General features: G+C 38.1%; 2 protein-coding genes across 22 annotated transcripts; one reads left to right on the plus strand and one right to left on the minus strand.

The window, feature by feature from the left end:
* Positions 1-3,313: 3,313 nt before the first annotated feature.
* On the minus strand, positions 3,314-31,495 carry LOC121372536. Of its 10 annotated transcripts, none has more exons than XR_005957939.1 (4): positions 31,453-31,495; positions 31,053-31,189; positions 19,634-19,742; positions 4,122-4,255 (listed from the first exon to the last, which is right to left on the minus strand). XR_005957939.1 is itself a non-coding variant. In XM_041498916.1 (2 exons), exons 1-2 carry the CDS (start codon positions 5,734-5,736, stop codon positions 4,074-4,076), a joined length of 942 nt encoding a protein of 313 aa, XP_041354850.1. In that variant the 5' UTR covers positions 5,737-5,842; the 3' UTR covers positions 3,314-4,073. The 10 variants fall into 10 exon arrangements, 1 of the variants encoding a protein (XP_041354850.1); XR_005957946.1 differs by having other exon boundaries at positions 30,982-31,189; XR_005957942.1 differs by having other exon boundaries at positions 31,117-31,189; positions 31,453-31,482.
* On the plus strand, positions 5,740-59,869 carry LOC121372535. Of its 12 annotated transcripts, none has more exons than XM_041498914.1 (4): positions 5,827-5,844; positions 50,196-50,286; positions 50,391-50,425; positions 58,207-59,869. In XM_041498914.1, the coding sequence occupies exon 4, from the start codon at positions 58,307-58,309 to the stop codon at positions 59,303-59,305; it is 999 nt and encodes a 332-aa protein (XP_041354848.1). In that variant the 5' UTR covers positions 5,827-5,844; positions 50,196-50,286; positions 50,391-50,425; positions 58,207-58,306; the 3' UTR covers positions 59,306-59,869. The 12 variants fall into 12 exon arrangements, with proteins under 12 accessions (XP_041354839.1, XP_041354848.1, XP_041354842.1 ...); XM_041498911.1 differs by lacking the exon at positions 5,827-5,844 and adding an exon at positions 35,619-35,669; XM_041498904.1 differs by lacking the exons at positions 5,827-5,844; positions 50,391-50,425 and adding exons at positions 35,631-35,669; positions 49,321-49,385.
* The last annotated feature ends 2,606 nt before the right edge of the window (positions 59,870-62,475 follow it).

Below are 62,475 nucleotides of genomic sequence, written 5' to 3' on the forward strand. Positions count from 1 at the left end.
ATATATTCTCTAATCTTGAGAGGAGACATTAGAAGGTTTTAAATCGCTAGTAGAACTCAATTATTTAACGTTAAATCAATAATTCCCGCATTCCAGTCAGCAAAAGATTGACATTTTAGTACCAAACATCCTTATCATGTTGATGACATTGACACACTTAAAGCTACTTATCTAAATATAGAGGCAGACACATAGAAAAGCAACAAAACGCAAAACGTATCTAAAAATAAAAACCCTGTTTGAGACATGTTTTGTTAGAAATGATTACCTTTTTAGAAGTCCATATAGGTAATTTTGTTTATGGTGAGGGTATGTACCTACCTGAATTTGACCTTTAAATGGTCATGTCAGGGGTCAGATGGTGACAAAATAGTGACGAACCTTCACAGTTTACCATTGTGTGTATGAATTAAAACACGAACAAAATACGGGGTTGTTGTTGTTGTTTCTTGCGTTACATTTTGGGTTTTCGGGTGTAGGGTAGAGTATTTTTTTCTTATTTTTTTTTCTTTGTTTTTATTTTTTTTTTCTTCTTCTTTGGTTAAGAACGTGCGATTATCATAAATTATTAAATGTATATACACGGGTTTCAGTGACAGCTTGTGCAAGAGATGAATACCTTTCCTGCATTCGGTGCACAACAGTAAACTGAAAATCCACACTAAACTGATGTTCAAAGCTTCTTTCTCAGAGCAGAATTCTTGTAATTTGTTGAAATAAAAATTATGTTTCATCTATAAATTTACATCTGCGATATGTTTCCAATGTTAAATTATTGTTATTGAAACTCCATAGACTAAAGTTACATATTCATAAAATAATGTGTATTTGTTAGGTGTAGCCAGATGCCTTAATATCGTGTCCACCAAAGATGCACAATACTTAAACCACTTTTCAAATGTGTATTATTGACATTACGATATCCCTCTGCTAATTCCAACAGCTATTCGAATTTCATTCACACCCGATCTTAATTGTATCGTTCGATTTTCAATTACTAGTGTCCGAGTTGTAGCAATAACCGAGTTGAAGCAATAGATTTCTTACCAGTCCATAGACATTCAGAATACAAAGGACAAAAATGTCCGGCATTTTAAAAAGGGTATTTCACCAGGTTAGTGAAATCAATTGATTTTTAAAAAACATATATATATAGAAGAAAAACCTACTTCTTTTGAAGTGTGTGGACAACAACATGCATACTTCGTTACTAAACTAAGATTCTCTTTCAGTGGCGGATCCAAGGGTGTCTGTTAGGGGTTTACCTCCTCCACCACCACCACCACAACCACCACTACCACCACCACCATACTTAGCTGCCGAGTATTGTAAAAACTAAATGATTTGCATGTTAAAAGAGGAGAAGTGGTCTAAACGCTAGGGAATTGTTCAAAAGACATTGCGTATTATATAATAGATGATAGATGTGTATACAATTAATATGTTATTTCCTGATTTTCTGGAGCAAAAAGATGAAGAACAAAATAACAGACAATAAAATTCAATTTATCTATTCGTGTGTATATATTTTGCCATTTATATGTATGTATATAAAACTGTGTATATCATATGAAATTTAAAAAATATTGTGAGACAGTGAACTCAGGGCACCCCAACCCTGACACTGCCTTTTTATATTCTGGGGACAATAAAATTTTTAAAAAAAAGAAAAAAGTTCAATTTAGTATCGTTGATGTGACAGATTCCACCAACGCTGTTTCCCTCTGTTTAAGGTGTGCCGTGAACTTGTGGTAATTCTCCTTCCGTCTTACTGGGTACTCTGTCAAATCCAAGATGGCGGCATCGGTGACTCCTGGTCACACGGAAGCCATGTTGACGGTGGATGGCACTATTAATTGAAACAGAAGCCGCCTAACGTGCGCGAAACAATGATATATAGATTATTATTAGCCTTAACTTGATATTGTGACAACCTATATAAATTAGTGTCAAGAAAGTCGATTTATCGGTAGTAAATCGCAGCTAATGTCGTTTCCGAAACCTTCCAATGTCTTACGATGAGCAGGAATCATATCAAAATAGTCATAACCACGAGGGCTGTTTCAGATAAATAAATGAGGTATTTGACCACGTTATAAATGTTTGTTATTGCACTAACCTTATATAAATGTATTCATTTATTCATTTAATTTTCTGCATTTTCATTTTTGTAATTCTATTTTCGCTATACATGTGCACGGTTTAGATATTATTTTCGTAGAGTTCATACACTAAACAACAAAAGAAAGGCGATTATTTAGTTTTCTTTAATTGATTTATCTCTGAATCCCATTAGGTTTTGTTTTTATTAAAATTACCAATCTCTTGTGAACATTTAGGCACATTTTGATATAAAGACGCAATACGTGCGTGTCTACGGTGTTCGGTTTATAAGGATAACCCAAACAACATAGATATATTAAATGACCGTAAATGTAGCAATACAGCAATAAACGTCCCTTCAGTCATTCCAACATCGCTTAGCTTCGTGTTCGAATGGAGTGGGGGCAGGGGGGTTTGACCCCTAACCCCTCTTCAACTTGAAAATGCGCCTGAACGGAGTGGGTGGAGAGGAAATCCGACATGAATCCAGAATGTACTAATATCGGCTTTATGTTTAGAGTTAAGATAAACATATGCATACAACCACGCGAGCGCACACACTAATATTATTTCAGCCCAAACCTAATATTAATTGTGTAGGAAGCAGAAATGATGGCTTCTCAGATGGTAACAATAATATTTGTTTGCATTTCCTGTTAGGCAATTATCTCAATGAGATAAGTATTTATTGCATATCAATAGCATTTTTTTTTTTTTTTTTTTTTTTTTTTTTTGGTCCAGTACTGTTAGAATAATTAGTAATTGGACAATGACTCCTTATCAGAACTACATTGTAACATCTGGCAATACCTCTCAATGAGTTATGTTGTATAATCTTACGTGTCCGCTGTTAGTGTCTATGAGTTGCTACGGAATACACGCAGGCGCAGTTAGAATGTGAAATAGGTATCAATGGCGTAGTCAGCATGAGGCAGACGAGGCTCTTGCCTCGCCTGGAATTTCCCCAGATTTTTTTTTCCCCCATGACACTGATATTTATTTTACAGGTCTGGGTTTTCCTCGGCGTTTTTGTTTTCCTCTCTGGCTACGTATATTAAATCACTGGCCATGCCAGAAACCGAGCCTGAAGCAGACGTGCTCGAAACCATTTGGGTATAGGGACACGCTAATAGTTCCGAGTCCGGGTCTATTACTGAATCGGGTATCAAATGAAAATATGAATCCTAATCATGTAGTGGGCGTTGAAAGTAAAAATTAACAAATAGTGATGGGTTTTATAGATTACTGTTTGTTTTTATTCAGGAACAAGGTCAGTGTTGCTTTAATTATAGCTCTAAAACAGAACTTATAATCATAGTCAATAACTAGTGTCATAAAATATGATAACACAAATTTATAAAGAAGCATCTACATCAACGCACGCACATACAAAGACATATATAAAACAAACCAAAATAAAACACACATACACACATATACACACATACATACACACACACAGACACACACATACATACACACACATACATACATACACACACAGACACACACATACATACACACACATATATACACACGTTATATACATACATACTTGCACGCACACACGCACGCGCACACACACACACACACACACAAATAAAACCTATACGTATAATACAAACCGTATTTCCTCTAATAAGTGCCCAGGTGCTTATTCTTTTCAGTATGGTCGTAGACCCGACGCTTATTGGAGGCCGGCGCTTATTGGAGACCGGGCCTTTATTTTTTAAACAAATTTTAGAAATTAAATCTAAAAACTAGAAACTTACAATTTTATTTATTTTTAAACTTTAATTTCAAACTATAACAAAACTTTAAACTTTAACAAAACAATGAAAACATTAATATTATTTGTGCACGTAAAGTACCTGGTGTCGACGTCATTGATGGAAGAGGCCTCGACAGTAATTTAAAAATAATACTTCACTGTCATTTAAATCAATAACATGAAAATGGTGAATTACCCCTCACGAACAAACCGAATTACATTTTCTCATAAGATCAATGTCACCATTGGATTCCACATCTTCATCACCACTGGAAGAGGCTTCAACCACATTTCCGTTGTTCTCCAGTTCATCGTCATCGGGTATGTCTTTGAAAGGGTCGACCGTCTCGTTCTTCTGCATTGTCAACACACTCTTGCAGTCTTTGAAGATAAAATCAATACCACAACTTCTAGATTGTTGTTTTGTTAAGTTTTTGGGGTTTTTTTGTATGTTTGTTTGTTTGGGGTTTTTTTTGTTGTTTTTTGTTGTTGTTGTTTTTTTGTCGTCGTTGTTGTTATTTTGTTTTTTGAAAGGATGCCAGTTTCTGGCTGTCTTACCCGGCATTTATTGGAGACCCGGCGTTTATTTTGTTGCAAAGTGTGACAGACCCAGCGCTTATTGGAGGCCGGCTTTTATTGAAGGCCCTGCGCTTATTAGAGGAAATACGGTATGTTGCCACTCGAGTTGCCAAATAATATCAAAATAATATGTTCTTTCCTGTTAGTCACCACTTTTTCCGTAGACTATGATATTTTGAGCGCATCTCTATTCCATGTATATATTTAAAGAATATTGGTATCCAACACTATTATATATGTTGAGTAAGCCTACAGCGAAACCTGGTGTCAAACGACGAGATTGTGGCTCGGAGGGCCACAGGACACGAGTAGGCCTACCTTTCCCGGGTGGAAACAAGGACTATAATGTGGATGTGGACAGTAAAAGAAGTTGAATAGGGCAGTGGGATACAAAAAAAGGAAATAATAATAATGTAATCCGACACAGAATCACTAAGAATAATCAATATAGGCCTATATATAACACATTTTCACTGAACAAGTATTATTAACAATTCATATGGTTATCAAGTTAATAGTTTACGTAAATCTTCTGCTTTCACTCGCTGATATTCCAGTTTGAATCTCGACCTTGACCCCTTCGTACTTCCGCTAGCCATATTCCCTTTAGAGATGAAACTGTTTTCCTTGGATGGCATGGGCTTCAGTCGTCCGTCTTTGTTCAGTGTGTCGAGATATTTCTTAAAGTAGCTGATGCCGCTATGGAGTTCCACGTGGATGTGTCTGGCCGCTTCCTTGTCAGCCAGTGTGGTGTGGCCTCTTCGGAAACAGTTTCTCAGTTCTTCCTTCAGCTCATAGTACTCGTCCTGTAGTTCGTTGTGTCTGGCCGCGAGAATTAACCGGATATTGGCACCTTGGAACGGATCAACAAACGAATCCATCTGCAATGTTTCCCTGTGCGAAGGAGAGGCAAACCTAACACGGTTTCTTGTGTGGAGCTTCAGACGTGTTTCAGGGGAGATGAGAACAGGCAGTTGTTTATTTCGACTTCGACATTCTGGAGTCCATAACGTCGATTGACGATGGATAGTTTGTGACCCCACGATTCCACACTGTGCTCGTGACGTCACACTTCGACACGGGTCTTGTGATGTCACACTTCCACACTGGGCCTGTGACGTTAAACCTCGACTCTGAGCTCGTGACGTAACACTTCGACACTGTGATGTCCGATCTCCAAACTTGTCTCTCGAATCTGCTGTAATCCAATCAATGGCTTCCGAAATGTCTTCCATTTTGACCGGGTGTTGTTCTCGATATTTCGTCGATATGGCAGGGAACATTCTGAACCAACACCTCCCAGTATTCACCCCATATCAAGACCGCATCACCAGAGCCAGCCGATTATGCCATCAGTGAAAAGACATCGCCTATATCTGACTGTTTATAGCGTAAGTCAATCAGTAACTCGAATTCCCCAACACTGGGTTGGCAGAACCCTTTTCTCTCTTGTTGTGATTGCGTTTAACTCTTCGGCCAGTAAATAAGCTTGTATTTTGTTCCAAGGTTTAACCACGGATCTGCTGAGCTCAAATCTGATAAGCTACTCTGGTTTTGTTTCGGATGATTAAATGACCGTTTTCGCTAGATCGGTGATAAAAACAAATCACACACTGAAAACGACACCATAGAAGCACGCGATATAATCGGTGTTATGCAACTGTGAATATGTTTTGTAGAGATTTAGATTTTATCTTTGATCTTGACTAGACTACAGTAACGACCTTACTAACAATATGGCCAAGAAAGCAAATATCTGCCAATTGTGATAAGAGCGCTTCTTTGTGATGTGTTTTTAACTTACATTTGAAACTTTAAGAACAAATGAGAAATTATTCAATTTCCGTCTGTATTGGATAGTATAATGGTTAATATTTCGGGGTTTCAGTTTTTAACTGACTCGAAAATAATCGAAAACTACACCTACTCAGTGAAATAGGTCATAGCTCAGCATATAATAATCTTATAATCCAGACTCGAGGCTTTATTAAAGGTAGCAGTATACAGTTAGCTCCCTTGCAAAGAATCTGCTTGTTGATTTTGCACAGATCCATATTTAAAGGCTAATTAATGTTTAGTTGTCGACTTGTTCATAGAATGTCGTCAAAATAATATCGGTAAATATTGGGTTCGTATCCTAATATCGGATAAATTAGAGACACACGCACAGATATATATATATATATATATATATATATATATATATATATATATATATATATATATATATATATATATATACACACACACACACACACACACACACACACACACACACACACACAATCCACAAACACGTTAACCTCAGTTGTGGACAGAGAGTCTGGTAGCCGAGGTATGTACGAGCTCAGGATAACGTTCTTAAACAAAATAAAAACAAAATTGTATTATACACAATATTCTGTATAGAAAAATTGTTCTGTTACACATGTCGAAAGGTCGAGCTGGGTTCCATTCTTGATCAAGAGAGTTGCTGCCGAAATCGATCCTCGCAATACACGTACCAGGGCCCGTGCTTATAAAACTTAAATAAAGTCCAGACTTTAACGTAATGTTATTTGAATGGCGTTGCCATGACGTTAAAGTCTACACTTTGTTAAAGTCTAGATTTTAAGGTTTATAAGAACGGGGCCTGGAGGCGATAATCCGATTACACAGTGAATACAAAACTAAACCAGACATGTTATGTATATGGTAATACTGACATGACACAGTGGCATCTATGATGTTATCAAATAAACCATTGACCTTGTCGATAATAAATATGACATAACGTAGTTTAAATAATTAGCATTTACTCTTTGGTTTCCTTGTTAAATTTTGTAATAAAAAATGTTAATATAATACAAAATACCAAATTCGGTACCAGTTTAATAAGTTATTGTTAAATTATGCGCCCTCGTGAAATGATTTGCATCTCTCTCTCTCTCTCTCTCTCTCTCTCTCTCTCTCTCTCTCTCTCTCTCTCTCTCTCTCTCTCTCTCTCTCTCTCTCTCTCTCTCAAGATTGTGACAAATGAAATTTATTTCACCTGGGACATAAATTTGATCATAATTGGTATCTCACCGGCTGTTAAATGACATGTGAATCGGTGCAGTAGGTTCGAATCCTGCCAGTTGACACGTTGTGTTTTTAAATATTATATTAACTGGGTCGACGGCTCTACTGGTGGACTATTAGTCCCCGAGTGCGTCATTAACCCCGCTGTAATTTACAAATTGCTGTATAAAAATACCAAACTGTTACATTAGTTTTGAACCGACTCGTGTATGACAGCACACTTCCTTAACTACGGTTAATTGGCCTTCCGTTTTCGTGGATGTCCCCGCTAGTCGAACAGTTTAGGTCGCGAGTTGTCAAATGTCAGGCGAATCTGTGCAGTAGGTTAAAATCTATCAATTGATACTAAAATAGTATTATCATCTATATAAACAAGCCATTCATATGGTGATATCGATTTATTAATTCAATAATGCAATTCCAATTACGTAATTTATATATAAAAAAACAATAACATTCATTCATCAATTAAAACAAAATTAGTATCAATTTTAAGGAGTGGAAAATATAGGATTCTACATATATTATGTGACTTTTCGGTTTAAGAGAATGGTCATAATATGTGGTTGATGGGAGGTTCTCCACAACGGAATCGTTTGTGAACTGAAGTGCAGACACTATTCGTTTGGTGACCTGCCGTGACATTACGTATTCACCGTGTTGGACATTCACTTTGTTGAACTGCAGTGACATTACGTATTCACCGTGTTGGGACATTCACTTTGTTGAACTGTAGTGACATTACGTATTCACTGTGATGGACATTCATTTTGTTGAACTGCAGTGACATTACGTATTCACTGTGATGGACATTCACTTTGTTGAACTGCAGTGACATTACTTATTCACTGTGATGGACATTCATTTTGTTGAACTGTAGTGACATTACGTATTCACTGTGATGGACATTCATTTTGTTGAACTGTAGTGACATTACATGTTGGACATTCACTTTGTTAAACTGTAGTGACATTACGTATTCACTGTGATGGACATTCATTTTGTTGAACTGCAGTGACATTACGTATTCACTGTGATGGACATTCACTTTGTTGAACTGCAGTGACATTACGTATTCACTGTGATGGACATTCATTTTGTTGAACTGTAGTGACATTACGTGTTGGACATTCACTTTGTTAAACTGTAGTGACATTACGTATTCACTGTGATGGACATTCATTTTGTTGAACTGCAGTGACATTACGTATTCACTGTGATGGACATTCACTTTGTTGAACTGCAGTGACATTACGTATTCACTGTGATGGACATTCATTTTGTTGAACTGTAGTGACATTACGTATTCACTGTGATGGACATTCATTTTGTTGAACTGTAGTGACATTACATGTTGGACATTCACTTTGTTAAACTGTAGTGACATTACGTATTCACTGTGATGGACATTCATTTTGTTGAACTGCAGTGACATTACGTATTCACTGTGATGGACATTCACTTTGTTGAACTGCAGTGACATTACGTATTCACTGTGATGGACATTCATTTTGTTGAACTGTAGTGACATTACGTGTTGGACATTCACTTTGTTAAACTGTAGTGACATTACGTATTCACTGTGATGGACATTCATTTTGTTGAACTGCAGTGACATTACGTATTCACTGTGATGGACATTCACTTTGTTGAACTGCAGTGACATTACGTATTCACTGTGATGGACATTCATTTTGTTGAACTGCAGTGACACTACGTATTCACTGTGATGGACATTCACTTTGTTGAACTGCAGTGACATTACGTATTCACTGTGATGGACATTCATTTTGTTGAACTGCAGTGACATTACGTATTCACTGTGATGGACATTCATTTTGTTGAACTGCAGTGACATTACGTATTCACTGTGATGGACATTCATTTTGTTGAACTGCAGTGACACTACGTATTCACTGTGATGGACATTCACTTTGTTGAACTGCAGTGACATTACGTATTCACTGTGATGGACATTCATTTTGTTGAACTGCAGTGACATTACGTATTCACTGTGATGGGCATTCATTTTGTTGAACTGCAGTGACATTACGTATTCACTGTGATGGACATTCACTTTGTTGAACTGCAGTGACATTACGTGTTGGACATTCACTTTGTTGAACTGCAGTGACATTACGTATTGGACATTCACTTTGTTAAACTGCAGTGACATTACGTATTCACTGTGATGGACATTCACTTTGTTAAACTGCAGTGACATTACGTATTCACTGTGATGGACATTCACTTTGTTAAACTGCAGTGACATTACGTATTCACTGTGATGGACATTCACTTTGTTAAACTGCAGTGACATTACGTATTCACTGTGATGGACATTCACTTTGTTAAACTGCAGTGACATTACGTATTCACCGTGTTGGACATTCACTTTGTTGAATTGCAGTGACATTACGTTTTCACTGTGATGGACATTTAGTTAGTCGTCAAATAAATGAACAGAAAAAAACACAACACCCGGCTATTTCATTTTTTTTTTATTATCTCTATATGATAACTGTATTTCTGTATGACCATTTTATGTCACATTCTAGGATATGAATAAACTATTGTGTGACCTAAGTAGTCAAATACATACCTTACAAACAAAGGAGATTACAAATAATAAAAATGATATATCTTAAACATATATTAACAAAATTCTGACAATAACAAGTGTTGTTTTGCTATAATATATTCGTTCGTTGAAAACAGAATGAAACAAAGAAAGAGAGAAAGAAAAGAATTAAGAAACAAAGAATAAAAGACCCAGTTCTGAACGACGTGCAGAACACGCACAATAATGATTACTAGTATTTAGAGGTCGGATACTTCACACGTAATGACCTGCTATTTCATTCTAACCTCAAGGGACAGATGAGTGCAGAACACGCACAATAATGATTACTGGTATTTAGAGGTCGGATACTTCACACGTAATGACCTGCTATTTCATTCTAAACTCAAGGGATAGCTGTGTGCAGAACACGCACAATAATGATTACTAGTATTTAGAGGTCGGATACTTCACACGTAATGACCTGCTATTTCATTCTAACCTCAAGGGACAGATGAGTGCAGAACACGCACAATAATGATTACTGGTATTTAGAGGTCGGATACTTCACACGTAATGACCTGCTATTTCATTCTAAACTCAAGGGATAGCTGTGTGCAGAACACGCACAATAATGATTACTAGTATTTAGAGGTCGGATACTTCACACGTAATGACCTGCTATTTCATTCTAACCTCAAGGGACAGCTGTGTGCAGAACACGCACAATAATGATTACTGGTATTTAGAAGTCGAATACTTCACACGTAATGACCTGCTATTTCATTCTAAACTCAAGGGATAGCTGTGTGCAGAACACGCACAATAATGATTACTAGTATTTAGAGGTCGGATACTTCACACGTAATGACCTGCTATTTCATTCTAACCTCAAGGGACAGCTGTGTGCAGAACACGCACAATAATGATTACTAGTATTTAGATGTCGGATACTTCACACGTAATGACCTGCTATTTCATTCTAAACTCAAGGGACAGCTGTGTGCAGAACACGCACAATAATGATTACTAGTATTTAGATGTCGGATACTTCACACGTAATGACCTGCTATTTCATTCTAAACTCAAGGGACAGCTGTGTGCAGAACACGCACAATAATGATTACTAGTATTTAGAGGTCGGATACTTCACACGTAATGACCTGCTATTTCATTCTAAACTCAAGGGACAGCTGTGTGCAGAACACGCACAATAATGATTACTAGTATTTAGAGGCGGATACTTCACACGTAATGACCTTCTATTTCATTCTAAACTCAAGGGACAGGTGTGTGCGTACTGCTAAGTTGCGTGCTCATCCGTGTCGTGCCTACGAATAGACTCTTCTGGAACTGATATGCCCGAAACCTTAGTGGTATAGGGGCATGTTAAAAGGCTCTCTCTCTCTCTCTCTCTCTCTCTCTCTCTCTCTCTCTCTCTCTCTCTCTCTCTCTCTCTCTCTCTCTCTCTCTCTCATGGAAGATCTTGAATACAAAAGGCTAACAAGTGTATCAACAATAGATATTTTCTGTTTAGCTTATCAGTACAGAGCAGTAACAAAATGCGTTGTTGTCGTTACACTTAGCACGTTACGTTGATAATGCGTTAAAATAACAGGCAATAACTCTTCGTCCCTAGCTGTAGTTGTATTCTACAACGCTCCTTCGCCGTCTTTTCACCGCTATCTTTATGTACATGTATTGTGTATTATCGCATATCTATAAGCTGTAAAGCTTACGATAATAAGGAACTGAATTGAAATGTAGCACGCAGTGTCAACTATGCTAGATAAGCACTAATCTCTTTAACCAAATACTTTCAGCTATGTAGAACAGATACAGTTGTTGTTATGGTAATAAAATGCCCACGTTTGCTCTCAGAATGGTCAAAGTATATCTGGTATAGGGTAGGGGTTACGTGTATATTTACGTCTTTCTTCTTTTGTTTTTAAATAGGCATAACACTTAATTTCGATGTCCTTCCCACCCCCACCCCCACTCCACCCCACAGACACAAACAACGAGTAGTCCAAAAGAAACTCCAGCCACAAGACATTGTAAACTAAGACATTGGTGTATAGACCGGCCTCGGTGGCGTCGTCGTTAGGCCATCGGTCTACAGGCTGGTAGATAATGGGTTTGGATCCCAGTCGAGGCATGGGATTTTTAATCCAGATACCGACTCCAAACCCTGAGTGAGTGCTCCGCAAGGCTCAGTGGGTAGGTGTACACCACTTGCACCGACCAGTGATCCATAACTGGTTCAACAAAGGCCATGGTTTGTGCTATCCTCCTGTGGGAAGCGCAAATAAAAGATCCCTTGCTGCTAATCGGAAAGAGTAGCCCATGTAGTGGCGACCGCGGGTTTCCTCTCAAAATCTGTGTGGTCTTTAACCATATGTCTGACGCCATATAACCGTAAATAAAATGTGATGAGTGCATCGTTAAATAAAACATTTCTTTCTTTCTGGTGTACAGTGGAGTCGTGTTACAGTCGAGGACATTTCATATTGCACATTGCAGCATGTATAATATATATGTGATGCATTTTGTGTAGACTTATCTCTGTACGAAACGAGTATAGATTTTATCAAATGTCAGTCCTCGAAAGGTATCATTAGCTGTGCGTGACTTGTGAAGATAAAATCGTAATCAGTCCACTAGGCGAGATAAACGATTTGGCGTTCTTTGAAAGCTGAGTAGACGCCGTGAAGTCAAACAGATTGCCAAATGTCCACAACACAGGTGTCGATTAACACTGTGACATTTCTTAAAAGACCATTTTGTCATCCAACAATGGAAACACCTAGTAACTCACGTTCTACCTGTTTTGAGAAAAACTTCAAATAATAATGTTGTATCCCATTAGGTGCTGGGTGACTGCAATATAGTAATATCATTGCGTATAGTCCATGGGCCAGAGTCGAAATTGATATCACCTGGCCGGGCAAATTCTCATAGTATTTTTTTTAATAGCCCTATGCCGGCAGTTAATAAATTAGTATGATAGACTTTTGTAAGGAGTAGCGTTTTGGTGGATATCACCCAATAAACATAGTGAGGCGAGGACAAATTCTTGTACAGAATTTTTTTTTGGGTAGAGATAACAAAATGTATCATATTATATTAAAAACATTTGTAAGTTATTTTAATTCAGTTTTCATTTATGAATATGTCATTAATTTGACATAGCCCACTGGTAAAGTGCTCGTTTGATGCGCGGTCGGTTTGGGGTCGATCCCCGTCGGTGGGCCCATTGGGCTATTTCTCGTCCCAAGCAGTGCACCACGACAGATATATCAAAGACCGTGGTATGTGCAATCTTGTCTGTGGGATAGTGCATATAAAAGATTCCTTGCTACAAATGGAAAACGTTGCGGGTTTTTTCTGTAAGACTATGTTAAAATTACCTAATGTTTAACATCCAATAGCCGATGATTAATAAATCAATGTGCTCTAGTGGTGGCATTACAAAAAAACCCTTTAAACAAACTTTGTTCAGTGAAGACGCTATGTTCTCTGTTTAAAAACATGTTTGTGAAATTCCACTGATTTAACAAGCAAACTACAGTTTAATTTGTAATTTCAATTTTAAATAACATCTGTTACTAGTTTTACACCTGGACAACTTTACGTCCTTGGAAGATAGTTGCCGTCTTTGTTAACGGGCTGTTATTTCATAACAGAGTTATCCAACATGGCGATTAAGAAGCACGTATATTACTACGCGATCCTGCCTCATCTTGCAAGTACCGAACATGTTGCTTCCACAAATATGACTCTTAATAGAAGACTTACTGCACAAAGGGTACCAACTTCTTCATTATCCAGATTATCGGTTGAATATTCCATGAATAAACAATAGGTAGGTAACATGGGGTTTCGAACACACAACAAACAATAAACTGGAAAATGTCTATGGTTACGAATTAAGACTCTGGGAGCAGACAGCATGATCGTAATCTGATGTCTTAGTATGAACCTCTGCCATAAACGAGTCTTGGCGAGTCCTTGACGTTATCGTCCTCTGTGATGAGCCTGACGTCAATCCTCTTCACAAAACGGCCACGACGACGTTCGCGTGTTGGAGGCGGGTTTCTGCTCGAGTTTGACAGCGGTGATGGCTTGTACAAGTCAGCTTTCGTTCGATGATAATCGTCCTCCAATAACGTGTGCTGGTCACCTCCCCTTGACAGCTGCGCATTGTCTCTTGGCGTGGTAGTCCCTTGAATATCTACAGCCCTGTCAGAAAGAACACACCTAGTTTTACCGACATCCTGTTTTCCGTTATTGCCCTTTGGAAAATAATGTTCCGGACTCCATTCATCAAATTGCTTTTCTACCCGAAAGTTTGTTCTCCCGGTGTCTATGCTGGCCAGAGCTTTTAAACAGTCTTTGACCGTCACACAGTTCTCCATGTTGAGTTTTATAGCTGATGGTCATCGAATACCAAGTCAAACCAACAGAATAGAAACTTCTGTCGGAAATACGATTATCGTTAACATAACCTCGGTCATTTCGTGCGAACGTGTAATATTTAATTCATAATCCTCGAGTGTTGAGTGCTGTTTCAAAGCGGTGTATACAAGAGTGCCGCCAATCACAAAACCCCCACAACGTTTGCTTGTTCTTACTCACACAATACAATATGTTCGGAACTCTTTTAGCTGGACGAACGACAAAGTTCACTGCTTTGTGTTTTCACTAAAATCTCAAATTAATCTGGTCACCATCACAGAATGGGCGTTGGTTAAATCGTACACCTCCTGCCGTCACCGATAAACAGTGGAGTGATTGATAAGAACACATTCATTATGGAGGGTGTATTGATTGAATAGTTGGCGTTACGTTCTGCCTGACCGACCCGTTTTAGCTGCACAAAGTGTTTCTTTCCGGTAATTGCCAACAACAAAGAACCTTGTTCCGATCTAGCGAACAAGTCATTAATTCAGCAATACATGCATGTGTAGCTGGGTTCAGTGTCATACGTATGCCATGCCTTAAGTGTACTTATATAATGTTCACAAGCTTAATGATATTGGTGGAAACCAGAGGCATGGGGGAGGCAGGGAAAGAGAGAGGGGGAGAGTGAGAGAGGAGATAGAGGGGGAGAGAGAGTAAGCTAGAGGAAGGTAGAGGGAGGGGGAGAGATGGATAGAGGGAGGAGTTAGTGGGTGGCTTAGGTAGGTGGGTGTTTTGGGGAGCGGGTGAGTATAAGGATGAGTGAGTGAGTGAGTGAGTGAGTGAGTGAGTGAGTGAATTATATGTGACATATGCAGCAAGAATATTTAATTTTGTTATACACACAACAGTCAATGCCGCTGTATAAATCTAAATCTAGCTTACAACTTCAATACCTTTCACATATATAACTTAATATTTCTTTCCTATGTATGACTTATGTATAGAGGTATAGAGAAGTAAAGGACAAAAAGCACTATAGGCAAACTTAAGGGTGAAAATATAGATGGACCACATAATTAAAAGAAGGATTATTTTTTTACTGACACTCAGCATGCTTTAAACTACGGTTATTTTGTTTCTCACTGGAGGTCATTTCGACATATGATCGAGAAAAAACAGGAATAATCATAAAACTCTATAGCAGCATAGGTTCGACGAATCCGAAAAACACCAAAAGTCAAAAGTCTAGAATGACTGAGTCAACGTGTATTTAAAATTGTACTCAGATATAGCCCTTTTTAGTCCATGAGCCAGATCAGATATTGGTACCACCTGGGTGGGCAAAGTCTACCAATGTTTTTGTGAAAGCCCTATGCCTATAGATAATGAAATCACTTGATAGACCTTCAGAACTCACAGCTTAGTGGTAGTATTCACACTTTTGAAGTAAGGCACTTGCGTGAGTTTGGATCAGTCAAACTGTTGGGTAGGGAACATGTAAAATAGAATTTCTTGATGATCAATGGACCGTTTTCCACAACTTACCCATCAAGATGTTTGTCTTGATGGGTACTACAGTTTAAATGAGGTATCTTGCAATTACTTTCATTACGTAGGTCACCAGAGGTCACGAGGTCACAAAATGTGACATATGCCCAAAATTTGGACGCCTGACAGAAAATACTCTATAAAACCCATATGCATCAGATTATTTTCACTTAAATTGATTTATTGATTAGCCTAAGCAATACAAAAGTTATTTCAAGTGTCAAACATGGGATGTTCTATGTAGTTACGTAATGGTCACAAACGTTATTTGCCGTTCTTTTGAAATGCATGTTTTTTTTGTGCAAACTCCAGATATTACTCTTCATCCATAATATTTTGTTATAATAATCACTTCATTCGACACTGACTAACATGTTGGTTCTGATATGTGTCAAGGTGTATTTCACACAGTTACACTTGCATATAATTATGACGAAGGTCACTCAAAGGTTATGAAAATAGGTCATCGTTCAATGGTAGAGTTATCCGGTATAGAAACGCTTGGTTATTTATTCAACTGCTTCAAAGATAGGTTCATAGTTAAGTCAATCACAGTTAAGTCAAATACTGATACCACTTTCACGTCAAGACTGTGCTTGTTATTGCTCAATGATTTAATTATTATTCACCTGAGTAATGAGCGTATGTTATTTAAATATCATTCAAGTCAACATCGGAATTGTCACCTTCCTCCTCTTCGTCATCCTCAGAAAAGTTAACTTCTTTCTCATCGTCCCCAGGCATCTGATTGGCACATGTAGCTAGCTTACACAAGTAGGTGCACTTCATCTTGTCCTGAAGGCATGTGCAACTATCCACCAAGCACTCTTTAGAACATGTACAGGACAGCATTTCCATCACTGATTCTGGAGCAGGCAAACCATCTCCCCAGTCAATTACTAACTCTCCCCCCTCCTTTGACCAACTATTGCCAACGGGGTCAGGAATCTCTAGAAAGGCATCCAAGCTCCTCTTCCAAATTGCACATTGGTAATTTGCACGTTTGCAATGATTCTTTGAGGAAGAGGAACAGGGCGGAAGTTGCCATGAGTCAACCTCCCTCTTTCTTGGCGCAGACACTTCCTGTAGTAGACCTTGCGCTGTAGATACGGCAAGTTAGCGATTCCAACCTGTTGTATAAGTCATCTGACAGGCTCCAGTCGGTACCGAGTTGTGCAAGCGTTTCCCTGTGTTCAGTACTCATCAAGTGGAGACATGATAATTTTCCACGACCGGCAAAGGCACTCACCGTATCGCAACCACTGAATGCATGGAGCCCAAGTAGTGCTTTGCATTTTTCATGACCGAGCATTTGTGCTACCTTCTCAACATCTACATACTGTACCTGTGTCTGCGAACCACTTTTCACGTACAATGGACACGCATGGTCTGCGAATGCGATACAAAGAACGAATACGTCCGTGTCCTCAGAAACAACCACAGCCGACCTGTAACCCAGAGTTCGAACAGTGTATGGCATGTAACATTAGGAGAGTGTCCACTTCCGCCTGTCCTGAGCTCAGAGCTTCAATGTCACTCACAGAGTCCTCTGCTGTGATAATACATGCCTGCAGCACTAAGCCTCTTGTATCCCCCCCCCCCCCCCCCCCCCCCCCCAAGTGTCTGAGTGTCTTTATTGACGGTTTCCTCAACTGACCGGACTACGGGAATCCGTCCGAATGGATTGTTCTCCACTCTGGACAGGCAATCTACCGTCTCTAAGATAAGCATGAATTTCTGGATGCTGTATCTCAAGGTTTGTCATTTCAGCATACTAGCATGACAAGTAGCAGGCATAGTTCTCTGTCATAAGCAAAACACCATGGTATAAGGTCGTGAATGACAGACGTATGCAGTAACCAATCACCCTCTCTTGCACCACGCAACAGGTTCAACATTTGAGCAAGGTTAATGTAAGTCATCCAGAAAGCTGCCAGGTCTCATCCATTCATGCGAACTTGATCTAGATACTCCTGGAAATGGATAGCCAGTGTCTCAAAGGATGGATTCAAAAGGGTCTCTGTAAATGTCTTATGGCAAATATCCTCAGAAAACTGTTTGATCACCCCCATTGCATTGCCGAAAGTGTTTTCCTCATTGTTTTCCTCGGAATCCATCCCGTGCAAGTCTATGCAAGTCCTCATATACCAGCTTATGGAACCGAACAGCACTATTATATTTGCGACCCTCCAACACACCTGCAATAGAACCCTCAACTAGGACACCGGATTCGATGCACAGGTTTTTCAACCCTGCATTCCGGAAGCGCTTTCAAGTGATTCCAAGTACAATGCACACAGTATGAAACACCGCCATCCGTGGAACAATGTCAGAGAATGTTTCCCTTTGCTTCAAAATGATTTCCATAGTTTTCGCGTAGAGGGCTTGGTCAAAGGCTTCAACCATACTTTCAAGACCAAGCAAACATTTCAGTTTCTGTGATTGACGCAACACCTTGTTCATTATTGTAAAGAGAACACAAGTACCATTTAGTTCACAACTGGTCTAGTAGGTGGAGGCACTGTTGTATGTACCAAGTACGAAGGGACAGAGGGAGAGGGTGCATGTGTAGAAAACACCAAAGTTAGATGGCAATGCTTATGAAACCAAGATTTAGGCAAAATGTAATGGGAATATGAAGCGTTCCTATCGGATAACTCTACCATTGAAAGATTACCTACTTTCATGACCTTTGGGTGACCTTCGTCATAATTATATGCAAGTGTAACAGTGTGAAATACACCTTGACACATATCAGAACCAACATGTTAGTCAGTGTTGAATGAAGTGATTATTATAACAAAATATTATGGATGAAGAGTAATATCTGGAGTTTGCACCAAAACACATGCATTTCAAAAGAACGGCAAATAACGTTTGTGACCATTACGTAACTACATAGAACATCCCATATTTGACACTTAAAATCACTTTTGTATTGCTTAGGCTAATCAATAAATCAATTTAAGTGAAAATAATCTGATGCATATGGGTTTCACAGAGTATTTTCTGTCAGGTGTCCAAATTTTGGACATATGTCAAATTGTGTGACCTTTTGACCTCTGGTGACCTACTTAATGAACGTAATTGCACGAGACCTCATTTAATCTGTAGCAGCCATCAAGACAAACATTTTGATGGGTAATTTATGAAAAAGGGACCATTGGTCATCAAGAAATTATATTTTACATTTGCCCTACCCCACAGTTGGACTGATCCAAACTCACGCAAGTGCCTTACTTCAAAGTGTTAATACAACCATTAAGCTGTGAGTTCGGAAGGTCTATCAAGTGATTTCATTATCTATAGGCATAGGGCTTTCAGGAAAACAGTGGTAGACTTTGCCCACCCAGGTGGTACCAATACGTGAAATTTGGGGGTCTGGCTCATGGACTATTTGTAATAAAGATGGCGGTCACGGTGTGTGACGTCACATGGTGTTAGTTACGGATCAATAGCAATAGACTGACAGCAGATGTATCGGACTACATCCTTTTAATGAGAATTGAACAATTTAAAACAAAAAAGGAAAGAAAACCGCAGAAGGCAAACACGATGAAAGACAACAGTATATGAACCGAATAGTATAAACAAACCAAATGTTGTACATTTTCTTCAGTCCTTTTCTTCTTGGTATTGGTCTTCTCTTCGTCCATTTCATCTTCTGCATCTTCAATAAATCTTGATAATATTATATGTACTGAAGATAGATAACAGCTGAAAACGAATACGAAACTATATCAATCACCACAAATCCGTTAATGTGAAATTAACAAACTGTAAGAGAAAACAATCACGTAAATTGAGAACAAAACAATCTGTAATAAATATCAACAGTGAGAACTGAACAAACTGTAATAAATATCAACAGTGAGAACTGAACAAACTAAATCAAAACAGTAATAAGAACTGAACGAGCTTAGAGAAATCAACAAATGCGAACTGAACAAACAGTAACACAAAACAATGATGTAAACTGAGAGCTGATCAAACTAACTGAAATCAATAAAAGAAAGAAATGTTTTATTTAACGACGCACTCAACACATTTTATTTACGGTTATATGGCGTCAGACATATGGTTAAGGACCACACAGATTTTGAGAGGAAACCTGCTGTCGCCACTACATGAGCTACTCTTCCGATTAGCAGCAAGGGATCTTTTATTTGCGCTTGCAGGATAGCACAAACCATGGCCTTTGTTGAACCAGTTATGGATCACTGGTCGGTGCAAGTGGTTTACACCTACCCATTGAGCCTTGCGGAGCACTCACTCAGGGTTTGGAGTCGGTATCTGGATTAAAAATCCCATGCCTCGACTGGTATCCGAACCCAGTACCTACCAGCCTGTAGACCGATGGTCTACCACGACGCCACCGAGGCCGGTCTAAATCAATAATGAAACAGAAACCAGTATTGAGAACTGAACATGCTATAATAGAAACTAGTGATGAGAACTGAACAAAGTGTAACAGAAACTAGTAATGAGAACTAAACATGCCATTACAGAAACTAGTAATGAGAACTGGACACAATGTAACAAAAACCCGCAATTAGAACTGAACAAGCTAACAGAAATCAATAAGATGATTATGAATCTGAACAAACTGTAACAGAAACCAGTAATGAAAACTGAACAGATTTTTAACTAATATAATTAGTTCGAAGTGAACAAACTGTGACAGAAACCAAAAACTGAGGGCCGAAACCAGTAATGAGAACAGAACAAACCAGTAATGAGAACAGAACAAATTAGTAATGATAACAGAACAAAACAGTAATGTGAACAGAACAAACCACTAATGAGAACAAAACAAACCAGTAACGAGACTGAACAAACAAGTAATGAGACAGAACAAACCAGTAATGAGAACAGAACAAACCAGTCATGAGAACACAACATGCCAGTAATGAGAACAGAACAAACCAGTAATGTGAACAGAACAAACCAGTAAGAGACAGAACAAATCAGTAAGAGACAGAACAAACCAGTAATGTGAACAGAACAAACCAGTAATGAGACAGAACCAGTAATGAGACAGAATAAACCAGTAATGAGACAGAACATGTGAACAGAACAAACCAGTAATGAAACAAATGAATGAATGAATGAATGAATAAATGTTTAACGACACCCCAGCACGAAAAATACATCGGCTATTGGGTGTCAAACTATGGTAATGCAAATAAATAAAGTGATGATCAACATCAATATAAAAATTCAAGACAAACAAAAACAGTGTAAAGAACTGTGCAAAAAAACAAATATCACACAATTTTACGGATGCTGAATTTTACTCAAAACTTCAATTTTGTGATGTATTGGCCATTCTCAAAGAGAATGTTACACCCTTGCACCACGGTGAGGTTACAGCACACGCAGGGGAGTAATGAAACAGAACAAACCAGTAATGTGAACAGAACAAACCAGTAATGTGAACAGAACAAACCAGTAATGAGACATAATGAGACAGAACAAACCAGTAATGTGAACAGAACAAACCCAGTAATATGAACAGAACAAACCAGCAATGATAACAGAACAAACCAGTAATGTGAACAGAACAAACCAGTAATGAGACAAAACAAACCAGCAATGAGAGAGAACAAATTAGTAATGAGAACAGACCAAACCAGTAATGAGAACAGACCAAACCAGTAATGAGAACAGACTAAACCAGTAATGAGACAGAACAAACCAGTAAGAGACAGAACAAACCAGTAAGAGACAGAACAAACCAGTAATGTGACAGAACAAACCAGTAAGAGACAGAACAAACCAGTAATGAGACAGAACAAACCAGCACGAGACAGAAGAAACCAGTAATGAGAACAGAACAAACCAGTAATGAGACAGAACAAACCAGTAATGTGACAGAATAAACCAGTAATGAGACAGAACAAACCAGTAAGAGACAGAACAAACCAGTAATGTGACAGAATAAACCAGTAATGTGAACAGAACAAACCAGTAATGAGACAGAACAAACCAGTAAAGTGAACAGAACAAACCAGTAATGTGAACAGAACAAACCAGTAATGAGACAGAACAAATTAGTAATGAGAACAGAACAAACCAGTAATGAGACAGAACAAACCAGTAAGAGACAGAACAAGCCAGTAATGTGAACAGAACAAACCAGTATGAGACAGAACAAACCAGTAAGAGACAGAACAAACCAGTAATGTGAACAGAACAAACCAGTAAGGAGACAGAACAAACCAGTAAGAGACAGAACAAACCAGTAATGTGAACAGAACAAACCAGTAAGGAGACAGAACAAACCAGTAATGTGAACAGAACAAACCAGTATTGTGAACAGAAGAAAACAGTAATGAGACAGAACAAATTAGTAATGAGAACAGAACAAACGAATAATGAGAGAGAACAAACCAGTAAGAGAGGGAACAAACCAGTAATGAGAACAGAACAAACCAGTAACGAGACAGAATAAACCAGTAAGAGACAGAACAAACCAGTAATGTGACAGAACAAACCAGTAATGAGACAGAACAAACCAGTAATGTGAACAGAACAAACCAGTAATGAGACAGAACAGATTAGTAATGAGACAGAACAAACCAGTAATGAGAACAGAACAAACCAGTAATGTGAACAGAACAAACCAGTAAAGTGAACGGAACAAACCAATAATGTGAACAGAACAAACCAGTAATGATACAGAACAGATTAGTAATGAGAATAGAACAAACAAGTAATGATAACAGAACAAACAAGTGATGTGAATAGAACAAACCAGTAATGAGAACAGAACAAACCAGTAATTTGAACAGAACAAACCAGTAATGAGACGGAACAAACCAGTAATGAGAGAGAACAAATTAGTAATGAGAACAGACCAAACCAGTAATGAGAACAGACAAAACCAGTAATGAGACAAAACAAACCAGTAAGAGACAGAACAAACCAGTAATGAGACAGAACAAACCAGTAAGAGACAGAACAAACCAGAACAAACCAGTAAGAGACAGAACAAACCAGTAATGAGACCGAACAAACCAGTAACAGACAGAACAAACCAGAACAAACCAGTAATAAGACAGAACAGAACAAACCAGTAATGAGACAGAACAAACCAGTAACAGACAGAACAAACCAGAAAAAAACAGTAATAAGACAGAACAAACCAGTAAGAGACAGAACAAACCAGTAATGAGAACAGAACAAACCAGTAATGTGACAGAACAAACCAGTAATGAGACAGAATAAACCAGTAATGTGAACAGAACAAACCAGTAATGAGGCAGAACAAACCAGTAATGAGACAGAACAAATTAGTAATGAGAACAGAACAAACCAGTAATGAGACAGAACAAACCAGTAACAGACAGAACAAGCCAGTAATGTGAACAGAACAAACCAGTATGAGACAGAACAAACCAGTAAGAGACAGAACAAACCAGTAATGTGAACAGAACAAACCAGTAAGGAGACAGAACAAACCAGTAAGAGACAGAACAAACCAGTAATGTGAACAGAACAAACCAGTAAGGAGACAGAACAAACCAGTAATGTGAACAGAACAAACCAGTATTGTGAACAGAAGAAAACAGTAATGAGACAGAACAAATTAGTAATGAGAACAGAACAAACAAGTAATGAGAATAGAGAGAGAACAAACCAGTAATGAGAACAGAACAAACCAGTAATTTGAACAGAACAAACCAGTAATGAGACAGAACAAACCAGTAATGAGACAGAACAAACCAGTAATGAGACAGAACAAACCAGTAATGAGAACAGAACAAACCAGTAATGAGACAAAACAAACCAGTAATGAGACAGAACAAACCAGTAATGAGACAGAACAAACCAGTAAGAGACAGAACAAACCAGTAAGAGACAGAACAAACCAGTAATGAGACCAGAACAAACCAGTAACAGACAGAACAAACCAGAACAAACCAGTAATGAAGACAGAACAAACCAGTAATGTGACAGAACAAACCAGTAATGAGACAGAACAAACCAGTAACAGACAGAACAAACCAGAAAAAAACAGTAATAAGACAGAACAAACCAGTAAGAGACAGAAAAAACCAGTAATGAGAACAGAACAAACCAGTAATGTGACAGAACAAACCAGTAATGAGACAGAATAAACCAGTAATGTGAACAGAACAAACCAGTAATGAGGCAGAACAAACCAGTAATGAGACAGAACAAATTAGTAATGAGAACAGAACAAACCAGTAATGAGACAGAACAAACCAGTAAGAGACAGAACAAGCCAGTAATGTGAACAGAACAAACCAGTATGAGACAGAACAAACCAGTAAGAGACAGAACAAACCAGTAATGTGAACAGAACAAACCAGTAAGGAGACAGAACAAACCAGTAAGAGACAGAACAAACCAGTAATGTGAACAGAACAAACCAGTAAGGAGACAGAACAAACCAGTAATGTGAACAGAACAAACCAGTATTGTGAACAGAAGAAAACAGTAATGAGACAGAACAAATTAGTAATGAGAACAGAACAAACGAATAATGAGAGAGAACAAACCAGTAAGAGAGAGAACAAACCAGTAATGAGAACAGAACAAACCAGTAACGAGACAGAATAAACCAGTAAGAGACAGAACAAACCAGTAATGTGACAGAACAAACCAGTAATGAGACAGAACAAACCAGTAATGTGAACAGAACAAACCAGTAATGAGACAGAACAGATTAGTAATGAGACAGAACAAACCAGTAATGAGAACAGAACAAACCAGTAATGTGAACAGAACAAACCAGTAAAGTGAACGGAACAAACCAATAATGTCAACAGAACAAACCAGTAATGATACAGAACAGATTAGTAATGAGAATAGAACAAACAAGTAATGATAACAGAACAAACAAGTGATGTGAATAGAACAAACCAGTAATGAGAACAGAACAAACCAGTAATTTGAACAGAACAAACCAGTAATGAGACGGAACAAACCAGTAATGAGAGAGAACAAATTAGTAATGAGAACAGACCAAACCAGTAATGAGAACAGACAAAACCAGTAATGAGACAAAACAAACCAGTAAGAGACAGAACAAACCAGTAATGAGACAGAACAAACCAGTAAGAGACAGAACAAACCAGTAAGAGACAGAACAAACCAGTAATGAGACCGAACAAACCAGTAACAGACAGAACAAACCAGAACAAACCAGTAATAAGACAGAACAAACCAGTAATGTGACAGAACAAACCAGTAATGAGACAGAACAAACCAGTAACAGACAGAACAAACCAGAAAAAACAGTAATAAGACAGAACAAACCAGTAAGAGACAGAACAAACCAGTAATGAGAACAGAACAAACCAGTAATGTGACAGAACAAACCAGTAATGAGACAGAATAAACCAGTAATGTGAACAGAACAAACCAGTAATGAGGCAGAACAAACCAGTAATGAGACAGAACAAATTAGTAATGAGAACAGAACAAACCAGTAATGAGAGAGAACAAACCAGTAAGAGACAGAACAAACCAGTAATGTGAACAGAACAAACCAGTAACGAGACAGAATAAACCAGTAAGAGATAGAACAAATCAGTAATGTGACAGAACAAACCAGTAATGAGAACAGAACAAACCAGTAATGTGAACAGAATAAACCAGTAAAGTGAACAGAACAAACCAGTAATGTGAACAGAACAAACCAGTAATGAGACAGAACAGATTAGTAATGAGACAGAACAAACCAGTAATGAGAACAGAACAAACCAGTAATGTCAACAGAACAAACCAGTAAGAGACAGAACAAACTAGTAATGAGAATCGAACAACCAGTAATGTGAACAGAACAAACCAGTAAGAGACAGAACAAACCAGTAATGAGACAAGTAATGTGAACAGAACAAACCAGTAAGAGACAGAACAAACCAGTAATGAGAACAGAAAAACCCAGTAATGAGAACAACAAATCAGTAATGAGAACAGAACAAACCAGTAATGAGAACAGAACAAACCAGTAATGTGAACAGAACAGACCAGTAAGAGACAGAACAAATCAGTAATGAGACAGAACAAATTAGTAATGAGACAGAACAAACCAGTAATGAGATAGAACAAACCAGTAAAATGAGAACAGAACAAACCATTAAGAGACAGAACAAACCAGTAAGAGACAGAATAAACTAATTGTAACGTAAATCAATTCTCTAAGTAGATGTAGAACTAGGAATTGAAAAACACTTTCTTTCCATTCACTTAACATGGTGTCACTCCTCGGCGCCACTCTCTCTCCCCATGTGGGGGTAGGCCCCTATGGTGACATCACAGCCCAGATTAATTTTCACTGGCTTATCAATGTTGATTTTTAAAATAGGGAAATCCCCTCCAGATACCACGTGATAACATGGCAAATTCTCTCCATATTCGGTACGGTATTAATGCTGCGTTCCAATAATCTTGTGAATCAATTATACATAGTGTGGGTTCCTCTCTTCGATTAGCAGCAAGGGATATTTTATATGCACCATTCGACAGACAGGTTAGTACACGCCATAGCCTTTGATATACCAGTTGTGGTGCACTGGCTGGAACGAGAAATAGCCCAATAGGCCCACCGACGGGGATCGATCCCAGACCGACCGCACAGCGAGCGAACGCTGTACCACTGGGCTACGTCTGGTTTTGTAATAAGGTTTAGTAAAAAGAATGTACGGTTTAGTTGTTCTGTGTATTCATTTTAAATTAAAATTAAATATTGAATGTTTTCTTGTTTGTGTGGTTGGGGTTTTTTTTTTTAACAGCTGATATATAGTTAAACATGTGTTTATGTCTTGTCAAATTAAAGTTACATTCTCTGGTTACCATTTTATAACATCATGTACAAATGTGAAATACAAGCTCAAATGCATTTTTAAAAAAGTCGTGTGTGTTCGCTATGAACGGATATCGTCAAACGTATACGCTTGATTCGTCGCCTGTGCCGCCATAGTTCGGCAAAGCACAAACGACAGCCTGTTGTCAGTTTCAGTTAACACGTGCGTTTGTCGATTTCAAATTGTAGGGTCCGTCTCAAAAAATTAAAAGAGAAATCTTGCGCTGTACGAAGAACGTTCGGTTGAGGATACGGTACTAGAGTCTTTAGTTAAAACCGGTTTGATCTTGACAACGTATTATCGACAGTCGTACCTTCCTATTTCAGAATTGGTATTTTATAAAGTGTTAGTAGAACTATCAAAGTTTAGTTTGTATACTAGTAACACATTAATCATGTATATATTTTTAAAATAAAATATACTAAAGTAGACAATGAACGTTTTCACTTCTTAATTTTACGTGCTAAAATCGAAAAATTCAAATAAATATTATTTCGTTTGGAAAGGGTAAAGTTGGGGGGGGGGGGTTTAACGACATCAAAGATAAAGCATATTGATTTAATAATCACCCGACCCCATACAACCGTAAATAAAATGTGTTGAGTGCGTCGTTAAATAAAACATATCCTATCCTTCCTTCCATCTGCTGTTGGATGTCTAACATTTGGTAATTTTGACATATAATCTTAGAGAGGAATCGGGTGCATGTGCTGGGGGAGGGTATTGGAGGTCGAAACCCTTACTTGCCCAAGCTTAAAAAAATTGAAATGTATTTTGGGGGGAAGCATTGGCCCCATATAAACTTCGCTTATCACAGTCTATAACCCCAACCCCGCTGAAATCCCTGCACACGCGCCTTGGAAACCCGCTACATTTTTTTTAGCAAAAGATTGTTTATATGTACCATCCCACAGACAGGATATCACATACCAAGGTCTTTTTGTATACCCGCCGATGGGGGTCGATCCTAGACTGATCGCGCATTTCTAAAAAAACACCTTTTTAAATCTAAGTAATGAATAAAATAACATATAGTCTTGAAAAATGTTACGTAAATCGAACACAGTACCCTCTTCCTCTACCCCTAGAGCGTTACGTAATTAGTAACACCCCCTTACGTGTAACGCGTATGCCAACAGCTGGTCACTGTCAAAATTTCAAGGCAAATCCCCCACTCACCGACCCCTGGAAAGGCTTTGCACCATACCTCTATGGATATAAATATGTTTTGGAGATATGAGACGACCCCTCAATCAAGACAGTTAAATCTTTTCAAAAATTGCGAAATCTCACGTGATCTCTTGTTGGGGAATTCTATACTTGTGATAAGCCAATAAAAACTGAGATCGGTACGAGCCCGTCAAAAGTGTTCCACTTTCAAAATCATGGCTTTGTTTTTGACCTGGATAAGCCAGCGTAGTGAAACCAATGCGGAGTGCGGCGTCATATATGCACCAAACGTAATTGGATTTTCTGTTCTCTATGATTAAATAATAAAAATATTCCAGGGAATGTAGTTTTAAACTTAAAAAAAAGAGATGTTCTGTTTAACAAGGTATGTGACTTGCTTAATGTTGAATTATTTGTGAAGTTATGGGAAGATGAAGATTTGTTTTTGTTATTTTTACTTGGCGGTTTGCCTGTAGATTGCCAATTGTCTCTAGATTACGATATGTGGGAAAGTGTAATGCTACTGGTTAGCTATACACCACGAAAGTGGAACATTCTTCTTCAACACTAATAGTAAAGTTACATGAAGTTATTTAGTATTGATTAGTAAATGTTTTTGTATTTTTACCTTTAGTTATTTTGATGCTGTATTATGTCCTGCCTATTTGCTAGGCCTATTGTATTTGTAAACTATTTAATAATCTTCATTTTATGGCGGAAATAAAGAATATCTATCTATCTATAGGACAGATAATTTAAAAATAATTCCGAAAATGTAACAAAAATAAAAAGGAATAAACTTCAAAAATGTAAACAACCGACTCTAATATGAGAATAATATAAAATAACCAGTGCAATATGATTAATTGGTATTCCATATTAAAAATTCTATATCGCAGTTACAAATAACATATTTCGTTAGTTTTATATTTATCTGCAAACGAATGGATCCCATACACAATCTTTACTTATATAACTTAAGAATATTGAAACTGTAATATGCATATATCGTGTAAACTGACTAAATTCCTGTCTTTTTAAAATCATTAAAAAATAAATCTTCAGAAATCGGCGAATCTACAAAGTTAATTATTTTTCAGGAATCTCCAACTTAAACCATTATTTATTAAAACAAATTACGTGATTGCTAAATTAACTTCTATTTTATCTTTTATAATGAAAATATTGGTTAAAATGGCAAAGAACATTTACAAAACTAATAACCTCAAAACGATAGGATCCTTTCGGACCTAAACTGAACGGAATGACCATATGTTTGACGTCCAATAGCCGATGATAAGATAAAAAAATCAATGTGCTCTAGCGACGTCGTTAAATAAAACAAACTTTACTTTAAACTGAACGATTTGGTCAGGAAATCTCCAGCAGTGGCTGGCTAGTATCAAGTGTGATGCACGTGCTAAACGTGTAATTCTTATTTCCGATTTAGTTTCCGACAGTCGTCGCTGTGTTCCGTTAGAATATATTGTTATCACTAGTATCAGGTTTATATGTCTTAAATTACATATTTATTTGACGATGAAGTTGTTTGGCCTCGTTGGCTAAAGCGTTGTACTTGTTTACAATTAATACGTTCTGTCATTAGTAGGTTCAAATCCCTGACCTGAATGCATAGAAAGTTCAAATTGCATTGTTTCGCGGGTGTTGAGTCTTGAAAAATAATCTACACCTAGAACAATAGTGTGACGTCACAGGTATAAATTAATATGTAGGCCTACTTAAGAAAAAAAAGCTGAAATAGCTCAATGACTCTTTTGGTAGCGAGTTTACGTCAGCTCTAGAAAGATTCGGAGAATCCTTTCCCAGATAATTTTGAAAACTAGTAATGCAATTTCTTGCATTCTGCAAATAAAATTCACCACGACAGAATGATGGAAATACATGGTGATAAATGTTCAGGACGGTTCATGTTGACCAAATGTCGAAAATGTGCGCATAAAAGATCGTTTACCGTAGGAATCTTATCTGGAGTGGCGGGACACAACCTCGGTGGGTGGGGGCACCCATATTTGTAACGTTACAGAGTAGGTAAAATCAACCCATACATTTCCGTCCTTGAGTTCCCACAGGTCTGTTATATAGCGGGCATTTTTAAAGACTATGTCAGGATTATCCAATATTTGATATTCGATAGAGAATGATTAATAAATTAACGTGCTCTAGTGGTGGCATTAATTAAAATCCACTTTTAACTTTGATTTTCGTTCATGGTAAAACGGTCAGATTTGTTAACAGATGATTCGTTTATGACTTCTATTTAAAATGAAAAAAAAGAAGTAATTTGTCTGCATAAGCTAACAAAAAAGTATTCGAAAGTCGAAATTTTATCAATAACCAATAAACAATAAACTTTTTTTTCATATTTTTTCTGGACCCAAACATTGACATATTTATTTTAGTTCATCTAAAGCCGGAAACATCTTACAATATACCGGTAAAAAGGTAAACGTGTACCACTGGTCTGATGGTGATGTCCATTCAATCGATAGAGGAAAAGTGACCAGACATTTTGAGCCGTTGTGGAATCGTAACAGTGATGGCGCTCACATAGTGTCTCATCATATACATTGCTTTCGTGGCCGTACGGGCGAGACGTATCCCAGTGGTAAAGCGTTCGCTTGATGCGCGGTCGGTCTAGGATCGATCCCCGTCAGTGATCCATTAGGCTATTTCTCGTTCCAGCCAGTGCTACACAACTGGTCTAACAAAGGCCGTGGTATGTACTATCTTGTCTGTGGGATGGTGCATATAAAAGATCCCTTGCTGCTAATCGAAAAGAGTAGCCCTTGAAGTGGCGACAACGGGTTTCCTCTCTCAATATCTGTGTGCTCCTTAACCATGTCTGACGCCATATAACCGTAAATAAAATGTGTTGAGTGCGTCGTTAAATAAAACAGTTCCTTCATTCATAGCCGTAGACTACCAACTTTTAATTACTTCCGACGCTCCTAGCTAGTGGTTAGTGTGAGTGAAGAGGATTTAGTGGTCTTACACCTACCAATTGAGTCGTTAAAACTCGCTCTGGGTGGGAGCCGGTATCGGGCTTCGAACCCAGTACCTACCAGCCTTATGTCTGATGGCTTAACCACGATACCTCTCCATTGAGTGTCACAGAGTCGATTCCAGTATTGACGCCTATAATATATAAATAGCATACAGTGCCTAACTTTGTGTAAATCCCTGATAGGATATTTCAGTTATTAAGGGATGTCTCATGCACTATGGTATAACATTAATTACAATTCAATCATGTATCAGAAAATACTCTTTAATAAGCATAGTCAGTTTAAAATGTAGACATGAGTTCGATAGTTTCACACACACACACGCACACACGCACGCACGCATGCACGCATACACACTTCAAGGAGAGAAAACCACGAAAAAGAAAAACTCACCAAGCTATCCAAACAGGTACATAAACTTACCCCAACAATCATATGACGTCAAATCATTGATGACGTCAAGAAAGTCGGTCGGTGAGTGTACTAATCTTGTGGACGTTATTATGTAACAAAACAATTGACCATATTTCGGGGAATATATAGAGGATAATAAACGAGTTACCAGTTATTATCAAATTTATGTCCCGAGTGAAATAATTTTCAGTTGTCACGAGCTTTAGCGAGTGACAAATGAAAATTATTTCACGAGGGACATAAATTTGATAATAACTGGTACCGAGTTTGTTATTCTATTTATTACCTCAGCTACTTTTTCTTTAGAAGCCTTTATTTTCGACGCACATGCACGAAAGGCCAACCTGTATAGAAACGATGTAAACCACTTTGCGCACTTTTTTGCGAATTGCTATAACTTTGTAATTTAATCACGTTCATAAATAATTTTAAAAACCCAAAAGTGTTCTTTATTCTGCTACAAAATCTATAAGGAACTGCATTAAAATGACATTTTATTATAAATTTAACACCAAAAATAGACAATGTAATTAAAATTAGCTCCACTATTACATGTGGATCAAACACAGCCAGTTGGAGCTCATGTCCACCAATCAAAACCTTACTTGCAGAATCCTGCCAGTGATTAAAAAATAATTTGAAAACATTCCGAATTATCCTGAGGGTATACGATATGTTTCATGTGAATTACGAATGCCTTATTTAGACCAGTAGAACTAATTTTAATCGGATTGCTAACAACACTGCGTAGTCCCCAATGTCCAGGTAACATTTCGTCTGTAAATAATAATTTAAATATTGACCAATCACACTTCGCCTTTTATAACATTATTTGGGAGCATACAAATTCTAAAAATATCGGGCGAGTCTATTTTAGTGGCCGCAGTACAGCGAACCATACCAATACGTACGGGGAGGGTTATCAGTCTTCAATTTTACATTAAAAATTAGTTATTTATTTATAAAAAAAAACTAAACTAAATCAGTCTTCAGTTTTACATTACAAATTATTTATAAAATAAAACATGTTTTAAGGCATTCGTAATTCACACGAAGCATGTTGTATACCCTCACGATAATTCGGAATGTTTTCAAATTATTTTTAAATCACTGGCAGGATTCTGCAAGTAAGGTTTTGATTGGTGGACATGAGCTCCAACTGGCTGGTGTTAGATCCACATGTAGTAGTGGAGCTAATTTTAATTAGATTGAAAAATAGAGAGCCGTAAACGCAAACTCTTTAAACTACTTGACGTCATTTTGTGTGTTTGCCAAATCGTGATGACGTCATATTTAGTACCGACAAGGTCATTGGTTTGTGAGTGTCAAATTGTCCAATAGTATTGTTCGTTAGACCAATGCAGAATATTTCTCACTGAGAAAATATGGAAAATATTTTCCTGTTATGAGTGACCGCTGGGGTAATAACAGATTTTAAGTAACCGTGTATACTAAACAAACAAAAAATTAAAGCCAACAAATTAATACATGTGGCCATAAATCTCAAATTTGCTGAAAGACGTTCATAATCTGTTGCATAATGGTAGGCCTATCTTGTTTCCGAATTTTGGGCTTCACCATATGTAAAATAGTGTTGAATGAAAAAAAGAAAGAAATGTTTTATTTAACGACGCACTCAACACATTTTATTTACGGTTATATGGCGTCAGACATATGGTTAAGGACCACACAAATTTTGAGAGGAAACCCGCTGTCGCCACTACATGGGCTACTCTTTCCGATTAACAACAAGGGATCTTTTATTTGCGCTTCCCACAGGTAGGATAGCACAAACCATGGCCTTTGTTGAACCAGTTATGGATCACTGGTCGGTGCAAGTGGTTTACACCTACCCATTGAGCCTTGCGGAGCAATCACTCAGGGTTTGGAGTCAGTATCTGGATTAAAAATCCCATGCCTCGACTGGGATCCGAACCCAGTACCTACCAGCCTGTAGACCGATGGCCTAACGACTACGCCACCGAGACCGGTCTAGTGTTGAATGATTCTACGTCCATTTGATGAGATAGCCGAGTCGAATAGTTAATCTGGCATTGTCTCCTTTGAATCCATTGTCGTATCCAAGTATTCCGGGAATTTCTACCAGACTCACGACGACGTCTTCTCAGGGACGTATTTGAGTATTTGGCGCCCTAGGCCGCTAATATGTTTGCGACCACCAACCCCCTGCCCAATGGGTTTCGGCAGGGATTTTTCCCGGGGGGGGGGGGGGGGGGCAAGACATGTTGTCATTTAATATTAAAGCATAGGCATGGTCAATCATATGTAGGCATAGCGAAAGTAAGTGAACATTTGGGGAGGGGCTGACTGATTGAGATTTTCTTGGGGATTCGGAGACATGTTGTCCCGAGAAATTTGAAAACTTGTGTTCTTTACTGCTTTTTCCTGTATTCTACAAGTAAAATTTATCATTACAAAAACTGACAAATGCAACACTTATTAAATGCATTTTCTTTTTTTTACGATATGTAACATTTGTATACAAGTGTATACGTGACGTATATAAACACAACAGATATGAACCAAATTAATGGATCAAATGAAATAATTACTTACAATGAACAACTGTAGGATCCATTCAAATAATTCGTTATAGTTAAAATCGCAAATATCGTGAATATCATGCAGTCGAATTATTATGAAAAACTGTATTAAAATATAACTGAACTTTGGTTTGACTCGCCTGATGCGCGGTTGGTCTAGTATCAATCCTCGTCGGTGGGCCCATTGCCATTTGATTTTACCTCCAATTAATTTAGTAGGTAACAAATATGTGCATTAGAAACTATAATTTAAATTTCATTATAGTATGTATGATACCATGGATACAGCTACTGCAAGAAAGCGCGCACGGCGTGTCACGTGGGTACACTGCTATACGTCACCTCAAGAACGTACAGCGCAGGTTCGTTTTGCATAGGGGCGTCGGGTTTCTTCGATTAGCGTTGGTACTGGTTAACAGCATGTAAGTTTAATGTCATGACTGGACTCGAGTAGGGCCTCCACGAGTCCAACATATTGGACTCGAGTACTCGAGGGTCAGACTCGACCCGGACCCGAGTACCCGAAACTTACACTAGATGATGATGAGATTAAAGAATAAAGTTAAATAGAATTATGCATTTTAATTCCAGGGCTGAACATGGATGCCAAATCATGTCATTGTATTGCATTTAGAAACCGGTTGATATATTTAGTGTTATGATGGATGGACGGCCGGTTTAAAAAAAGAAACTAGCGCATGATCTTATAATTATTGTGTCACTTATATCGTTGATTATCTAATCCTGAAATTATTGTCCTACATTGTCCAGTGTATTATAGTTGATTCCACCTTGTACGGGTACTCGAGTCCTGTGAACGGACTCGAGTCTTGCTAGACTCGACCCGTGCCCGAGTACTCGAGTACTCGTGGAGACCCTAGACTCAGAATAATCAAACTAAAGCTCTGTGGCATCAGATTTAGAGGGGGAATGTGTATTTTAGACAGAGTAGCTTGCAACCATTTGGTTGTCGAGTTTTGCCAAAACAATACATAGACTTTCCTCTAGCCTTCCCCTACAAATAAATATCAATAAGGGGAGGGTTGAACGTGACACGAGCTACCTCTAGCCTTCCCCTACATATCAATATCAATAAGAGGAAGGGCTGGAGGTGACTCGAGCTAGGGAAACGGTGAACATTTCGGCCTACGTTCACTAACATAACAGTTTATTGCAGGGCCATAGCTAGCGGGGGGGGGGGGGGCAAGGGGGCACTTGCCTCCCCCACCCCCCGAAAAAATCCGGAAAGCAGTATAGAAACTTAAAGAAAATTCACTTCTTAACTGTTTAAGGAGTTTTAGACTATTAACTACTCAGTTGCCCCCCCCCCCCCCCCCCAAACAAAAAATCCTAGCTACGGCCCTGTATTGGCAATACGACATTCAATAGATTGATTATATTTATTTTCATCCCTATATCAAATTAATTTCCATGCACGCTGTCTTGGCCACACACCTCGGCTGTCAGGGCTGTCTGTCAGGACTGTAGGATGGTGATTTCTTTGTTAGTGGTTAGTCAGAAAGAAATCGGTGTAATGACGTCACACAAACGTTTATAAACAACATTAACGTCATACTATTTAGAAGAACACGCATTTTACTTCGAAACAGATTGAATGGTAAAATTTTAAAAGTAAGTAAGTCCAACCACTAGTAACCACAGGTAACCCCAAACGGAAACTCCTAATACATATACTATAGTTAGATATAGGCTACTCTGTGTTATGTAACGTAAGTATAATATATCCAATGCCATTGTTTGGGGATGCCTGTGCTAGTAACTAGCGAGAAGTAGCATTATTAATATGTAAAAAGGCTATTAGTGAATCTCAAACATGTTCCACACGTTAATGCTGATTTCATTAACCAATTCACGTTATATGCAGATTGAATTAGAATGTCAATTCAGTGTGAATTTAAAAAAAAAAATGTGTTAATCGATGTCAGTAATTAGTAATCACCTCGTGTTACTATAAAGAACCCCCGGGTAGTGTGTGTAAACTGCATTGTCAGTTTGTGATAATAACACTTAAATGAGATTATCCTAAGTTTACTATCATTGTAAGATGTTTCCGACTAATAAAACAATTTAACGACAAAAATGACATACTATTACTAAATATAATTCCCTGTTTAGAATATCAGTGTCTGTATATTCAATGTGTTTTGGTCGTCCTAATGTTTTTAAGTAGCTCGAAAAAAATATAGCCTATATTATAGAATGAAGTGAAGTTATGCCTAGTACAAACATTTGGACTATTGGAAACACGGTTAATATACAGCCAGTGTTATAGTATGTACACTACTATATCTAATATATAATCATAGTCGTTAAAACGTGTCAGTTAGTCGGCAACATCTTAACAACGGCAACCAACTCGTGACAGTCCTTTTCAGAGAGAAGTGTGACCTTGGTATCTCCCTGTTCATAAATAAAACTAGCTTTATACTAATAGCCAGACGTGTGTCGAACAGTGTACGCAAGCAATGTCAGAGATCAGTTATATGGAACGCACTTGAGCTTTACGTGATATAGTATGTTCTTACCGACTCGGAATAGTAATTGGTAAACATTAAACAAATTGTCCATGAAATGATATACAAACTTTGCAACTCCACTGTTGACGATGCATTAACATTTGTAATAAAATTCGCTTGATGCACCACGACTGGTATATCAAAGGCCGTAGTATCTGCTACCTTGTCGGTTACAGCTCCATAGTCCGAAGGCTCAATGGTCCGAAGGCTCAATGGTCCGAAGGTCTAACCCTTACCTTAACCCTAACCCTAACCTTAGGTTCAGTAGTCCGGAGGTTCAGTAGTCCGAAGGTGCAATGGTCCGAACTTCGGACTATTGCACCTTCGGACTATTGAACCTTCGGACCATTGCACTTTCGGACCATTGAACTTTCGGGCCATTGCACCTTCGGACTATTGAACCTTCGGACCATTGCACCTTCGGACTATTGAACCTTCGGACCATTGCACCTTCGGACTATTGAACCTTCGGACCATTGAACCTTCGTACCATTGCACCTTCGGACTATTGAACCTTCGGACCATTGCACCTTCGGACTATTGAACCTTCGGACCATTGCACCTTCGGACTATTGAACCTTCGGACCATTGCACCTTCGATCCATATAAAAGATCCCTTGCTACTACTGTAAAAATGTAGCTTGTTTCCTCTAAGACTATATATTAAAATTAATAAATGTTTGATATCCAACAGATGATGATTAATAAATCAATGTGCTCTAGTGGTGCTGTTAAGCAAAACACATTTTAACTTTCTGGTAATAAAATGTCAATGCTTGACAAAACTTAAGTATATACAATACCGCTAATTAAACCATTTTACCCTAACATTTACTTAATTAAAAGACACTGACAATCTATTATCTCTACATAATGAGTGAGATGTTTGAACGACATTGTTCTACTTTCGTTGCTAAACCTTCTACCTTATGTCATCAGAAAACCTATTTTCAGACGCTGCCTGTGAACATTGTAACATTTTTTTTTTCTTGCTGCTATTATCTTGACACTGTTCATGTTTCTGTATGATTCATATATGGAAATCGTTCCAGCCAGTGCACCACGACTGGTATATCAAAGGCCGTGATATGTGCTCTCCTGTCTGTGGGATGGTGCATATAAAAGAAAAAAAAATGTTTTATTTAACGACGCACTCAACACATTTTATTTACGGTTATACGGCGTCAGACATATGGTTACGAACCACACAAATACTGAGACAGAAAACCCGCTGTCGCCACTTCATGGGTTACTCTTTTCGATTAGCAGCAAGGGATCTTTTATGTGCACCATTCTGCAGACAGGGTAGTACATACCACGACCTTTGAAATACCAGTTGTGGTGCACTGGCTGGAACGAGAAATAGCCCAATGCATATAAAAGATCCCTTGCTACTAATGAAAAAACGTAGCGTGTTTCTTCTCTAAGACTATAGGTCAAAATTAACAAATATTTGACATCCAACAGACGATGATTAATACATCAGTGTGCTCTAGTGGTGTCATTAAACAAAACAAACATGTGGAATATAAATTACTGATTGCACTATTTTTATGATTAATATCGACTTGTATCGATATATATTTGGAGAATATATATATATATATGAATTATCAGCAATTGATAAATAAAATCTGTTACACATGATACATAAAACTGATAGTTTAGATATACACGTGTATGCTCAATTGGGTTCATGTACAAATATAATTGTATCTCTTCCTCCTCCCCCCCCCCCCCCCCTCTCTCTCTCTCTCTCTCTCTCTCTCACTCCCCCGCCGAATCTCTCTCTCTCTCTCTCTTCCATCTCTCGGAGCAGAAATCGGGACTCTCTCTCTCTCTCTCTCTCACCACTCTCTCTCTCTGGACTTTCCTACCTACGTATGCGGTTCGTACGGTCTGGTCATCCTCGTCTTGGCAGGATTTGATTAAGACATGTTAATAAAACATGTGGGTATAAAACAGTCTGGAGATGGTGCTTGGGGATAAAACACATACATATTATAACGCTTGTCCCCTGGTCACATAAATAATGCATTACGGAAATTAGTTTGGTTTGTGTTGAATTATAGATTGAATGTGATGACAACAATTTGTGACAGCTTCCTGGTGGTTAGTCCTTGTTCAATTATTAACTGATCAAAACACATAAAACAAAAACAAACCTAGTCTGTTAAATGGTGCTTTCTAAAAGACGAAAAGTAAAACTAGACCACCCAGTGTTTTTACAAGAAAACTAAATGTAAAATATTGTCAATGTCATGATCATCTTGTAAAACAAAGATTGTGTCATTTATTTATTCAATTATTTAATTTTCAAACAGGAATTAAATTTTGTCGTCATATATTTGTATACTAGTTAAATTGCTTCTGTAGGACTTCCGTTTTGAATAAAATAACTATTTATTCATCGTTACACACTTAAGCTGAAACTAGAAAATCTTACTGAAATCTTAATGACTGTTGGGAATTTTGTGTTGTTGTTTTACGGGCTGTTCGATTCAAACCGTTGGCTGGATAGAAATATGGATGGATGGAAGGATGGATGGATGGGAGATGGATTTGGTTCGGTATGTAGGTTGGTGTATGTGTGGCAGTGTAGGTGGTTGGATGTACACATGTATGGATATCGATAGCATGATGGGCGGTTGAGTGGCTGCAGCAAATGTGATTGGAATCAGACTGGAACCCGGAGTTTTGAAGAAAGACAACTGCCTGCGCGTTCTGATTTGTAGGTCAAAGGCGAACATCTCATGTAGAACCTCGTTCTGGTCACACAGACGAGAACTAGTATGTAGGGGAATCGGAGATAAAACAAACGACAAAGAGCAACAAAACAAGAAATAAATCAAACAAAACGCACATAAAATCGGCTTCAATTACGTTGTACAATTTAAATAAATCTTCCAAATTCCTGTTGCTTTAAATCCCATATAATCCTTAATACACGTTTGTGAAAATATGACCCACACACTAATTCTTAAAATAAATATTTTTGTGTATGTTTTTTTGGTGTGTATTTTACATTCTGTGATGGAAATCACCGGAATGTTGATATCGACGGCTGACAGAAGACAACACGGTGTGTGATACGAGGTGTTGTATATCACGGATATTTCACCCCGGTTGATCACACGATGCAGTACGAGGCGACCCGCATCACACACTGGGTACACACGGCGTCCCCATATTTACTGCTCCCGGTTCACGTGTTGACGGGAGAGAACCGTATGTCTAGCGTACTGCGACTCTCATTATTAGATGTTACTCTCTCGACTACATATCGTGAGTATCTATTGTTTTAAAAAACATGCACATTGCATTTTCTTCGTTGTATCCTCGTCTCATCGGATTTGTCGTTTTGACGTCTCCACTCCTGATCGGGTGCGTACATTAAATGGTTTTGTCTCTGGTTTAAATCTATGTGGGTGCACATAAAAACCGCAATATCTTTACACATTAATTGTGTCTTCAAAGCTATTCAGCTCTATTGTTCTTGTTGGGGGGGGGGGGGGGGGGGGGGGGTCATACCAAATTAATTTAATCTTATAAATGGTGGCGGGGTGCATTTTGTTTCTATTTAATTTGGCTGATTTTTAATTTATTTATTTTTTTCTTGGTTTTTTTGTGGGTGGGTGTTGTTTGTTTGTTTTGTTTTTTTGGCTTGTTTTTGTTTGAGTTTCTGTTGTTGCTGCTCTTTTTTTCTCTTTTCTTTCGCTTTTTTTAGTGGGGGGAGGTGCGGGGTGTTTTTGTTTCATTATGTTTTTCTTTTTCCGTCGGTGGGCCCATTGGACTATTTATCGTTCCAGCCAGTGGACTACGACTGGTATATCAAATGCTATGGTATATGCTATCCTGTCTGTGGGAGGTGTATATAAAAGATCCCTTGTCAGTAATGAAAAAATGTAACGTGTTTCCTCTCAAAGATTATATGTGAGAATTGCCAAAAGTTTGCCATCCAATAGCTGATGATTAATACATCAATGTGCTTTAGTGGTGCCGTTAAACAAAACAAACCTTTAAACGTGTTTCTATTTCTATTTTGTCTTTCTTCATGGTGAGGTGATGATGTTGGTTCTGTTTTACTGGGGATGCTTTAATCCTAATTTACAATCAAACAGTCCATGCTAAAGCTTGACATAGTTTGGGTACAAAACACTAAACTGTTAAGTTTATGTTTTTAACGCACGACACAGTTAGGCCTACACTGTGACTACACATATGTGCTATATCGCATAGTTTTTATTGTAGTAACTAGAAGCGATAATATGTTTTAGTAAGTATCTTTTTTTATTAAAATTAGTTCGGTAAATAGTTTAATTTGTTTTTTTCGTATCAAAATTAATTTGGTATATTGACTGTCAAATTGGGCCTGATAATGTTCACAAGACAAAAACTATAACATAATTTTAAAGACGTAAGAAACTTAAATTTAAATTCGCATTTAGTTTGTACTTTAGTATATTACTGTAATTTAATTATAACAGTGTCCAGTTGTGTTGGATAATTTCCATTGGTGTTAAAATAAGTCTTGAGATCCACGTTGGTGGTGGCAGATTATGGATTATTACCACACGAGTCAAGCCTTGTTGCATATCAGTTGTAATGTCTATCACACGCGAGGGACGGTCGTTTTAATCAGTTATGACGTTATATTGATTTTCGTTATTACTTCATGCCAGGGAGAGTGCAAGACGTAACAGCGCGTCCCGTCGACAGTTTCTTCGTTGTGACTGTTCAACTGATTCATTGTGTCATTTCGTTGTCACGGAGACACTAACTGATTCCATGTTTGTTTTCAGTCCGCTAGGACTGACTTCCGATTCACGACAAACCTGTTAGATCATAAAAGCGAACTTAAAATGCTGAGATCTGTGATAAGTTAGTTTTTATCGATCCCCGCCGGAACAAGTGCTTACTTAAAACATCCACTTTTAGAGGCTGTATCGAAGTACAGCCTGACCTCTGTTAAACGACATTCGTAATTGAATATTAAAATGTTTTTTCTTCACACAGTTGGTTTTATTACCCCAGCGCGCACTAATAACCGGGCAAATAAAAAAGTATAATTTCTTACTGAGAAATTAGCATGTTTTTGTGTAACGTACAATATTATTGGATGATTTAGCGCTTACAAACCGTTGATTTTGCCGGTACTATATATGACGGCATCACGATTTTGGAAATATTCACAACCACTTCACTGCCAATTCTCATTTTAATACAATTCATTCTGATTTGTTTTTAACAGAACTTTGTTTTATTTTTTGTTTATTTTTTAATTGTCTGTGAACGTGAAGTATTGTTCATTCGTCATTCACTTGCTAAAGTTCATGACAAGTAAACATTATTTTACTTGGGACATAAACTTTTATAATAACTGGTAACTCGTTTATTGCCTCTATGTTAAACACAGGTAAATAAGTTTATCATTAAATTATATCGTAGAACAGTATGAGGTTGTTTAATTTACGTTGCTACGTGCTTGAGGTATGTTGTTTGGGACGTTATCACTGTGTATCATGTTTGCAATATGTCAACATATTATCTATGTAATTTCCAAAATCTATTACCTTCATAAACAGACCATTGTAGAAATCGTGTGATGAATGTAAATAAACTAAAGCCTTGCTGCATATTGAATTTTGAAAGTTGTATTTTTGTTTTATGGACATAACTATTTGTCGTCAAAGCTGATACATAAAGACATTAATTTTGTATGGCTACGAAGTGCCATCGTATAGCACTCAAGAAAACAACAACCCAACCGTGTATAATGTTAAAGCGGATTGCACTTGGTATGGATGTGTCGCTATGACTGTACCACATCGGTGCATTTATTCTGTATGTATTGAAGTTATATATCGGACTCGGTTAGTACACGAAAGTGTAATCGTCTAGGAACAGTGTCTGTTGTAAACAAAGATATTCATGTCTGCTGTGAGAGGATGTCTAAACTATCTATTCTAGTCTTCCTTTTCGTCTAAAACAATTCATCTACATTTGTGTAAAACATTCATGTACTCATAGATACCTGACTATAGCCTCTATTAGACCTTAGCTAGAACAATTAGGCAGAGTCACGTCCCTTAACCGCTTTCCAGTTCTGGCGCGTTCCGGTAACAGCAAGCATGGCCGATGACCACAGTTATATGTGAATCTTCAGCTGAGATTTATGCATGCCAGCCCCTGGCATCATAAATGTCCCCACCTATGCTTTGAAAATAAGAATGATACAGGTAAAAATTAAGTAGCTGAAATTGCGTTTTGTTATAATTGACCATGTGTTAAATATGGAAGATAAATCTAGCGAGCTGTCACTCACCGTAATTGTTTTGGATTTTCTTTTTAAAGCTGCAATCTCGCCTCACATTAATTATCATAATGTTATTTGAACATACAGACACACCTACAGTTTTAATGAATTGTGTGTGACAGTAACACAGTTGTAATAGATAATAGAAACATAATATGTTTATAGTGCGTCAAACGGGAAACGCATTTTTTTCATACTATGGAATTTTCTAAAGTTATATATATCTGAGCCGATTGTTTTCTAAATTACACACAAAAATAATATATTTTTGTTATTTCCAAAACAAATTTATTGTTATTTTTACGTCAAACCAAACTGAAATTATTTAAAAAAAAAAAAAAAAAAACATTTTGTAGGAGGATGGGACGGACTATATGTAATATTCCGATGAGAACAGTCCCTTTCCCCACGTGCTATATTATGGGGGGTGGGGGAGGGAGGGGTGTTATAATTTATTTCCGGGGACGCATGACCCGACCCCTCCCCTAAAAATACCACTTGCTAGTTTAGACTTCCTCTACACAATTTCCTGCACACACGCCTGTTTGACTAAATATTTCGTTTGCTGCAAATGAATTAGGCCTATATACATTGCATTATAAAGCGTAAATTTGCTGTGATTTCCGGGGACGCATGACTCGACCCCTCCCCTAAAAATACTACTTGCCAGTCTAGACTTCTGATAGTTTAATCAAAATTTCTTCGTCATTTATTTTATCAAAATATGCTACCCTTTTCTGGTGCCGAGTGGCCTAATCCAAAACAAAAAAAAGCGCCGATTTACTTGGGGTTGAAAGGGGGCATTCGGTCTTGGTGACAAATTTCCTTACAGAAATTATGCCGTTATTAAAGAACATTATTTTAATTCTCTATCGCATTAAATATATTCTGACACTTTGATGTAATATAATTAAAATATAATGGTTGAACTGGCGGACTGACTACGCTATATATGATAAATTGCCATCCCCTTGCAACCCCATTGTTCTTGAACGTGCAAGTGTTATTTTCGTGTTAACTGTTATGTCACTTTTAGTCAACAAATACCGCCACTGGTATAAATGAATCTTACAGCAAATTGGCAAACAAAACAAACGAACTTATCATTCAAATTGATTTACAATCAGGCAGAGTTGCAGGGGCGGGACGTAGCCCAGTGGTACAGCGCTCGCTCGATGCGCGGTCGTACTGGGATCGATCCCCGTCCGTGGGTCCATTGTGCTATTTCTCGTTCCAGCCAGTGTACCACGACTGGTATATCAAAGGCCGTGGTATGTACTACCCTGTCTGTGTAATGGTGCATATAAAAGATCCCTTGCTGCTAATCGAAAAGAGTAGCCCATGAAGTGGCGACAGCGGGTTTCCTCTCTCATTATCTGTGTGGTCCTTAACCATATGTTTGATGCTATATAACCGTAAATAAAATGTGCTGATTGCGTCGTTAAATAAAACATTTCTTTCTTTCTGCAGTTGCAAACAGGTTAACGCTAAAATTGCCGTGGAAAATGTCATGGACACTATTTGTTCACGGCAAAATGTTTTCCGTGGTCATTTTTTTAATTGCATGGGTTGCTATTGTTTAATTTCGTCTATAACAACACAGCAAGACTTGTGTCAAACATCACCATGCATCTACCCATATATGCTACCTGAGTATTACTCATGTTCGTCTAAACCAATACAGCGAACTTTTTGTCTAACAGTCAAGTACCCATAGATGCTACCTGACTATTGTTCCTTTTCATCTGACATATAGAACGAGTCTAGTGTCAAACAGACACCTGTCTTAAGAAGTCAATTTCTCTTACTTCAGTAAGTGGCTGATTATTACAGATTTCCAACTCTTCGAGTAGCGATTCAACAGATTCATATGTGTAATAAAAGGCTGTCAATGTGTACTATATCGAGCAGATCATGTAGATTTCAAACCGTTGAGTCCCTGTTATCTGACATGACGTAACATCAGTTCAGGGCCGTACCCTGATCAAAATCCGGGGGGGGGGGGGGGGCACTACTTTTTATAAACAAATGAAACGCTATACAAATTAAACCCTGAGATGTGTATGCTATTTTCTGGAGTAAACAAAAGTGAGATTCTCAGGGGGACAACTGCCCTCTGCCCCCCCCCCCCCCGAGGGTACGGCCCTACAGTTACGTCAGTTTGTACCTACTCGATGCATCTGTCATATTGCAATCTCGTAAGGATATGTTGGTTCTTTATTGCCTTGTTGTCGAGTATTCTATACGCAGATTCGAGTGTCAACTCGATGAAAGGAGATTTACAATGCTCTCCCTCAGACCACTGTTACCGATATCAGAGAGCTTTATACCGTTTATACAGATACAAACCGAGATACAAGCTAGTGCTCCTCGTATGGGCTGTACATAACAAGACATAGATGTTGATCTTACTGAGAATTACACTCTGTGGGCGCTTAGTGCCGTCTCCGATTCATACAGCTGGATGATTCGGCTTAACGGGATGTGAAATGTAAAGAAAGTTCACCAAGGTTAAAAAACAAAAAGGTATTCTTGTTAATTCGTTTACCCGCCTTTATATTTAATGCATAGCTTTGATACCTGGGCATGGGAGAAGTGAGGGTGGGATACGTTGTGTTATCATCCTGTCTAGGTAACACTTAGGAGGCCTTGCAACATTAGAAAGGCCTAGAGTTGGTTGATTTTGAAAGAAACAACAACAATACTTTGCAAAACGGACAGTCATTTGTTTTCTAGATTGCAGATCAGATAACCTCTTTGTTTTCCCTTTTTTATCTTTTTTTCTTTTCTTTTTATAATAGAACTTTCGTGTTTTGTCTTCTTTTTATAACAAGAAAATATTACTTTGTGATCACAGTTTTATCATCCTCTTCTTTTTCTTCGTCGTCGTCGTCATTATTGTCATCGTCGTCATTGTTGTAGGTGCATGTATTACCCATTTATTATCGACTTTCTTTGATATAATCCGCTGCTACTTACTATTCCTTGCAACGTGCACATTATATTAGTTTATTTATAAATATGTATGTATGCCTACACAATGTATATTTTTGGCAAAATAAAATGTATCTATAAACAAGCGCTACTTTGGTAATTATGCTTTATTAGGAATATTGATTGAATGTATGCTCGGCATGTCTCAGATAATCAAATCGAGCATTTGTTATAAGCACAATTTGCATAAAATCTAGACATGTCTGGTAATTTGTGCCCCCATTTAAAGTGAATCAGACGCTATTATAACGTTCTGACCTTTATTTGACCAAAACAAATGTTATTATTATGTGGATTGATTATTTTGATTGTGTCACACATAGAACCTAACGATGCTACAGCACATTCTTTATTCTTATGTGGATTGATTATTTTGATTGTGTCACACATAGAACTTAACGATGCTACAACACATTCTTTATTCTTATGTGGATTGATTATTTTGATTGTGTCACACATAGAACTAACGATGCTACAGCACATTCTTTATTCTTATGTGGATTGATTATTTTGATTGTGTCACACATAGAACCTAACGATGCTACAACACATTCTTTATTCTTATGTGGATTGATTATTTTGATTGTGTCACACATAGAACCTAACGATGCTACAGCACATTCTTTATTCTTATGTGGATTGATTATTTTGATTGTGTCACACATAGAACCTAACGATGCTACAGCACATTCTTTATTCGGTGTCTAGCACGTGCAATGATAATGTTATAATTTGATTACAGGCCCTGACTTTTTGTGTATCACTCGCTGACTCCATCTATGTTTTCCATTGAACAAGAACTTATAGTTGAGTAATAGTGCACTGGACTTTTTGTGTATCACTCGCTGACTCCATCTATGTTTTCTATTGAACAAGAACTTATAGTTGAGTAATAGTGCATTGGACTTTTTGAATATCACTCGCTGACTCCATCTATGTTTTCCATTGAACAAGAACTTATAGTTGAGTAATAGTGCATTGGACTTTTTGAATATCACTCGCTGACTCCATCTATGTTTTCCATTGAACAAGAACTTATAGTTGAGTAATAGTGCATTGGACTTTTTGTGTATCACCCGCTGACTCCATCTATGTTTTCCATTGAACAAGAACTTATAGTTGAGTAATAGTGCATTGGACTTTTTGTGTATCACCCGCTGACTCCATCTATGTTTTCCATTGAACAAGAACTTATAGTTGAGTAATAGTGCATTGGACTTTTTGTGTATCACTCGCTGACTCCATCTATGTTTTCCATTGAACAAGAACTTATAGCTGAGTAATAGTGCACTGGACTTTTTGTATATCACTCGCTGACTCCATCTATGTTTTCCATTGAACAAGAACTTATAGTTGAGTAATAGTGCACTGGACTTTTTGTGTATCACTCGCTGACTCCATCTATGTTTTCCATTGAACAAGAACTTATAGTTGAGTAATAGTGCATTGGACTTTTTGTGTATCACCCGCTGACTCCATCTATGTTTTCCATTGAACAAGAACTTATAGTTGAGTAATAGTGCATTGGACTTTTTGTGTATCACCCGCTGACTCCATCTATGTTTTCCATTGAACAAGAACTTATAGTTGAGTAATAGTGCATTGGACTTTTTGTGTATCACTCGCTGACTCCATCTATGTTTTCCATTGAACAAGAACTTATAGCTGAGTAATAGTGCACTGGACTTTTTGTATATCACTCGCTGACTCCATCTATGTTTTCCATTGAACAAGAACTTATAGTTGAGTAATAGTGCACTGGACTTTTTGTATATCACTCGCTGACTCCATCTATGTTTTCCATTGAACAAGAACTTATAGCTGAGTAATAGTGCACTGGACTTTTTGTATATCACTCGCTGACTCCATCTATGTTTTCCATTGAACAAGAACTTATAGTTGAGTAATAGTGCATTGGACTTTTTGTATATCACTCGCTGACTCCATCTATGTTTTCCATTGAACAAGAACTTATAGTTGAGTAATAGTGCACTGGACTTTTTGTATATCACTCGCTGACTCCATCTATGTTTTCCATTGAACAAGAACTTATAGCTGAGTAATAGTGCACTGGACTTTTTGTATATCACTCGCTGACTCCATCTATGTTTTCCATTGAACAAGAACTTATAGTTGAGTAATAGTGCACTGGACTTTTTGTATATCACTCGCTGACTCCATCTATGTTTTCCATTGAACAAGAACTTATAGTTGAGTAATAGTGCATTGGACTTTTTGTATATCACTCGCTGACTCCATCTATGTTTTCCATTGGGCTATTTCACGTTCCAGCCAGTGCATCATGACTGGTATATCAAAGGTCGTGGTATGTGTTATCCTATTTGTGCGAAGGTGCATAAAAAAGATCTCTTACGACTAATGAAAAATGTAGCGGGTTTCTTCTCTAAGACTATATGTCAAATTTAACAAAATTGTTTGACGTCCATTAACCGATGATTAATAAATCAATGTGTTCTAGTGGGGTCTGTCCCTCCCCCCCCCCTCCCCACTAGTTCATCTTTCACCTGTCCCTCTCTCCCCCACTAGTTCATCTTTCACCTGTCCCTCCCCCCCCCACTAGTTCATCTTTCACCTGTCCCTCCCCCCCCACTAGTTCATCTTTCACCTGTCCCTCTCTCCCCCACTAGTTCATCTTTCACCTGTCCCTCCCTCCCACTAGTTCATCTTTCACCTGTCCCTCCCTCCCACTAGATCATCTTTCACCTGTCCCTCCCTCCCCCACTAGTTCATCTTTCACCTGTCCCTCCCTCCCACTAGTTCATCTTTCACCTGTCCCTCCCCCCCCCCCACTAGTTCATCTTTCACCTGTCCCTCCCTCCCACTAGTTCATCTTTCTCACCCCCCCCCCCCCCCTCTATCTCTCACTCAATCTCTGTCCTAACATGTGTGAAACCCCAACCTTAACTATATTTCTAATTACAAATGAAATAGTCATATGCTTCCACTGTCTTTATTAAAGCAGGAATCTGTTCTAGAAATCACCACAATGACAGAACACCATATCCTGGAATTTAATGACCAAAAGTGTAACATTAATTGGAATGGGGGTTGGAATCAAGGTAATAAAAAGTGTAAGGATTATTAAATCGCTTTGATGTCGTGTGTTTGTGTGACATTTTGTTTGAAGTCGAATATTTTATGCTTACAGTATGGAGCGATCTCCAAGGCTTTCTTGATTTAGTGCACAGAAATATGTCATCTTTGAAAAGAGAAAGTGACGTTCTGTAAAAAAGCAGACGTGCGCGAGCCTTTGTTGGACATGAACACATCAAGCCGTATTTTATACACAAAGAAAGCATAACAAGAGATTTTCTAACAGTCCTTACTAAATGTATGTGACTATTTGTGTGCCATTGTGCTATTCATGTCAAGGATCTAAACAGATATTATTTCGTTATTATACTTTTCTACACAGAATGATCACAACAGAATGAACATAAACACGGATATATAAAATCAACAAGAAGGCAAATGGGAAAGGTAATCGAAGATTGTGGGTACTAAAGGTGAATTTAAATAATGCATGCGTTCTAGATATGCTTGTATTTAAGTCTTTCACTTATTGGACATCGTTTGGTATCTCTGGCATGCGATAGGTCGTGGGCTCGATCGCCCTAGATGGACTCGATCGCCCTAATTGCTCTCTCTCTCTCTCTCTCTCTCTCTCTCTCTCTCTCTCTCTCTCTCTCTCTCTCTCTCTCTCTCTCTCTCTCTCTCTCTCTCATTGGTATTACGATATAGGTAAAATCTGTATTTTTATTTTAAATTATGATTATTACTATTAATTTTATTTTAAGTAGTTTGTATTGACCTGGCGGTAAATAAACGTAGTCTACCACACAGGTAGCATATCTGTTTTTTTGTTTTGTTATGAATCAATATTAGTTTCTTGCAGGCACTCCTAGATTATTATCAACCCTTGTGGCACCACTAATATCGCAGACTAAATGCACGGTGCATGCATATTTTCATATTGATTTTCCAGGCTGTAACGACTTTTAGTATTTGCCGTACGTGCTCCAAAAGTCAGCCATAAAACAAATTACTTAAAAACGTGCAATAAAATTATAGATGTTGACAAAAGACCCGTTTTCACACCAGTGCGCTATTCTTTAATATCACATATACTCTGTCGTAGGCAGTCTTTTACCGGCTTAACTCCGCCCTCGACATTAAGAGCACCAAACTGCCGTGACCACAAGCAGGACAAAGTGATCTCCCACAGTGTTTGCGGACTGTGAAAGAAGACTGTGTTTTTGCTTACATGAATTAATGGTGTTTTTCTTTCAGGACAATGAAGATCGTGTTCGGCTACCCACTAGACCACAGCTGAGAGACTGAAGAGAAGAGTGTCTATTGACCGTGCCATGATGACGACCAGGTGGGTATTGTATTGTCTGACATCACGTTGTGGTGGTCTATGTGACAGGTAAATGTGTAGAAGATACATATCTATTAGTCTAACACATCGCTGTATCTCTCCAGGTGACAACACTTGACGATATCGTCTCGCTAGGAAGGTAAAAACAGATTTTAGAAAATAATAGTTCCCTTTGTTAGCTGACTTTGCAGAATTTGTTGAGGAGTTGGTGTTGGGGATGTTTTGGGGTGTTTTTGTTTTGGGTGGGTGTTCTGGTGCCTTTTGTTAGTGTTCATTTGGGTTGTTTTTATTGTTTTATTATTGTTTTCTTTATAGTTGAGTAATAGTGCATTGTCAAACTTAATATTTCATTGCATATGGTTCTAGTTTTTTACTTTAGTTTCACTGCACGTCTGCTTTTAATTGCTTGTTTGGACCCTTGAATGTTTCTAAATGTGCCTGCTTACATTTATCATTGCTTTGTTTTATTTTCGTTAGAAATATTAAAATCACAATTTTAAGTCTAGTGCTATTTATTGATTTGACCAATCCAAGAAAGTTATTTCTGATTTGGAATTAATGTCAAGTGTAATTCAAAATAAACGTGTCAGAAAAATCTGTTTTTGAGAAAAATGTTGTAATATTTTGATGCATAGCTATGACGCCAAGTGTCTGAGGACAAAAAAAAACCCTGTTGTCTGTAGAACATCAGTGCACGTGCTTATAAAAGTTTTAGAGACCAGACTCAGTCTTTAATGACGTCACACGCATACAATTTGTATGGCGTTGTCATGACATTAGTGTCTCCAGTCCAGACTCAGTCTTTAATGACGTCACACGCATACCATTTGTATGGCGTTGTCATGACATTAGTGTCTCCAGTCCAGACTCAGTCTTTAATGACATCACACGCGTACCATTTGTATGGCGTTGTCATGACATTAGTGTCTCCAGTCCAGACTCAGTCTTTAATGACATCACACGCATACCATTTGTATGGCGTTGTCATGACATTAGCGTCTCTAGTCCAGACTCTAAAGGTTTAGAAGCACCAGGCCAGGTGCTTGGTGAACAGCAAGATCATGGGGAAAATAATTATTACTGTGTTTATAGATTCCAACGTTTCGGATAATATTGTATCATCACACTTACGTGTTTAAAGTTGGTTTTGTTTAACGACATCACTGGAGCACATTGATTTATTAATAATCGGCTATTGGATGTCAATTATTTGGTCATTTTGACATATAGACTTAGAGAGGAAACCCGCTACATTTTTCATTTAGCTGCACTGGCTGGAACGAGAAAGAGCCCAACGGGCCCACTGACGGGGATCGATCATTTGATGGACCGCGCAACAAGCGAACGCGTTACCACTGGGCTGCGTCCCGCCCCTCACATTTACATGTTACCACTGGGCTGCGTCCCGCCCCTCACATTTACATTTTACCACTGGGCTGCGTCCCGCCCCTCACATTTACATGTTACCACTGGGCTGCGTCCCGCTCCTCACATTTATATGTGTGCTGTGGCACACTTTTGAAACTAAGTTGTGATTTGCATCAAACAATCATCAAACTGGTTCTGTAAACGCATGTACGCACATTCGGGCTTTGATCTTGTGAGATATTTAACAAATGTTGGATAACAATCGTTCTTAGTTTAAAAACATTCTGACACTTTTAATAAATATGTTGTTGTTATAGTTGTCTTTAGTGTTTTGTGTGCAGCTGTAACAAACCTTATGAATTAAAACACAATTGTTCATTTCGAGTATCTGGTACACAAGCCATTATATTTTCATGTTGAAAGGAGCTGATTCTCAAAAGAGGCCTATAAAATAGATAAGGTAGCACCCCGAGTATTCAGAAGGTTTGGTTGTTGGTTTAGTTTGGGCATGGTACTAGGACTATTTTTTAGATCGGTAGTACTTTCAAATGATAGTATCACCAATTAGCTAAAGATATTTGAACGGAGTATTCCAGAAGCTGACATCATATAAAAAAAAGTATTGACGTTGCTCCCTCGGAGTATTCAGAAAGTTTGCTACCTGACTTAGTTTGAGAATGGTCGTGGGATATATATAGGACTGGTGGTAGGTCTACTTCCAAGATGGTACAGCGGTTTGAACTGTAGGGGTGTAACCCCGTGGCAAAATTCAAAACCTTGAAAGAACACTTGTTTTCATTCCGTAGACTACGCGATGTATTCTTTTGTTTTTTAAACCATGAGCAAGTGCCTCAAAGGCTATTTACTACACACCAATTCAACACTGTACTAGACAGCCATCAGGGATAGGTGAGAGGTACTCTACCCCTGAATATCACTATCTAAAAATAAACATTATTAACAAATACAAATTATTAATAAATAAATAACAACTACAGCAATAATAATAATAAGAAGAAGAAGAAGAAGAAATGCCTTCTGGTTTATAAGTATGGTTTTGTTGTAATTTTTGTTTGTTTGGGTTTTTTTATTTCGTGGGTTTGGTTTTGGTGCGTTTTTTATGTGGGTCTCTTTGTTTGTTCTTGTTTTAGTTATTTTTGTTGTTGTTTAGCTGGATGGTTTTGTTTGTTTTTCATTTTGTTTGTTTGTTGTTGCTTAGTATTTTTTGTTTTGTTTTTTGTTTGGGTGTTTTGAGGGGTTGGTGGAGGGTTCTTTTTTTCTTCTTGTTTTTGTTTCCTTTGTTTTGTTTTGTTTTGTTTTGTATTGTTTTGTTGTTGTCTATCTCGACGAGAAGTTATATTAATGTGCCCTGGTTTTGTCTGGGTTTTTTTTATTCCTACTCCATGTTATTTTAAACTAGTCCCAGGTCGTATAGAGACTACATTTTCTCCTTTTTTATCTCTCTAAACAGAAATAGCAAATTAAACGCTAGGACGCTAAGATCATCAAAGTCCTCTGCTGACACTAGAGTGGTACAAATTATACTCTTTAAATTGTATGTTTGTGAAAAACGTATTTTAATTGCCCGCGATCCGAAAAGTCTTGCCCCATTCATTAAAGAAGTGTGAGAAAAGTGGACATACAAACTGGTGAATAGAAGGCAAGTGTCGCCTCGTACACTTTATAGCAGGCTTTGTCAATCAATCCGTGCCAAGCTTTTTACGCGGCTCGCCTATGAAATAATGTTCTATAAAGAGAGTGCTAACTTAATTTCTTTAGGGTGGTTTACCTGGTAATGGCGTTACCTGTTCGTTTGGTTGCACATTTTTTTACACATTGGTCAGACGTTCTCGTATTATTAAGGAAGCATGTCAGGTCGGTGTTTATCAAAACAAACGATGAGCACGTAATTTCGTCGTCTGGTACACATGCACCTGGCCTGGTGCTTATAAAACATTTAGAGTCGAGACTCGAGACACTAATGTCATGACAACGCCATACAAATGGTATGCGTGTGACGTCATTAGAGATTGGGTCTGGACTCTAAAAAAAATTATAAGCACGGGCCTTTATCACCAATATCACCCCCTTAACCACTGTTACATTGTCAAGCGTAACTAAAACGAATGCTGTTTGTAACGTTGTGTGGACGTCAAAGGAAGTACAAATGGATTTTATTTAATGATATTTTAGGACTTCAAGTGCGGTTTTCTAACATCTGCAAAACAAATTAGTAATGTTCTTACCAACAAATTTTACTTGTTTCATAGGTTATTCTTGTTTCTTACACACCCGTTGGAGACAACATCATTCGTTATTTTTGATAACACACACCGTTAACACATATACGTGTGATCACAATTTAAAGTCATACGACTGACTGCCCTAGCTAGGTGGTGACCAGGTCGCCATTGCCATACCATCCAATGAAAACAAGCACAATCGAAATCGATTACTATGTGATATATATATATATATATATATATATATATATATATATATATATATATGTGTGTGTGTGTGTGTGTTTGTGTGTGTGTGTGTGTGTGTGTGTGTGTGTGTGTGTGCAGCCAAATGAGTTTATGGGTAATAAACAGGAGATTAAACTCGCTACCATTTCGTATCATGTTTATGTCCCTCGTGATAACTGAACATTATTTCACTCGGGACATATACATGGTACGAAATGGAAGTCGTTTAATATTCTATAATTATATACACGCATTGTAGAACATTGTTGAGGTTTCAAATGCGATGTCATAGCATCTAGAAAACAAAATAGCAATATTTCAACAAACTAATCCCAGCTGTTTTACAGGTTATTTTTATATATAGTCGGACAAAACGTCAATGTTGTCATCCTTGAATAACGGACACAGACCACCCACCTCTAGTTCTAAGGAACTGCATTAGCGCTATGACAATACACAAATGTTTTATTTTGACGATATAAAACAAGAATTATCTAATTATCTCAATATCGTTCGTCATCAATAAGATAGAAACATACCTGTAGCCACCTGTGCCGGAAAGACGTGGTTGAGGTAGGGCGAGCCCTATATCCCGACATTATTAACTTTATATACAGTGCTCGCATTTCTTTACAAACTCACAACAAACTTTATAAAAGGAAAAGTTTAAGTACTCAGCGGTCTTTAATATTAATAACCATACACGGTTCTCAGTGAATCACGTGAGTTATTGTTCACGTCTGTTGATCGGACATGCAACTGAACATATCTCGATTTCGACGTATTCACTTTGATTTCGCTTTGATCTGGCCTCGGATGAGGTTTATCCAATATTGGACAACTTCGCGACTCCCACTACAAAGGAAGTGCGTACAAAGCCTCAACTAGAAACATCAATATCAACGAATGTTTGTCGAGATTTCCAATAAACGCGCCAAGTCTCTCGCGCTACTTCGCGTAGTTTCGTAGTCTTCTCAAACTCCTGATGTAATCACGCCGTAGTTGCGGCCAATAGTCATGGAATGGATAGAAAAGGGGATGTTACCACGTGATATTCTTATTCATGACTGACAGGATCTAACGTGGTGATTCTGACACTGCAGATTGCGAGAACAGAACCCCTGCTACCAAAGTGAATGAGATCTGTATATAGAGTTTTCACATGTAGGATAACACATACCGCGGATTTTAGTATGAGAGAGTGTTGTGGCCGTTGTATAGCTATGGTCAGATAAACATGTTATAGCTGACGTAACTCAAACAATGGAATACAGAGCTCTCCGTACAACGTTTCTGCCTATTCTGCCAATAACGTAAGTCACATTTGTGAAAAATACAAGTTATATTTGTGATTAAATCATCACAATATTAATGTATATTGATTAATTAATAATAACAACAGAAGCGTCGGTTCACTACGTGTACAGAATGACCGATAGATATGTGGAAATATCACCTTTTTAAGTTAATTATTCTGTAATAGTAGCATCAGCACTGGAACTACTAGTCTTAATGTAGTAGTAGTAGTGGTGGTGGTGATGGTGGTGGTGGTGGTTATAGCAGTAGTAGTATCAGCAGCACTAATAGCAGTAGTAAGTAGCAGCAGCAGTAGTAGTCGTAATAGTAGTAGTAGTAGTAGTGATGGTGGTAGTAGTAGTAGTAGCAGCAGTAGTAGTAATAATAGTAGTAGTTGTAGTGGTGGCGATAGTTCTATTATTAGTAGCAGAAGCAGCAACAGCAGCAGCAGTAGTAGTAGTAGCATTATTAGTAGTAGCAGCAGCTGTATTAGAAGTAGTACGATAAGTAATAGTAATGGTGGTAGTAGTAGTAGTAGTAGTAGTAGTAGTAGTAGTAGTAGTAGTAGTAGTAGTACCAACAGTAGTAGCAGTGCTAGCGCTGGCGGTGGTGGTAGGTATATAAAATCAAAAGTGACTGTATTTTATTAACTAATTTATGTATCTTTAATTTATCAGAAATCTTCCAAACATGAACTCTGACAATTAGTGAAAGTGTCTATATCTATCCACGCACGTCAGTTACAAGGTTTGATTTTAGCAAGACTATTCCCAAACGTGTGTATGGAAGGGAAGTGCGCTTTCGAGACATGGACTTTTGACAGCTTGCAAAGGGTTATTAAAAATGTCTGTTACGAAGCTGAAGAATGTACGACAGTTCAACCTGAATCAAAAATTGATCGGCACTTTCAAATTACCACATTTGGAGCCTTTTCCTTTTTTTTTCTCTTTCTTTCATCAATTTTTGATTTTTTATATAAATACTCTTGAAATCCTTTTTTCCCTTTTTTAATGATTTTGTTTCTTTTTTCTTCTCTGCGTGTGTGTGTGTGTGTGTTTTTTTTTGTTTTGTTTTGTTTTGTTGTTATTTTTTTGTTGTTGTTGTAGAGGTTACCTGTAATATTTGTGTTTGGCGTAACTCGTATATGGCTTACTCAAACAATGAATTCTAGTTCTTCGTTTAAACAGCTTTAGAAGTTGTAAACTCAACTCACAGAAATCTACAAGAGCTGCCTTATGATCCAGTCAAAACTGCTCTATCACTTGTATTAAGCAACCAACCATCTGTGTTAAGCGGCCACAGTTTGAAACTCACAAATCATCTAACACAGTGTAAACTGACCTATATTAAGCATAAATAATCTGTTTTTAAAACGTGCTTTTTCATACTCCTTTTCGTTGCTGCTTAATGCAGGTTGGACTGTACATGCAATGTTTTTCAAGGAATAAAGGTCATTAAGACATCGCTATTGCATGATCTGTGTAGGTTTGTTGGTGCCTTCAAGACGATGTTGACAGACAATGTTTGGCTTACTTATATATTTTCTGTCGCAACTGGGACATTGTAATAGTTCTCAGCATTATATGGTTCACTTGAGCCTGCCCGTTGCTTAAAGGGACATTCCTGAGTTTGGTACAATTTTTAAGATGTTATCGACTAACATAGACTTTTTAACGAGTGTAATTACATATCAAATATATTTTTCTGAATAAAATATTACTGGCTGTATATTAAACGTGTTTCTGATCGTTCTAATATTTGTACTAGGTTAAATTTCACTTTATTTCCTAAAACGAAATTATTTGAAGACAAAATCCAGTTTGGGCTTCTTACAAATACTAAGACGACCAGAAACACATTGAATATACAGACACTGATATTCTAAACAAGAAAATATATTTAATATGTAAGTTTGATCGTAGAAATAGTTTATTAGTCGAAAACATCTTACAATGCAGCAAACTCGGGAATGTCCCTTTAACATGCTATAAATGAAATGCGTAAAAGAACGGATCAAACTGAAAGTGAATTCTCAACCAAAGGAAATTGTTTTAACAGATACCCAAAGAACATCGACAGAGTCCATTAACCTCATATATATTCAGATTTGTCAATTGTTTAGTAATCACATAATTATCATCGATGTTTTTTGCCATTAACACAGAATCGGAGACAAGTTTTTACTTTACATGAAACTCTTCAAGTCATTTCTCGCCCCAGTCGTTCGAAATTAACGATCGCCATTGATTAAATGATTTGTTGCTCAAACTAATTTCCGCCTTATTTTTTATGCTCCCCTTGCCTAGCTAGTAATTATGTGTTTTCCTTTGGCGGAGCGATTCAACTGACAGAATATCTGATGAATATTAAAATAATGCGGTGAAGTTTGGAGTATAGATCAGTATAGTTGTTTGAGAATACTGTCATAGAGTGAGACGAATGTACGTGAACTGTGGTAAGGATTAGGTTTTTAACTTGAGAGAGAGAGAGAGAGAGAGAGAGAGAGAGAGAGAGAGAGAGAGAGAGAGAGAGAGAGAGAGAGAGAGAGAGAGAGAGAGAGAGAGAGAGACAGAGACAGAGAGACAGAGACAGAGAGAGGGACAAACAGACAGACAGAGAGACAGAGACAGAGAGACAGACAGACTGACAGACAGAGGCAGACTGACAAACAGAGACTGGCGGGCTGGCAGGCAGACAAACCGACAGACAACCAGACGGACAGACAGATAGAAACAGAGATATTGAATCCTAAAACGTGTTCTATAATCGTCTTGTTTCGTTTCAGTCGAGTTCCGCCGCAGCGCCCGGTGACGTCTTACGGGGAGCGTACAACAGCTCACCTGGTGCGCCCCAACACCGCGGTGCACATTCCGTCTGGGAGGAAGATGTCGCGGAACCACGTGAACATAGCGCGGTTCTATGACTGGTCCGAGGACCTCGGCACCTGTGTGTCAGTGACGAAACTGTACCGAGACCTGGCGTTCACGTCGAGGGTGGCCGCTGAGGTGAGGCGGCCAGTCAATATTCAGTGGTGTTCTAACGGGGTCAGACTCACACCTGGGCGGATGTTCGCCCGCGACAAAAACGTCCTCACCAAAGGTGAGAGAGAGATCATCAATGGTATATGTCGCAACAGAGGCAGTTCCAAGGAATACTATGACCCACCTAGCATCAAGAGTCACCAGGACGCCTGGTTGGCAGGAAGGCAGTTGGGGCGAGTTAACATGAGGCGGGTTGAGTGTGGGGACGGTAGTGCCAGTGTGGACAGCGCATTTAACAGAACGCCTGGAGACTTGGTAGGCACGTCCAGACGTACTATAGACTGCTCCAGCACAGACCTACAGAGTCGAGTCGTGAAAAGTGCTTCTAACAGGACTAAAGTTGCAGGTTATTACTGCATCAAAGGACGACCTGTCACTCGTTCTAGTGAAGACCGTTATTGCCATGGTAACAGCGACATTCCATCGGCTCCACCTAGCACTCCAGACCGAATAATGAACCCTCGACCGAGGGTGCCCCCTATTAATAACGGACAGGGCGCCATCTTGATCGAGGATGTGAGGGAAGCGAGGCAGTCGGCGAGGAAAGTCCGGATGGATGTCTTCCTCCCCAGAATAACCTCCGAACACCTGGAGGACGATTCCGAGAGAACGAGTCCACATCCCGATACTCGCCCAGCTCGTGAACAGTTCATTAGTGACCATGGACTCTGGGCAAAGACTGATAGTGTTTGTGAGAGCAAGGCTGAACGTTATCCTCGAATAAACCATTCTAGTTCTTTGGATAGTACGAGGGTTTTGGAAAATTCTCCGCCGCTCAGTAATTTGGTGTATCTCCAACACAGAGGAAAAGAGGACAGTTTGCAAATGGATGTCAGCGAATAAGTGGATTTACGAATATGTATGGATGGATACGTCTTAACATACCCACATCTAATTAAGGTTCAGACATTGTCCGTCGTTAGGACGATGTCTACGAACATTCGAGGTTGGATTATATGTTTGATGACTATGACAGTGCTTATAGACTGGTTGAGTTTGTATTTATGAGGTTGTTGTAATAATGAGAATGGTGGAAGTTGGTAGGAAGTTATAAATTTAAAACACTTTCTGATAGTGATCCAAAGATGTCACGACTGCTTGCTAATCAAAAACATTTCATAAAAGCAGAATCAAGTCATATGATTTTGTTTCCTATAAGGCATACTAGTGAGAAATTCCTAACATGTAGGTCTGCATTGTGATGTGTTTCATAGTCATCTGAGCCTTTAGCACATCCGGCCGTTACTGGTGCTCTTGTATTTGGGGCTTAGGATCACTCAAAGATAACAAATAATGTTGTATCCTAAAACATCATTTCTTCTCCTGTTAAGGAAGATGAAATGTTTTATTACTTTTATAATGTTTGGACAATTATTAAATTGTTAAATACATTGATTTATGTTCGTACCATAGACTTCATTTCTTGTTATTATTTGTATTGGAATACATAGGTATCGGAAGATAACAGTTCCTGGGACGGGCCACAGATATATTAACAGTGTTTCTGCCAGAAAGAAAATTTTGGGTATGGCACTATGGAATTGAATGCAACCACAGTCAACAGGGGATATGGGGGACCTCCCCCAGAGAGAAAATGGGTTAAGTTTAGCTTTAGGGTTAAGAAAATCATACAGTAATGATGAGAGTAATTAATTTTGTCAAAAAGTTAACTTTAAAAAAATTTATTTTGGGTATGGCGCCATACCCGTTTTACCCTCTGGCAGAAACCCCGATTAATATGGGGGACGATGCAATTTTATTCAGAGACGAGATGGGAGGCAGTGCCTTCTAACCCCCCCCCCCCCGCCACACACACACACACACCTCCACCCACCCACCCCCCTCCCTCCCCGCATCCGATGCCTATGGAATGATAAGTGCTCTTTATTTCATAACATAATATTTCGTTCAACAGTCAATGCGAATCTAGAATGGAAAAGCAAAGAAAACGACACCTAGCCACATTGGTGTTCATCATATCGACTCAGAAAACTCGCTGTCGCCACATAGACACATTAGATACGACTTTGTTTGGGGGGGGGGGGAGGGGGGGTCCAACGGTTTTGCCGATTTGCGATCAGTCTTAAGACCGATCGCACGTCATGTAAACACTCTATCGCTGAGTGATACCGACCCCTTACTCTCGAATGATTATAATATGTTAACAGACAAACGAATCTGACTAAGCTATACGAAGAAATCATTAGGTAGACCACGATTTGTTTTACATACTCACTTAATGAAAACAACAAAACTTTTATACCATTTTTAAAACTAAACAATTTGTGTACCGGTTAAGCTGTGACAACATGACCTTGAAAAGCATGATTTGAAGTGTTCCATGTGATTGGATTTATTACGAATACTGTGTATACAGAACATTTGTCCACTGTTCAGTTTCCAGTGCTTCGTACATATATAGCGCTCACTAGAAACGTCATTTTGTACCATTTTTAAACCACAAAACATAGAAGACGTAATACTTATGACTATCGTGAGGTATGAACTGAATTAGAGACCTTCGAACAAAGGCAGTGAACTGTCATATACTTTATTACTCTTTAAATCCGATCTCTGTAGGAATTTGATAGACTGCGATCTAGTGGCGAAATTCAGTAACACCTGTCTCACTAGTTAATAACCAACAAATAAAACAGTTTGACTGATGACTGCTGTAACTAGAATGTTGCTTACCAAATAATGACTCTTGTAAGCGACTTTTATTTGGAAACATTTAATATGTTTGGTTTGAATTTGACTTAATAACTGAAGGTGCTAATGTTTAGATGTTCAATGACGAATATTCTATATGGTAAATGTGAAAAATAAAGCAGTCACTGCAAATAAAGTTCGTGTTTCTACACCTGGCAGATCTAAGAGACGTTGTCACAAACTCTCCAGCCAGTGCACCACGACTGATATATCAAAGACGCTGGTATGTGCTATCCTGTCAGAAAATGCATATAAAAGATCCGTTGCTGCATTAGAAAAAATGTAGCGGGTTTCCTCTGATGACTATATGTCAAACTTATCAAATGTTTGACATCCAATAGCCGATGATTAATGAATCAATGTGATCTAGTGTTAAACAAACCAAACTTTACTTTGTCACGAACTCGTGACTTCTCCCATGAAGAGGGAGCTAACTCCAATTCAGATTGCAATAAAATGTTGAAAAACTACCGGCCTCGGTGGCGCAGTGATTACAGGTAAGTACAGGGTTCACAGCGGTTACAGGTAGGTACTGGGTTCGCAGCCCGGTACCGGCTCTATCCCAGAGCGAGTTCTTAAGAGCTCAGTGGGTAGGTGTAAGGCCACTACACCCTCTTCTCTCTCACTAACTACTAACCAACTAACAACTAACCCACTGTCCTGGACAGAGAGCCCAGATAGCTGAGGTGTGTGCCCAGGACAGCGTGCTTGAACCTTAATTGTACAAACACGAAAATAAGTTGAAATGAAAAATTAAAAGTTCAAAAACTAATCCAGGCATAACTTGAAAAATTATATTATGTAAATGTTTTAAAACTGTCACTGGACCGTAGAAGACAGTTGATGAAAGCAGGCTTATGAATTATATTGCCTCGATTTACCCGTCGCTCTAGTAATCAGACAATATTTTGACACTGGCATTGAGATTAAAAGAGATCCGAAACTAACAGAATAATAGTGATGGGTATTGCCAAACCTTTCGTATTGTTATATAGTGCGATTCAGGAACTTTAATTGTCATATGTATCACGATATATTATTGCGAAGACTAATTCTTAATTATTAGATTTTAAAAAGTGCTCTAATGTCATGTACATTGTGCATAACTTAATAAAAGTGATACACCAGTCAATCAAGATTCGTTCCGAACAAATGAAGCTATTGTTTATGTTCTTAAACTGGTAGTTTTTGTTTGAAAATATAATACGTGTGCACTAAAATACGTACAAAATATATAAGCGTAATATACCGGTATGCTAGAAAAATATCGCGATACATATTGTCAAAGTTTATATTGCAGT

The sequence above is a fragment of the Gigantopelta aegis genome, chromosome 4, assembly GCF_016097555.1.
Source record: "Gigantopelta aegis isolate Gae_Host chromosome 4, Gae_host_genome, whole genome shotgun sequence".
NCBI lineage: Eukaryota > Metazoa > Mollusca > Gastropoda > Neomphalida > Peltospiridae > Gigantopelta > Gigantopelta aegis.

What these genes read in the sequence shown, in the direction of transcription:
- LOC121372536 (XM_041498916.1), bottom strand. Translation starts at nt 5,736, where the DNA reads ATGTTCCCTGCCATATCGACGAAATATCGAGAACAACACCCGGTCAAA. An exon ending in AGTGAAAGCAGAAGATTTAC is followed by an intron (nt 4,256 to 4,976) that starts GTAAACTATTAA and finishes TTATCTTCAAAG; the next exon opens with ACTGCAAGAGTGTGTTGACA.